This window comes from Pinus tabuliformis, chromosome Q (genome assembly GCF_031772625.1).
Source record: "Pinus tabuliformis cultivar Carrire ecotype Pingquan chromosome Q, CPIR1, whole genome shotgun sequence".
NCBI lineage: Eukaryota > Viridiplantae > Streptophyta > Pinopsida > Pinales > Pinaceae > Pinus > Pinus tabuliformis.
This window is the reverse complement of record NC_142296.1, coordinates 1,307,850,220-1,307,922,308: the sequence shown is the minus strand read 5'-3', so window position 1 is coordinate 1,307,922,308 and position 72,089 is coordinate 1,307,850,220. Positions and strand designations below refer to the sequence as shown.

General features: G+C 35.5%; 3 non-coding genes across 3 annotated transcripts; 2 read left to right on the top strand and 1 right to left on the bottom strand.

Annotated features, from left to right (window-relative positions):
- The first annotated feature begins 33,907 nt into the window (after positions 1-33,907).
- Positions 33,908-33,995, top strand: TRNAS-UGA (transfer RNA serine (anticodon UGA)). The gene has a single exon. It is a non-coding gene; the product is annotated as a tRNA-Ser (tRNA).
- Positions 33,996-47,821: 13,826 nt separating this feature from the next.
- On the top strand, positions 47,822-47,893 carry TRNAV-GAC (transfer RNA valine (anticodon GAC)). Its single transcript has one exon. It is a non-coding gene; the product is annotated as a tRNA-Val (tRNA).
- Positions 47,894-49,764: 1,871 nt separating this feature from the next.
- Positions 49,765-49,838, bottom strand: TRNAW-CCA (transfer RNA tryptophan (anticodon CCA)). The gene has a single exon. It is a non-coding gene; the product is annotated as a tRNA-Trp (tRNA).
- Positions 49,839-72,089: the final 22,251 nt, after the last annotated feature.

Sequence of the window (72,089 nt, the reverse complement as noted above, 5' to 3'; positions counted from 1 at the left end):
CAACAGTTTAAGGACTTTTGTGCTTCAGAAGGAACTAAACGGGAACTCACGACACCTCATAACCCACAACAAAATGGGGTGGCTGAAAGGAAGAAGATGGATATTGTGGGAGTAGCTCAAGCAATGTTGCATGACCAAGGCCTACCACTTCATCTGTGCGGTGAGGCTTGTAATATAGAAGTGTATCTTTAGAACAGAAGTCCTTATCGAATTTTGGAGATGAAGACACCTATGGAGGCTTTTTGAGGGAAGCGACTAGATGTGAGTCACTTTCACATCTTTGGATTATTAGTATACTGTCATATGACCAAATATGCTTGGAAGAAGCTAGACCCAACAATTGAGTTGGGAATACTTGTGGGGTACATGGATACACCTCACAACTATCGTGTGTTTCTGCCTGTCAGTCAAAGGAACGTAGTGCGTAGGGATCTGAAGTTCGGTGAGCAGCGAGCCATGGGAGTGTCACTTGAGAGGGAGCTCAAGTTGCATGTGATGATGAGGAACTATTAGATCCTGAGCAGGAAGAGCCTCTTGATGATGTGGATCAACCACATGTAGAGTATCTAGTAGTGGAGATCACATGTCCTGTAGTGTCTTCTAGGGATGGGCGAAAATGCTCATGGTAAGCTGGTAGATCGATGCTAGATGTAAGAGAGAATGTGGGCCCACCATCCTCTTCGTGCAAATAGAGGAGATCTCTCGAGTGATACATTGGCTATATGGCCCTCGTTGGGGAGAGTGTAGTGACAGAGCCTTCTTCTTTCCTGGAGGCAGTGCAGTAGACAATTTGGGTTGATGCGTTGGTAGAGGAGTATGATTCTATCATGCAGAATAGTGTGTGGGATGTTGTCCCTAGACTGAGGGAGAAGTCAGTGGTTACTTCCTTATGGCTTTACAAGGTAAAGTAGGCACCCGATGGTAGTGTTGAGAAACACAGGGCAAGGTTTTTTGCCCATGGTTTCTCACAGGTTGAGGGGATTGACTATGATAAGACCTTTGCTCGTGTTGCAAGGTACTCATCAATCAGATTGATTCTAGCTCTATCAACTGAGATGGGTTGGAAGATCCATCAGACCGATGTGAAGACATCTTTCCTCAATGGGGAGACTGAGGAAGAGGTATACATTGAGCATCCTGAGGGATTTGATACCTTCAATCATGAGTCATATGTGTGCCGAGTCAAACAAGCATTGTATGGGCTAAAGCAAGCACCCCGTACTTGGTATACAAGGATTGATAGCTATTTCATCGTGTTGGGCTTCACCAAGAGTGAAGCGGATACGAACCTCTACCACTCATAGTAGAAGGTAAGCCATTAGTTATTGTACTTTATGTCGATGATCTAATTTTGACAAGTGATGATCAGTTGATCAAGTCTTGCAAGGAGGACCTTACAAGAGGGTTTGAGATGAAGGACATGGGCCTCATGCACTACTTTCTAGGCATGGAGGTGTAGCAGAGAGATGGGGAAGTATTTGTGTCTCAAGGCAAGTATGCCAATGAGATAGTTAGGTGCTTCCACATGGAGATGTGAAAGCCCATGGAGACTCCTATAGATAGTAACTAGAAGAAGGAGGATGCTACTTCAGGTGAGGTAGTAGCTACTACTATTTATAGGTATTTTGTGGGTTCACTCATGTATTTAGTGAGAACACGACCACATTTTTGCTTTGCGGTGAACCAGCTGAGTCAAGCTATGGTTCAGCCAACCAAGTTATTTTTCAAGTCGGCAAAGCATGTGCTTACATATCTCAGAGGTACTATACAGTAAGGATTATGGCACAGATGGACAAAGGGAGTGAAGTTGCAAGGCTTCAGAGATGCAGATTGGGCAAGGAGTCCATCAGATATGAAAAACACTTATGGAGGAATCTTAAACCTTGGGTTAGCTCTAGTTTCCTGGTACAGTAGGAAATAGAGATCAACTGCACTTAGCTCAGCGGAGGCTGAATAAATGGCTGCTAGTCAGGGTGCATGTGAGGGCATCTGGATGTGAAGATTCTAGTGGGATTGTTTGGTGAGATGATGGATCCGACCGTGACATATTGTGATAATTAGAGTTGCATTAAACTCTCTAAGAATCCAGTGTTTCATGATAGTTCCAACCATATAGATGTCTTATATCATCATCTACGGGATTGTGTGGTCAAGAGGATCATGATGTTGCTATACATTTCGACTGAGGAATATGATGCAGATATTTTGACAAAGGCATTGTCAAAAGGCAAGTTTGATTTCCATAGAAACAGGATTGGGGTTAATAATAATCCCTTTCTTCTTTAGAGGGAGTGTTGAAAAGTGTGCAACAAGAAATGCTAAAAATATAAATTTCTAAAAATAGAACTGCTAAAAATAACACTTCTAAAAATAGTAGTTCTGCCAGTGTGGATATTAGCAACATTGGGTGAGAAGTGAAACTACTAAAAATAGCATTTCAGTGTCCCTTCCTATTTTTAGCAATCCCTAATCTAACTATAGGAAATAAAATTCGAATTTGGTCTTACCAGCAGTTTAAATATTAATTAATTAATTCTCCATAAGTTAATTAGTTAAGGAAAATCAAACCTAAGGTCTTTATGAGATCATGCAATTAGTTTCCCACTGAATGAGGAATTTTTCCTTAATTTGCTCCACTGATTGAGGAATTATCTTTGATTAAAGGAGATAAGGATTAGTTCTATGTTAAGAGGATCAGTTGACTTAGTTTAATTTAGTCAAGTCGAGTTAGATTAATTTAATAGTTTCTTAAATTAATGAGATTCAGTTTGTTGATGCTTGCATGCACGCGACAATTGCTATTTTCAGATAATTGAGTATTCACTCATGGATAACTGATGCATGGCATTTTAGACAAAGACCCAGTTGAGATTAAATGGAGGGACATTGTACTGCTAGTTGCTAGGATATTCCTAGTGAATATTAATTGCATGAGGAAGGAATATTATTCCTTCTTAGACTTCATAGTTGGACCTGAGGTGATAGAAAGTACGATTTGTCCAATTCACACATGTTATGTAATTGGACCCCAATCAAAACTGCGCAAGGAAATAGGAGCTTGGAGGACTTCTGCAGCCTATATATACAGGCCTAGATAGTCCATGAGCTTCATCATATGATTATAGAGAGAGCAAGATAGCTTTGGAGCTGCTTCTTTTTGTATGTTGTTGAGGATTTCCACTTGATTGATAATACAGAGTTCGGATTTTATGTTCCTGCTTTCCCCACTGATATATCTTGTGTTATGGTTGATTATTTCTCTTACTCAGTTATATCTGTTTATACTTGATGTTGCTCATGAATTCGATTATGATTTCGCTAATTCTTTTATAGAACTAGATCAAGTATTATGCTTTAGTACATTGCATATATCAATTTGATCTATAGGTGAAATTTCTACATCTGAAATAATTTAAACATAAGTTTATGAAATAGAAGCAATATGTTAAAGCTTTGTAATATCATCATCAACATCGAATATCATCCCTTCAACACACCAAAAGTAATTCATAGAATCAAAATTGATTTGATTACTGTTTAGTAGTATATAAATTTGATTATCCAAATTAAAAAGTTAGTGTTTTTCATGGTCATGTCATTGATCATTCCAATGAGTAAAACCACTCTAAAAATGACACTAGGACAAGAGAGGCAAAAACATATCCACCAATGTTAAAGTACAATTACATCCATATCGTGATTGCTTTAGTTTTTTTTTTTTAACTTAGTCAATAAATGTAATATATTCAACTATTTTTTGAAAGAGTCTTGTATAGGCATTAGGGTCTATATTAGTTGAAACCTTGTTATAGACATTTTTGTGCCTTACATCATTGAGCATGAAATGTCCATAATTCAAGGGATCCAAAGTCCCTAAAGATGTTGTTACAACTCCTAAAGGAACAAGGTCAACCAATGACAGCTTCTTCCAGAAGTTCTCCACCAAAAACCACTCAGAAACAGTCAATTCAGGATCAATTCAGAGGCTCCACTAGCTGTCTGCGCTGAAATGCAGAGATTACACTGGCTAGGTGCACTGCAACGTAGGTAGAAGCACTACCAGGGTGCGCTGAGCAGGAAATGACAAATGAAAAGTTCATTCAACGAGGTGGAAAGACCCTGGAAGCTTCCAGAATCTTCTCCAATGACACTTGCCTCAATGAATTCGACTAGTGATGAGTAAGAGGTTCTCAACCTCCAAGTGGAAGCAAGAACTAACAGAGAGAAGCCACAAGTCAAAACATGAGCTGACTCATCCTCTCTGCTCACATCCATATATGGATCTCTCACCCAGAGGTCAGGAGGCTGGAATTTTGTACTTTGTAGAGAATTGCTGTTGGTTTGAGATTGTTATTAGCACATTGGGTGATTAATGCTCTGTTGGAGGAGAGGAAGCGATTCCCTTTCTGGGAGGTAGATGCTGCATCGGAACTCACCTGGTTGTATCTCCTCTCAGACTTTATTATCTTATCAATAAACTATTTGAGTTTCTCCTACATGTTGTATACCAATGATGTTTTGTTATGCTTACATGTTTAGCTTAATCTAATCTTGAGCTTTTTATGAATGTATATCTGTATCTTTGTGTAGTTTCTCTCTCTTGTGATCTTGCAGGAATTCAGTGAAGCTGGGCCGGTGAAGGAGCAAGAAGTTGGGAGCTACTGAAGAGAGGAGTGATTTGGATCGACAAACTAGCGGAAGATACAGGTTAGTTAGATCCTTCTTCCTCACTTACATATCATAAAGAAGAATATTCAAATAAGTTTACCTGTTTGTTGCTAAGGCACTATCACCTCTTAGAGTGGGATAGGGGCATTCCGTATTGGATACTTTTCCCAACAAAAAATTGGCGACTCTGCTGGGGAGAGTATCTTGTTAGTTTATTTGTGTTTCTATTGTTTTTCTTCTCATAAACTCAGGAGTGATGAATCAAAATGCATTTTCCATTTTCAAATGGAAAGTAGAGATCTGCCACTCTAGCCCACTCACTGGGCCTATTTTTATGATCTGAACAAACTGATCCACAAGTGCTCTAACAACCCTTCGTGATAGATCTTAGTCCTCCTTTAAATCATCCTCCTAATTGTACCTAATTGATAGCTTTGATCTGGCCAAAAACTGTTGATTTAACTCCAAACCGTAACCCAGAACCCAGAAACAACTCTCATTTCTGCTTCAGTGCAGACTCTGTGAAGAGGTTCTGCATTTCAACGCAGGTCCCGTGAAGGCTACCTGCGCTGAATGTCAAAACCTTTATGTTGCCAGTGCGCTGATCAGTCTTTGCCTTGTGCAGTTGTGGTTCCCTGCTTCCTTTTGCTCAGTTTTATCTCTATTTTTGCAGCCTGTTATCAGTCAGTGTACCTATCTGAAACCCCTTTTCTTTGCCTCAATTCCGCCTCAGTTGTATAAAGAAACTGTATTTGTTATTTGTGTATTTGTTACATCATTTTCAGTTTCCCATTACAATAGTAAGCTAGTCATACTGTCGCCCCTAGATCTAGACCTGTCGTAAGTGTCGTTTTGATCTTAGGAGTGAGTTTGTTTGCTGTTCACAGTTGATTTAGCTTTTATTTTTGTCGTTTGGTTTGAATTTATGCATTTCCAGTGTCGAAACAAGTATATCATAAGGTGTCGTAATCGTCTTTTTGATTTTGAAAAAGGAACTTGTTTATGTTTTCACTTGAAATCGAATTCAAATTTGTACAACAACTTTCTTTTTAGGCATCAATATTAAGAAAGCGAAAAAAAATACATACATTTGTGCATTTGCATTTTGATAGCTTGCATGCTTTGATTTAGGAAAAAGTGAATTATGGTGTGCTCTATGCTCTTTGAGAAAAGTTTCTATCTTCCTTTTCCCTTTGTAGCTAGGATTTTCATTGTTGAAAAGATATAAAAGCTTGCTTATCATCTTTAGACTGCATTTAGGAATTGTATCATACATCTCATGGTGATCCAAAAAGGCAAACCTCTAAGAAAGATCAACCTAAAATAAATTGAATGAACTTAACAACGCTTTGTAACTTAACACACAACATACAGGTCTAGGCTAGAGACGTGTTCCGACGTCGTAAAACCTGGTGACTGTCGATCTCGCTGATGGTTGGGTGATTCCTCCTGAGGGACGATAGCGCTAGTACGGATTGTGCTCCCACGTACCGTCAAGTATATATTGGGAGACCCCTATAGGAATAAAACCTTTATCCTTAGGAAGCCGTGTCGGCCGCCCTACTGATCGCAATGCACTGAACACAACATTCGGGAAGATTGACCGCCTGTACCTTAAAAAGTATTCTACGGTTTTGCGAAAAGTTTGGCACACCCTCTACCTAGAACTCCAAAGCAGTTCCTTTTGGCCTTTTTCAGACTCTATAATGGAAAAAGTCCATTCGAGCATTTGTCACTTCGGGCTTGTTAAAACATCGAAGGAGACTAGAGTCATCTTTAGCTTTTTCTCGACTCTTTAAAATTGAAAAAGCAAGTTGTGTCTAAAGCGTCGTTAAAATTTATTTTAAACGGAACAATCACCCTTTTTTCTTGCGTTGATCTTTAAGTTGAGAAAATGGAACCCACCAACCAAGGAATTCCCCTTGGTGGAAATCCTAGTCCCTTCTCCTCTTGGGGAGATGTTGGTGCACCCCATATGGCCACATTGTCGCTTCTAGGACTGACAATTGGCTTGCCGGTCTGGCTCTTCCAACCAATGTCGTTCAGAACACCACCATTCCTGAACAATCGAATCAACAGTCAGACCAGTCCAGAGTTGTCCACAAACCTTCTACTTCCTCTAATTCTTCCTCTCCTCCTTCCTCTTCGCTTGACGGAACTGGTAAAACAAAAAACCAAGTTCCTAAGGAGAAGAAAGAAAAGAAGAAGAAAGGAAAGAAGAAGAAGGAGCCAAAAGCGGCTGGGGGCAAACAAGTGTCGTCTGACAAAAATCCACACACAGCACTGACTAGGCCTAAATCAACATGTGTCATATGCAAGGGAGACCGCTTCCACAGAGATTGTCCCTGCATCCCTCGGATAGTAAGGGACTGGTCTCCCCGTTTGCACAATCCGGTAGCATCAACCTCTGATAGCCATGTTGAATGCATGCTGTCAACTACTGAAAGTGAAGTCCTTGGACAAAAAAGGAGAGCTAGATTTCCCTATAGGTTGTGCGATGGCAACCACGCCATCCACCGTTGTCCCTTCTTAGACGAAGCGAAAAGAGTTTTGGATGATCGTCCGGTTTCACCGTTACGACTTCCTCCAGGATACAAAAAACTATTGCTGAGTCCTTCGTTAGTTGAAAATCCAGCTGGCCCACTCAAGTGGTCAGCTGAAGCGCCGGTCATTGAAGATGAACCAGCTGAATCCATACCTGACAAAAGTCAAAAGGTCGACGCGACAGTTGACCCAGTCTTACCTTCAGAGGATTTATCTTCGAATGATCCAGTCACTGAAGAAAATAAAGATGACACCATCCAAATTCTCTTCATCAACACAGACTCCGACGAGCACGGGGGCACTCCCCCCATTCCTTTATCGCAGGAAGGAAGTTCGTCAGAGCGATACCTGGCCGTTTACTCGGTCCCACCACCAAGCAACCTAGTTGTCTCCTTCGACTGGAACCAACTAGGCAGACCCCGTTTGCCAGCAAGCATACCATTCAGAATTATCATCCAAATATACAGAATGGTCATGGCTGGCACCATCATTGATGAAGGGGCATCTGTGAGTATCCTTTCCTCCACTGCTTGGAAAGCGCTTGGTTCGCCAGCGCTTTTGCCTGAAATGAGAAATCTGACAGGATTTGATAAAGGAACCAGTCGACCTTTAGGGATCCTCCCCAATGTGCCTATCACATTGAAAGGGAAGACCATTCAAATGAATGTGATGGTCGTTCAAGGACCCTTGGATTATAACCTACTCCTTGGACGAGACTATATATATTGCATGGGAGCCATCGTCTCCTCACTCTTCAGAGTAATGTGTTTTCCGCACGAAGGAAGAGTGGTCAAGCTCATGGACTAGCTTTCATTTCCTGGATCACACATCGCAAATAGTCATATACCATCCCTAAATGGTCTCTTCACGCAAGAAATGTCTCAACCCACGGTCCGTCCTCCCAATTAGCGCGAGTAATTCGGAGGGATATGACTGGAACCCAGGGGGCATTAGTCCTGGTCTGCTTCGGCAGGAAAACTTTGGGTATAGGGTAGGTTTCCGCGGGAGAATATGACTAGTCTGTACCCCATCTGTCTTGGAAGAGGGGTTATTCTAGAATAAGATTCTTTTGTTAAAGTTATGTGTTTGGCGCTCGTTGTCACTCACCTTTGTCTATCTCGGTAGACACCGCTGAAGAAGTGTTTTGTTCGCTGCATTGATAAAACAATCTTTGGGTAACCTGAAAGAGGTAGGCCTCTCCCGGTAAAACAAATGTTTTATTGGACTAAGAAGGGGTAACCTTGAAATCGTACTTTATGCCTTGGGGCATGCAAACCTTTTTGAGCGCAAGCAAGGGGCGACTATTTATTTTTTAAATTTTTACGTCCTCCCTTTAAACCTGTAGGTCTAACCCTTTAAACTCGTAGGATTAGTCATTTCCGAACTTGCATAACGAAAGGATGCGAGGCATAGCTTTGGTAAGGCGCAAGCTCCATAAAAAATGGAATCTTACATGAGACATTCTTATCATATGAATGGATTATCGAGCAGTTTTTGCACCTAGTTCATGCTCTTTAAAAAATAAACGTAAGATTGAGCAGTTTTAGCACATAGTTCATGCTCGTTAAAAAATAAACATAAGACTGAGCAGTGTTTTTCCGCGTTTAAGCTCGTTAAAAAATGAACTATCTTCCGGTAAATAACCACCGTGAATGTAACATTATCAGCCATTAAAGCCTTGGTCGTGTTTGCACTGTCACCTCCACTTTTCCATTGGCCGATCGTTCACCTCCATATGATTGTTTACCCATTTTGAGGAACAGCTGTGAAGAGTGATTTCACTAGCCATCCTTGTGACACTGCCGTGCTTGGAAAATTCCAACCCTTACCTGGAATCAACTTCTCACCCATTTTATCACTCGTTCCTCAAAAGACGAGTCTTCTTTAAGCTCTTTTCATCTGACTCGTAAAATATGAAAAGATTGCCGAGTTTTGGCCTTCCATCTCGTTAAAGCGACCGGAAGTGCTATCCCTCCTCTAGATTTTAATATTTTTGGACCTGAGGTATTATTGCACAAAAAGATCGAGCGCTTGTTTTGTTCGGCTCGTTAAAACTATCGAAAACTCATCCCTTCTGTATTGTTTTATAATTTTTCAGACTTAAGGGATTAGATGACGAAAAAGGACTTTCGGAGTTGACTTTACGTACCTTTTCAGACTCTCTAAAAATGAAAAGGACCGAGTTATCTTTGTCGTTAGACTCGTTAAAAACATTAAATAGCGACAAACTTGTCTTTAGACGAGAACGAGTTTCACTATCGCTAGGCTCGTTAAAACATAGCGATGGGTTTGCCCGAAGGGAAAATTATAGAACAAGCATATGTTATCCTCCTCAAGCTTGACAAAAATAAAGAGGTACTGGTTAGTAATGACTGGGGAAAAATTGGGAAGAAACTCAAAGAACTTTATTGGTAGCAAGTCGCTCTTGAACATGACACTTCCACTCCGTGCCTGAGTCGGGTTGGGTTGTTTCATTCACCAGTCACATCACCATGGTCTCGCCAATACCATCCATCTTTAGGGTAAATTCTACCAATCCATCGCACAAGTGTCGCCGATATGTTCAAGAGAAGTCATCCAGAGAAGTCAACCTCGTCCCATCCACTACCATACATTATCCTTCATCCTTTCATGACCGCCACCCTGAATCATATGTCATCAGATCGTTTTCACCTTCATGAAAATCATTTGCTTTGTTCCGTGTCACTGATGTGGGATACATTAAGGCCCTCCCTTGACGGATCGCTTCTTATCGACATCAGCTCATTATCCAAGAAGTTGATCAAGGAACAACCCCTTCAGTACTTTGAAGCTTGCATGCCTCAATGGCAAGTTTCTCACCTCCGGCGACAGGTATACATCAATGACCTTCGACCGAAAGATTTTGCGTGGTGTTTGACGCCAAGTCCTTTATTCACACCACGTGAATTGTACTGCAGTACCTTGAGGGTCATTATCATTATCGGTGATTCCTCTCGCGCTTGTTAACGATTTACCTCATTGACCGGTAATCAAGCAATATCCTTCCATGTTCGACTTCAGAACATCTCTCACATGGATCGACTTGTACTTAGAGTGAAGATCGAACAAGTTTGAAGACCCCGGATCTAGTTTCATCCATCCTGGCTGTGATATATATTCAGGAAAAATAAATACATTGACATGTACATCATTGCAGCAGATAATCATCCTACCAAAAGGATGATGATTTCATCAAAATTATCAGTCTACCATCAGACGATTGTCTATTCTATGTACAGAAAAATGAATTTATAAAGCTGAGCCTGGGAATGTCCGCCTCAGCTATATCATGAAAGAAGTATGAAAAATAATGTATTGTATTGTATCTTATTATAGGTCTCCTCCCAGCATTGGAAGAACTTCAGATCCTCCTAATAAAGCATTTCACCCGATAAACGACCTCATACTTTAGGGGGCAACTGTTATAGACATTTTTGTGCCTTACAGCATTGAGCAAGAAATGTCCATAATTCAAGGCATCCAAAGTCCCTAAAGATGTTGTTACAGCTCCTAAAGGAACAAAGTCAACCAATGACAGCTTCTTCTAGAAGTTCTCCACCAAAAACCACTCAGAAACAGTCAATTCAGGATCAATTCAGAGGCTCCACTAGCCGTCTACGCTGAAATGCAGAGATTACACTGGATACGTGCACTGCAACGTAGGTAGAAGCACTACCAGGGTGCGCTGAGCGGGAAATGACAAATTGCAAGTTCATTCAACGAGGTGGAAAGAACATGGAAGCTTCCAGAATCTTCTCCAATGACACTTGCCTCAATGAATTCGACTAGTGATGAGTAAGAGGTTCTCAACCTCCAAGTGGAAGCAAGAACTGACAGAGAGAAGCCACAAGTCAAAACATGAGCTGACTCATCCTCTCTGCTCACATCTATATATGGATCTCTCACCCAGAGGTTCAAGAGGCTGGAATTTTGTACTTTGCAGAGAATTGCTGTTGGTTTGAGATTGTTATTAGCACATTGGGTGATTTATGCTTTGTTGGAGGAGAGGAAGGGATTCCCTTGCTGGGAGGTAGATGCTGGATCGGAACTCACTTGGTTGTATCTCCTCTCAGACTTTATTATCTTATCAATAAACTATTTGAGTTTCTCCTACATGTTGTATACCAATGATGTTTTGTTATGCTTATATGTTTAGCGTAATCTGATCTTGAGATTTTTATGAATGTATATCTGTATCTTTGTGTAGTTTCTCTCTCTTGTGATCTTGCAGGAATTCGGTGAAGCTGGGCCGGTGAAGGAGCAAGAAGCTGGGAGCTACTGAAGAGAGGAGTGATTTGGATCGACAAACTAGCGGAAGATACAGGTTAGTTAGATCCTTCTTCCTCACTTACATCTCATAAAGAAGAATATTCAAATAAGTTTACCTGTTTGTTGCTAAGACACTATCACCTCTTAGAGTGGGATAGGGGCATTCCGTATTGGATACTTTTCCCAACAACAAACCTAGAGTAGATTACCTAAACCTTCCATTTAAGTAAGTACTTTATGTAAGAATGGTTAACTCCCTTGGTATAAAACAATGATACAATATGGTAATTTTTTATTTATTAAAAATTAAATATCTTATAATTATATTATTTTAGACATGTAAAATATTAATATAATTTGATTAATTTTAAATTCGGTATTTTTATATTAATAGCAAATTTTAAAATAAATTATAGATTTTATAAATATAAATACAATTAGAGAGAGATTCTTCGGCGAAAATCACATGGAAAATCATTTGTCGACGCATTTCGAACCAACAAGTGTGGTTCATCATCAGGACAAGTTGAAGAAAGAGATCGAGCTGAGCGAATTAAATAGGCAGAGCAGAGACTCCTGACCAACGGCTAGTTTGACTCAAGAATCGGGGTCAAAAATACTTTATTAGTTTAGTTAGCAGAATTAGGACCAAAATATAAATAGAAGGGTAATTTAGTTAACAAATATTAATAAAAATTAGTTAAATAATGGACCTTAAATATAAAATAATATTATTTAAAATATTAAAATTATAAAATAATAAAAGAACTAACAAAGGTCAAAGGGGGGAAGGTTAGTTAAAATTATTCAAGTAAATAAAAATAAATTTAAAATTAAAAATTGTAAAATACTAAAAAACAAGGATAGGTTAGAAAAATAATAAAATAAATAAATGGATAAATTAAATTAGAAAAGAAAAATAAAAATAAAATAAAATAAACAAATCAAAATTAAAAATTATTGAAGAATTAACGAATAAATAAGAATAAAATAAATAGGTTAGTTAGAAAAATTAGTTAAAAAGTCTGAATAAATAAATAAAATAAAATAAAGGAGGGTAGGTTAGTTAAATAAATAAATAAATACAGAATAAGAATAATAAAATTAGTTAAAAAGACAAAAATCAGTTAAAATAATAATAATAATAATAATAATAGTAGTAGTAAATAAAACTAATAAAGATAAAAATAAAATAATCAAACCAGAAGTAAAAGCCTATAAATAATATTTAAAAATTATCGAAAAATTAATGGAAGAAAAAATGATAACAAAGTAATGAATAAATTAAAAAATAAAAAGAATAAAACAAAAAGGCTATTTAGAAAAATTAGTAAAAGTTCAGAAAAAATGAATAAACTAAAGACAAAACAAAATATAAGAGGGTAGGTTAGTTAAAAAATTAATAACCGAACAGATAGAATAAGAATAAAATTAATAAAATTAGTTAAAGGACTCAAACAATAAATGTGATAATAGAATGAATCAACAAAAGTAGATCCATAACTCAGTAAAAATAAATATAATTAATTTTTCACTACATTCTCAATTTCACAATATTCACAATTTCTGAAATATTAAAAAATCTATACCCAAACTACAATTATATTAACCAACTAATATATATCAAATAATGCTCGAGAAAATGGAAGGTCTTCTTTTTTCTCTTCCAACCAATATTATAACTCAATGTGGAACTAGACAATGTGATAGCTCATTGGATTTATAGAAAATCTAGCTTGGATTATATATATATATATATATATATATATATATATATATATATATATATGATTATGATTATGATGGATAATATTTTGGTGAAGGATTTTTGTAGAACTGAATATAAAACTGTTCTCCGTAACTTATTTTGAAGTCGAATAAAAAGCTACTCTTATTTCACACGGGAGAACATGGAAAAAAAAATTAGAGCCTGAAAAACACATGGTGATGAGTGTTAAGAAATATATTGAATTAACTTTATTAAACAATTGAGCAGTTTTCAGGTGTGAAACACCACTTATAAAATTGCCTTTACCCTATATCATTCATACATTACACACATATTTTATATATAGAATTGGTCGAGATGAATCTTTAGGTCCATAGATTTTTTAACATGAAGTTTACTTATTGATTCAAAAATTAATACCCCTTCGGAGCCTTTTATCCTTCTTCTCCCTTATATATTCTTGATAAATTGTTCATTTAGATCTAAATTGGAATAAAATTGAAATAGGGAGTGACTCCATAAGCACTGGAACAAATCAACTTGTTGAACGATCCCCGATATGCTATATTGTGTACTATATACATGCCATTCCCTCCTTTCCTTGTCCAAACGATCCGGAAAATAGAGATAGACCGTAGGGAGGAGAGATGAGGAGAATAACTAAGCAATCTTGGAGAAGATTCCTATTTTCTCTGATCCCATTCTCGTATTTCATTATTCGAAGAACTAATTGGGTTTCCGATCTTGTCCTATTTGTCAATTCCTTCGTAATTTGAAGATTATTTTGTACGTTATACAGAAAATTCCTAAAGAAGGAAGAGCAGACAAGTAAGGGGCAATATCACTCATAAAAAAAGACTTATAAAACTTTTGATAGGGTTTGTTCCTAATGGGAGAAAATGAATAAAAGATGTTTTTCCTCCTCTTTTATTTTGTAAGCCAAAAAATAGAAGAAAATATTCTATATGCACATTTAGATTCTCATATTTTGGGCTTTTACAAAAACTTCGCATAGTCTTCCATCAGATAAATGAGCAAATATTTAATACTTAATATTATCCAATTTTCTGTTGTTCCTTCAACAGATATTTAAATTTGATTGATCCAAATTTTTTCCGATCATATAGCGGAAGAATAGATTGGATCATCACTTGACTGATAATACTAAAACAGGCGCTGTGATTAAATAGACAAAGAATCAAATCCATCAAGACTTTCAAGACTCGCCCTTCAAATCAAAACCAATACCCATCAACCTTCTGTTGTGTCAAAAACACAACCCCCCATTTTTGACTTCTTCACTTCAAATAATGGGGACCCTTTCTATAAAAATTTTGGCTAAGCACCTTTTTGGATTTTTATTTTAGTTAATTGCCCTACGCTTTCGTTAATTTTTAGTTTTCTTTGGGTTCTTGTTTTGATTCCTTTGTTAGAATCGATTTTTTATAAGCTTCACATTGACGCTTGTTTGGTGTCATTTGGTCAACTGGTTTGAATATGGCACTCCTTTGAAAGTCTGATTATTTATGTACCCTGGGTTAAAATTGCGTAAAATGTACAATATTGCATTTTGTAGATAAATTAGTTCAATAATGCATTCATTTTAAATGTTAACCCGTAGTGAGTTTTTACTAACATTTTTTTCGTATAGCCAAATCATGAAGCAATCGGATTTTAGTAATTTACTCTAATAAATTATTAATCTCGAAAAATCATAATTTCAAAGTGGCTATAATTTATTTTTCATTTTATTAAAAATAGTTGTAGTTTATAAAATAACTCTCATAAAATAATCAAAATTAAAATTGATTTTTTAATATTAAATCTCAGATTAATTAAATTAATTATCATTCAAAATATAATTAATTTAATTAAACTAAAACTTAACATATAAAAAATCAAAAAACATATCGCATCGCAAGTTTCATATATGATGCATTTTAATGAACCCCGATACGACACCTCCCGATTTGCCGATTGCCGATACCCATTATATACCCGATCACCAATTAAACAAAACCCGATCACTAATTAAACAAAAGTTTTTTATATATATATCGCATCGGAGATAAATGGTTTATCGCATCGGGACTTTAAAATAACACATTTCTTAGGACGCCGATATGCCGATTGCGAAAAAGGTAAAAGGCATTAACTTGTTTTGTGTTGGGTTAATATAGTTTTCAAAAAACACTCATACGTATGAGTGGAGTATGGTAACATGGTTAGTTAATATATATTAATTAGTTTATATTAATATGTAATATGTAATATGTAATATATTATATTATTTAAAATAATATGTAATATATTATATTATTTAAATTAATATGTAGTATTTAATTAATAAATTTTAAATTAATCATATTAATTAATTTATGATATTTAATTAATTTGATTAATTTAGATTTAAATATCATTTAGAATTAGTTTTTAATTAGATTTAATTTGTTTATAAATAGTTAATTAGATATTAGTTAGTTAAATTAATAAATAGTTCATTAATAATTAGTTTAATTTATAAATTAACAATTAATTTAGAATTAATTAGAATTCTAATTTAGGATTTAATTTTTAATGAGAATTTTGATTTTTTTTACCCCAGCAACAGAATTTCCAGATTTACATCAGATTTGATCCACCAACTTTGGAGGCTCATAAATTGAGTTATACTTGGCCAAATGACGCCCAGGATGGCTCATTGGAAAGAGAAAAGCAAGGAAAACATTTTGGAGGAGGTTTCACCAACAGATTTACTCATTTATTGGGTCAAAAATCAGGCAGAAGATCAGGCTCCGAATTTTGAAAAACAAAATCAATTTTCTGAGTTATTTTCTTCAATTTCATTTATCCAAAGCCTCTTCTAATTGCAGATCCATTGGCCAATGATATCCTTTGCCAATCAAATCATTCCAAGCATCAATACAAAGCTGATATTTTATTTTCAATTATTTATTTTTAAATAGAATTTGATTGGGTTTGATTTAATTGCCAGAAATGATATTTTGATTGCATTTTAATTTATTTTGATTTCTTTTGCACGAAAATAGTGGAAAAGATATGGAGAAAAGGATTTCAAGCAATGAGAATGCTCCATCAATTAAAGATCAGAATTAGGAGCAAGTAAAATTATATTTGGCAGATTTCTCTTCAACAAACTCTCCTCTCCAAAATTCCTTCACAAATATTATAAATAACAGATTGCAGAATGTAAAAGGGGTTGCTCTCCTCTGCAATTTTAGACTTCTGAAAGCACTATTGTTATAGGAATTTAGAGTTGTAGGAGAGAGGAGAGAAATCTCAGATCTGGGGATTATTGAGGATTTTCCTTTTGTAGTTTGAATTATACATGAAGGACAAAGTTTGAACTATTGTGGCTTTAGCTTTGAAAGTAGAAGTTCAAGCAATGTAAAGGGCTGTTGGAGAGCAAGGACAGAGAAATGGATGCAATAGCTTGGTATTTCTAATACTACTATTTGAAATATCAGTTTTATATTTATGGTAACAAGAATGTGTCATTTTGTTCATGTTTTTGCATTATTGTTAAAATGAGTAATTTGTCTCAATCTTGTTATTATGTCTCTCTGTTTTTATGGATTAATTTCTCATTTTTGAGTAACTACTTACTCCTAAATCTGTCTTATAAAACTGATTTATTGAATAGGAATGTGCTATGAACTATTTCCACATATTACTGTTTAATTATTAGATTTATTGATTTAATAATTAATATCATTTTTGTGAACTACTTCGTGAATGTTATTGATTTATTATTTCAGTTAAAATGTCTCAATAGGATTTGTTTTGATATCCACAATATCAGTTAATTGAATTACTTCATTAACATGATATTCATTATAAGCAAAGCATGTTTAAATCCCAATATTTTAATTATCTTGCTCTTAGTTGGGCTAGATCTATATCTACCTAATTAAGATAGGATTAAGATTAGTTTCTTTTGTTTGCATCATAGAATAAGCTTGCATTTAGAGTAATTTTGCATTCTTTTAAGTCCTCTCCTCAAAGAGGCAAAACTTTAGTTGTGGCTTGGCTGAACCCAAATCAGCTTAAGGGTCATTCTCTTGCCTGATCAGCAAGAAGAAGTGATCTGATGTCCCTGTCTATTGGTAGTTAAAGATACATTATAAACCAATAGCAATAGGGAGACGGTAACTGGACCTAGTTGAACAGTCGGAGCCACCACACCAAACGGAAAAGGAGCTGCTTTAAGGTCCGGACCGGGTGGTTATCCCACAATGTTGTTGCAGCGATTTTCGAGGCATCAACATTTTTGGCGCTAGAAGGAGGGCCTGAGAAAATTTGTCTATTGGAGTCTTTTCAATTTTAATATTTTATTTATTGTGATGGCTCCTCTTAAGCTTCCAATTTGGAGTTGTATCCATGGACATGCATCCTCCAATACTCCACCCGAAGTGGTAAGACTCTTGTCTCAGGTAAAATTTAATGGTAAGAGAAATTCTTCTGCTTTTAACCATGTCTTTCAATTTATTCAAAATGTGTCAAATTACGATTTTCAAGGAATTGATGAAGGCATTTTATGCAGAATATTTACTCTCACATTTGCGGCAAAAGCCAGAAGCTGGTGTAGAACCCTTCTAGTTGCTTCAATCCACAGCTGGGATCAATTTGTTACAATTTTCATTTGTAAATTTGACGGCTATGATTATGAACAGGTATGTGAAGAAATTGAATATCTACGAAGGTTTAAAAATGAGTCTGTTAATGATTTTAATATTCGATTTCATTTGAATTGCTTAAGATTTAAAGATAAAGATAAGCCTACGGAAGAAGAATCATTAGGTTGGTTTGAATATATTTGTTCTCTTCCACCCATTCCCAATCCATATGAAATTAATTCAAGCTTTGTTCCATCCCCTTCCAATATAAATGAGAGTCCCAATTTGGATGTGCAAATAAATGGTGATGAAGTGGTTTCACAAAGCTTGGAAAATATTTCCATTCAAATGCAAGAAGACAACAATAGCAATTTTGGGGAAAAAGCCACCTTGAAATCTGAAAGCCACTTTGAGGTAAATTCGGAAAATCAAATCACTAATCAGCAAGTACAAGCAGCAATCAAAGTAAATAAAATGCAAACTGCTGTACAAATTTCTGAATTTCTCCATGATGAGCAAATGCCAAAATCAGAAAAGCAAAGCAGCGTTCTTCTAGAAAGCATACGCACACAAAGGAATGATCAGCAATCTAAAATTTACAATGAGCATAATGCACAAGAGCTCTCAAACAGAGACAGTTTTAAATGCATTGTTTCAGGTTCACATTTTTCCCTTTATCCTGATATTTTCAATAATGGTAATATTTTCCCCCCTCGTATTAATGATATTTCAGAAATTAAAGAGGATGATTTAAATAAATTACCATTAAGTTTTTATCAAGATAGAGAAGCAATTAATGATCATTCTTTTGCTATTAATGAACATGAGATTTGTGTTCCTCCTTGTTTTGGTATATTGGATGAAATTGAACGGAATTCTAGAGAGTCTTGTGAGGTCATTTATGATGATTACTCTGATATTGAGGATGTTGATTTCAATTTTTCTCAAGAGAATCCTCATGATAAAATTCAAATAACATCTGAGAATGAGGAACGCTTCAATTTAGAAACTATCCCAACTAATCCTCATTTTAGAGCAGCAAATTATCTTCATGATTTCACCATTCAAGAAATCATTCCAATTTATGATTCATATGCGGATAAAACTCCCATTCCTATTCATAATCATAATTCGTTTTCTATTTCACAAGTTGGAATTCCAAATTACCCAAATTCCATAATTCTGGCCATTCCTTGTGAAAATGAAATCGTTTCAAAACGATCCCAAATGTGTTGTAACATTAGTTGTAAAAATAGTAATTTCATTTTATTTTTATTTCCCCACTTATTTTGTATAAAATCAGATTTAATTTTTCAAATTTTCCACACTTTTCGCTGGCATATTAAACATCTTACTATCAAACACTCAATTGATGCATTGCCCAATTGGGAAATTCAAGTTTCATATTATAATCATCAGCATCAAAAGATATTAATATTCCAATTTATATCAATGCTAATGTTTCATCAAAAGCTTCTATCTTTTCAAAGGCAATGTCAACAAGAGAATGTATTTTTGCAATCTGGCCAGCAATTCAATTCAATTAATAAATTTCCATTTTATTTGAAAGGTTTCCATCCATTTTTCATTGACTCATTTGAAAATTGTTTGGAAATTTTTCCTTCAAGGAAAATTGTCAATGATTTAACATTCATACATAACACTAACAAAATTTTTTAGGTCAAAGAATCTAAAAGCTCACCTTCACAATCTGGCATGTTATCTCTTCCTTTGAACATTTCTCAATCCTTAATAGAAATCCATCCAGATTTTTATGATCCGATTGGTAGTCAATTAGAAAGGAAATTTCAGGAGAGAGAGACTTTAATTAAGTTCCTAACAATAACTGTACATTCTGATTCCATATTTATTTTCCTTAGTTTAGTCAAATCTGTATTTTTATTACTAACATTTGAACTGTACATAAACGCGGGAATAAAAATAAGAAAATGGTTACACTGGAAATATGACTATACCTAGTCATTTTCATGTATATGGTTAGAATAGGAGTAGAATTAATTTAGTTTGTTTGTTTTATGTAGTTAATTTATTTTCAACAGTTCTGTAGATTAAAAATAAAACAAAGCAATCAGCCATTCTCATACATGTTCAGTGAAAACATTTTTCCCTATCAGAAAATTTTAATTCTTTCTTTCTTTTTTCTAATTTCTTACAGCAATACCTCTACTCTGCCTATTCTGAATAATCTCTTGATTAAATTCAATTATAGTTGCACTTGGTATCAATTGCCTCAAAGCCACTTTTCTTCATTTCGGGATTTCCTTCTAAGATTTTCTTTTTAAATTTATATGGTAGGGATTTGAGAATATAAAAGCTTCATGATCCCATTATCCCATGAAATGTATGACTGTGCATGATAAGCTTAATTCTAATTCAATCATTATTAGTCAGTATAACCATTCATGGTAATCATATGAAGTTCATATTATCTTCCTCGGAGTTTGCTAAAAGCTGATTTTAAGGATGTCCATTTTGCCAAGTGCACACATTCAAATCTGTTTTGATATTTTTCCACAATTAGTGGCTTAATCTCATTCTAATCTTTAGTTTATTATCTGATGCTGTAAAATGCATCATCTTTATTTACTGAAAGCATCATTGAACAGTCACTATAACAATACAGATTTTTCTCAAGATTAATTTGGAATGAGCAGAGGTAATAAATTGTTGTTTCACTTCCAAAGGGAAGCATAACTTAATATTTATTTCTGTTAAGTTTTATATTCCCTGGACATAAATAAACAGATTTTATTTAGGCTGATTGCACACTTAGATTTAGAATAAATGATGAGATGATTTTGAACAAAGTCAAAATTTTGATAAATCAAAGGAAGAATTTGAAGATTCGTAAGGTAAAATTCGCAAACAATTTCCTTCCAGGTACGCATTTGCAAGTTCGTTCTCATCTCTTATTAGTTTCTCTTTTCCTTAGTTTATTTTTGATTCGTGTTCTGTTTTATTTACAGGTTTTCATTTGTTTTCAAAAACTTGAAGTAAGCAGTAAACCCATTTCAAATTTGCAATAGGCTCAGGGAAATTTTATTTGTGATGCATTAGAATTTAAACATTTTTTAATTTTGCTGTTATTCACTTAGAAAATCCAATTCAAATTCCAGGAATATCATAAGACCATTCGCATCATAAGATTTCATCGGAAGTACTTCTTAGCATTTCTTTTGATAACAAATTGTTCATAAAATACCTCCGATGTATTATCTTACTCATATGCCATATCGCATTTCGCATATCAGAGCTTTGCAGTTGAAGTATACTTCCATTATTGTGAAATCGCCAATAATCGACTTTACCGATGTTGCGATAAACACATAATCCCGGACCCGATATAAAATTCAAATCAAAGTCATAAAATTATCGCGTCCGTTTAATCGCAATAATGGTAAGAGCATAACTTTTAAAGGGCCGATGTCTCGGATCCGATATGTTATCAAATTTTCATCATAAAGTTATCGGGTCCACTCTTCATCGCATATCGGCATCGCAAGAATCATATCATGTTATATCGGGTACCAAAAGTTTGCCAATCGCCGATATCGCAATCGCTTCGTCACATTATTATTTATGCTTACATCAAATTTCTGATTCTGCGATGTGCGATGCACGATGTGGGAAGCACAGTGTAAATATGCCCCGACCCCCGATATAATCTTTCTTTAATGATGTCATCACTCCATCTCATAGCACAATTTCTATGCGCATATTTTCATATAGGCGATTCGCCGTTGCAACCTTTGATGCGAGAACTTCCAATGCATGCCTCTAAATCGTTAACATTTAATCAATATATGGCATAGCAATAAAAGTGAAGTTTTGCAAATTCAAGCATGGTGAAGAAACATGTTGTGTGGATCATCCGATGAGGCGATGTGTTAAAACGAGCTTGGGTAACCACTATGGGAAAAAGGCAATTGATGGAAATTTGCAGCATACAAAAATCATTTCAATTTCTCATACATTTTAAGTTTTAAATATATAATTCCATAATTTAAAATGGAATTCAAGACCTCTATCTTCATATTTAAATTTTATTATCTTGGATTTGGTCTTGATTCTGAACAATTTATCAAATCATGGAGTTTGTATGAAACATATAATATTTTGAGGAATACTTATTACTTCAAATTCTCATTCTCATCTCTGATACATTTCTTTTATTTCAATTCCCCTGAGCACTAATCATTCTATTTTGACATTTTACTGCTTGCTTTAGTTTAAATAAAATAAACAATGATTTTGGGTTATAGGATTTTGGTTAGTTTGACTTCTTCAAGTTTTTAATGTTAATTAAAATAAGGAGTCAGCTAGTTTGGAGAAATTGATACTTTTCAGGTAAGATCAAAAGCAATTATCCAATGGTAAGATTTATGTGCCCACTTTCATTAATTTCCATTTCATCATTCTAGATCCATTTTTGTTTTTTAAATTATGTTGATATAAAACTCTGTTTTGCAGCTCTCCATTTAAAGCTTTCAATCCTCTGACAGATCATATTTTCGAAGTCCATACTCTTCTCCTGGCTTAATTTCATGAAGCAGCGATGATCTTCCATGAAACAACTACACCAGGAATTTTCTGAACCTTTAGTTTGTTTCTTTAGCATTCCTTTCATTGGAAAACAATTAAGATGATGCTTTGAAACAAGAAAATTAATATCAGACAGAAAGTTTTCATGGTGGCTGAATTTTATTGTCCCTGCTATCCAAAAAGCCTAAAACACTTACAACTCTGCAAGGTATGTTTCTAGATCTCAACATAAGAAGGATTGATTACATGCTTATTTTCTTTTTCTTCATATTGTTGGAGACATTGGTATAAACATTCTTGTTTGAGTTTATCATGCGAAACTTGGATTTTCCTTCCCATTTTTAGAGATTTCTTTGTTTTTATTTTTATTGCTGATTTCTTTTCTCACTTTAGCATAAGACTTCTTTTCTTTTGGTTTTCAGTTTTGATTTTGGTGACTTTGCCATTATTTATATGGAAGGCCTATTTATTACCTAACTGTGGTCAACATTCATGGAGAAAAATTGTTAATAGTTACCTATTGGCATTTTCTTAAATCTCTTTGTAAAGTTTGATTTTCTTATTATAAAAGTAAACATATTTATGGAAGAGATTACCAATCAAGAGAAGTTGGCAAAGTATCATAAAATCTGAAAATTTCTTTTTCATCAAATTGTAATCATTTTGAGATTTCAAAATTTTATTAGGATCTTTCAGAGTTCTATCATCAGTCAAGAAAAGTTATTTTAAACCAAGTAAAGACACTTTACAGCAAAGCACCTTTAACTCTGAAATTGTCATTCTTAACTCTTAAGGAGTCAATGATTCTCCCTGTCCTAAAGAGTCTTATTTTTCTAGAGGATAATCCTGAAATATATTTAAACTTAGAAGATAAGAGGTCTCATCATGAGCCTGCTTACCATGATCATAGGGGAGAAATAGGCTGACATTACCAATACTACTAAACAAACCAGGGTAATGGCTTATGATTGCAAACAATTATAAGACAAGGGGTCTCTTCACGAGTCAGCTTGTTCAGTCCAATTTTAACTAGTGAATGGCATTGTCAACTATCTGCTTACCATACTAGGACAATGGCTTTTAAGATTTAATAAAAAATAAAAAAATAAAAAGTAATACATATATAAATGGATTTATCTCTAGGTCAATAATTCTTCTAAAGATGGGATTCTGAATCATTGATGATTGAAAAAGTAACCCTGCCGAGACTATAGATGTTTGCTAGCAACAGTGGCTCTACTTGTGACAAATGAGTATATTCTAAAATCTAAGCTGTAAAGTGACCCCTGCTTTATCTCTACAACTAATTAAGGACTGATGTAGAGCTTTGAAATATTTTAATGTAAGAGGAATTTTAAGAAAATTACAATCAGATGATTCTTATTTTTATTAAGATTAATGAACCTAGTCAAGCATTCCAAAAAATAATTCTCTCTTCTTTAAATTATTTTTACTTTAATTTTAGGAAAATCTCATTCATATCAAACAGAGATAGCTGGTTCTTCTCCCGCGTGTCGCCATTGTTGTGGTAAAAACACAACCCCCCATTTTTGACTTCTTCACTTCAAATAATGGGGACCATTTCTATAAAAATTTTGGCTAAGCACCTTTTTGGATTTTTATTTTAGTTAATTGCCCTACGCTTTCGTTAATTTTTAGTTTTCTTTGGATTCTTGTTTTGATTTCTTTGTTAGAATCGATTTTTTATAAGCTTCACATTGACGCTTGTTTGGTCTCATTTGGTCAACTGGTTTGAAAATGACACTCCTTTGAAAGTCTGATTATTTATGTAGCCTGGGTTAAAATTGCGTAAAATGTACAATATTGCATTTTGTAGATAAATTAGTTCAATAATGCATTCATTTTAAATGTTAACCCGTAGTGAGTTTTTACTAACATTTTTTTCGTATAGCCAAATCATGAAGCAATCGGATTTTAGTAATTTACTCTAATAAATTATTAATCTCAAAAAATCATAATTTCAAAGTGGCTATAATTTATTTTTCATTTTATTAAAAATAGTTGTAGTTTATAAAATAACTCTCATAAAAAACTCAAAATCAAAATTGATTTTTTAATATTAAATCTCAGATTAATTAAATTAATTATCATTTAAAATATAATTAATTTAATTAAACTAAAACTTAATATATAAAAAATCAAAAAACATATCGCATCGCAAGTTTCATATATGACACATTTTAATGAACCCCGATACGACACATCCCGATTTGCTGATTGCCGATACCCATTATATACCCGATCACCAATTAAACAAAACCCGATCACTAATTAAACAAAAGTTATATATATATATATATATATATATATATATATATATATATATATATATATATATATATATATCGCATCGGAGATAAATGGTTTATCGCATCGGGACTTTAAAATAACACATTTCTTAGGACGCCGATATGCCGATTGCGAAAAAGGTAAAAGGCATTAACTTGTTTTGTGTTGGGTTAATATAGTTTTCAAAAAAAACTCATACATATGAGTGGAGTATGGTAACATGGTTAGTTAATATATATTAATTAGTTTATATTAATATGTAATATGTAATATATTATATTATTTAAAATAATATGTAATATATTATATTATTTAAATTAATATGTAGTATTTAATTAATAAATTTTAAATTAATCATATTAATTAATTTATGATATTTAATTAATTTGACTAATTTAGATTTAAATATCATTTAGAATTAGTTTTTAATTAGATTAAATTTGTTATAAATAGTTAATTAGATATTAGTTAGTTAAATTAATAAATAGTTCATTAATAATTAGTTTAATTTATAAATTAACAATTAATTTAGAATTAATTAGAATTCTAATTTAGGATTTAATTTTTAATGAGAATTTTGATTTTTTTTAGCCCAGCAACAGAATTTCCACATTTACATCAGATTTGATCCATCAACTTTGGAGGCTCATAAATTGAGTTATACTTGGCCAAATGAGGCCCAGGATGGCTCATTGGAAAGAGAAAATCAAGGAGAACATTTTGCAGGAGGTTTCACCAACAGATTTACTCATTTATTGGGTCAAAAATCAGGTAGGAGATCAGGCTCCGAATTTTGAAAAACAAAATCAATTTTCTGAGTTATTTTCTTCAATTTCATTTATCCAAAGCCTCTTCTAATTGCAGATCCATTGGCCAATGATATCCTTTGCCAATCAAATCCTTCCAAGCATCAATACAGAGCTTATATTTTATTTTCAATTATTTATTTAAATAGAATTTGATTGGGTTTGATTTAATTGCCAGAAATGATATTTTGATTGCATTTTAATTTATTTTGATTTCTTTTGGAGGAAAGCAGTGGAAAAGATATGGAGAAAGGGATTTCAAGCAATGAGAATGCTCCAGCAATTAAAGATCAGAATTAGAGCAAGTAAAATTATATTTGGCAGATTTCTCTTCAACAAACTCCCCTCTCCAAAATTCCTTCACAAATATTATAAATAACAGATTGCAGAATGTAAAAGGGGCTGCTCTCCTCTGCAATTTTAGACTTTTGAAAGCACTATTGTTATAGGAATTTAGAGTTGTAGGAGAGAGGAGAGAAATCTCAGATCTGGGGATTATTGAGGATTTTCCTTTTGTAGTTTGAATTATCCATAAAGGGCAAAGTTTGCACTATTGTCGCTTAAGCTTTGAAAGTAGAAGTTCAAGCAATGTAAAGGGCTGTTGGAGACCAAGGACAGAGAAATGGATGCAATAAATTGGTATTTCTAATACTACTATTTCAAATATCAGTTTTATTTTTATGGTAACAAGAATGTGTCATTTTGTTCATGTTTTTGCACTATTGTTAAAATGAGTAATTTGTCTCAATCTTGTTATTATGTATCTCTGTTTTTATGGATTAATTTCTCATTTTCGAGTAACTACTTACTCATAAATCTGTCTTATAAAACTGATTTATTGAATAGTAATGTGCTGTGAACTATTTCCACATATTACTGTTTAATTATTAGATTTATTGATTTAATAATTAATATCATTTTTGTGAACTACTTCCTGAATGTTATTGATTTATTATTTCAGTTAAAAGGTCTCAATAGGATTTGTTTTGATATCCACAATATCAGTTAATTGAATTACTTCATTAACATGATATTCATTATAAGCAAAGCATGTTTAAATCCCAATATTTTAATTATCTTGCTCTTAGTTGGGTTAGATCTATATCTACCTAATTAAGATAGGATTAAGATTAGTTTCTTTTGTTTGCATCATAGAATAAGCTTGCATTTAGAGTAATTTTGCATTCTTTTAAGTCCTCTCCTCAAAGACGAAAAACTTTAGTTGTGGCTTCGCTGAACCCAAATTAGCTTAAGGGTCATTCTCTTGCCTGATCAACAAGAAGAAGTGATCTGATGTCCCTGTCTATTGGTAGTTAAAGATACATTATAAATCAATAGCAATAGGGAGAAGGTAACTGGACCTAGTTGAACAGTCGGAGCCACCACACCAAACGGAAAGGGAGCTGCTTTAAGGTCCGGACACGGTGGTTATCCCACAATGTTGTTGCAACGATTTTCGAGGCATAAACACCTTCCAAAGTCCTTAATTATGGATCTTATTGTAACACTGGTTGGTACTTCCCCTAGCTCCTCAGAAGGACATCACATGTACTGGATTTAAGGGATCAGTCATGCTAAAATTTGGATTCATTTCTTTTCTCAAATATTCACTCGTAGCATACCATATCTCAATCAATTGACGTAATTTTTCCACTGCGTGTACATTCCCATAATGATTATGTTTCTCTGAAACAGAACCTTGTTGCTTCGCATCTTGGACGAGCCATCCTTTGGAAGGCGTTGTTAAAAGATCATCAATTCCTAATGAAATAGCTGTATCAGTAGCTTGTTGAAAACCCGAAGTCTTGATTTGATCCAAGATATGTGATGTATATGTCATTCCGAAGTGATCTATTAATATGCTAGTAAGCTTTTTAATGGCAGTTTTATCCATCACTTTATTATAAAAGGGCAAATTATCAAAGGGCAATCTAGTTCGTTCCTTCATAAGGAAAAATCTCCATATTATAGGACCTTGATCAACCATTAACGAATAATCCTAATTTGGGTGGATTTGGTCAAGGAGATGCAGAGATAGTACTTCAAGATCCATTACGTGTTAAAGGTCTTTCATTATTCTTAACATCCGTCATTCTAGCACAGATATTTTTGGTACTTAAGAAGAAACAATTTGAGAAAGTTCAATTGGCCAAGATGAATCTTTAGGTCCATAGGTTTTTGAACATGAAGTTTACTTATTGATTCAAAAATTAATACCCCTTTGGAGCCTTTTATCCTTCTTCTCCCTTATATATTCTTAATAAATTGTTCATTTAGATCTAAATTGGAATAAAATTGAAATAGGGAGTGACTCCATAAGCACTGGAACAGATCAACTTGTTGAACGATCCCCGATATGCTATATCATGTACTATATACATGCCATTCCCTCCTTTCCTTTTCCAAACGATCTGGAAAATAGAGATAGACCGTAGGGAGGAGAGATAAGGAGAATAACTAAGCAATCTTGGAGAAGATTCCTATTTTCTCTGATCCCATTCTCCTATTTCATTATTCGAAGAACTAATTGGGTTTATGATCTTGTCCTATTTGTCAATTCCTTCGTAATTTGAAGATTATTTTGTACGTTATACTGAAAATTCCTAAAGAAGGAAGAGCAGACAAGTAAGGGGCAGTATCACTCATAAAAAAAAAACCTATAAAACTTTTGATAGGGTTTGTTCCTAATGGGAGAAAATGAATAAAAGGTGTTTTTCCTCCCCTTTTATTTTGTAAGCCAAAAAATAGAAGAAAATATTCTATATGCACATTTAGATTCTGATAGTTCATGTTTTTACAAAAACTTCGCATAATCTTCCATCAGATAAATGAGCAAATATTTAGTACTTAATATTATCCGTTTTTCTGTTGTTCCTTCGACAGATATTTAAATTTGATCGATCCAAATTTTTTCCGATCATATAGCGGAAGAATAGATTGGATCATCACTTGACTGATAATACTAACACAGGCGTTGTGATTAAACAGACAAAGAATCAAATCCATCAAGACTTTCAAGACTCGCCCTTCAAATCAAACCCAATACCCATCAACCTTCCAAAGTCCTTAATTATGGATCTTATTGTAACGCTGGTTGGTACTTCCCCTAGCTTCTGAGAAGAACATCACATGTACTGGATTTAAGGGATCAGTCATGCTAAAATTTGGATTCATTTCTTTTCTTAAATATTCACTGGTAGCATACCATATCTCAATCGATTGACGTAATTTTTCCACTGCGTGTACATTCCCATAATGATTATGTTTCTCCGAAATAGAACCTTGTTGCTCCGCATCTTGGATGAGCCATCCTTTGGAAGGCGCTGTTAAAAGATCATCAATTCCTAATGAAATAGCTGTATTAGTAGCTTATTGAAAACCCGAAGTCTTGATTTCATCCAAGATATGTGATGTATATGTCATTCCGAAGTGATTTATTAATCTGCTAATAAGCTTTTTAATGGCAGTTTTATCCATCACTTTATTATAAAAGGGTAAATTATCAAAGGGCAATCTAGTTCGTTCCTTCATAATGAAAAATCTCCATATTATAGGACCTTGATCAACCATTAATGAATAACCCTAATTTGGGTGGATTTGGTCAAGGAGATGCAGAGATAGTACTTCAAGATCCGTTATGTGTTAAAGGTCTTTTATTATTCTTAGCATTCGTCATTCTGGCACAGATATTTTTGGTCTTTAAGAAGAAACAATTTGAGAAAGTTCAATTGGTCAAGATGAATCTTTAGGTCCATATATTTTTGAACATGAAGTTTACTTATTGATTCAAAAATTAATACCCCTTTGGAGCCTTTTATCCTTCTTCTCCCTTATATATTCTTGATAAAATGTTCATTTAGATCTAGATTGGAATAAAATTGAAATAGGGAGTGACTCCATAAGCACTCGAACAGATCAACTTGTTGAACGATCCCCGATATGCTATATCGTGTACTATATACATGCCATTCCCTCCATTCCTTGTCCAAATGATCCGAAAAATAGAGACAGACCGTAGGGAGGAGAGATGAGGAGAATAACTAAGCAATCTTGGAGAAGATTCCTATTTTCTCTGATCCCATTCTCCTATGTCATTATTCGAAGAACTAATTGGGTTTCTGATCTTGTCCCACAGCAATAGGATCTTATCCATAACTACATAAACCATAGACACTACCAGGTACAAATCTCCTCGGGTAAAGGCTTCTATAGCTGGTTGACCAAAATGAGGATCCCAAATTCCATGAGCAATGGGTCTTACATGTAAGGGATCGCGTACCCATGCTTCAAAATTGCCTTTCCAAGCCACATGGAACAAATTACCAGAGGTCCACAGAAAGATTATTGCCAACAGACCAAAGTGGGAAGCAAAAATTTTATGATAAAGGCGTTCTTGGGTAATATCATCATGACTCTCAAAATTCATGTGTGGTCGCAATACCGAACCAAATACGACGAGTAGTTGTGTCCTGGGCCAAGCCTTGGCTAAACTTTGGAAATCTTGATGCCATATACCTTTCAAATCCTCCTAGCCTTTATCCTATTGCAATAATTCTTTCCAGGAAGAACGCCCATGTTGTGACGATTCCACCCAGAAGGTAATGAGCTACTCCTACAGCACGTCCCTGTACAATGCTCAAGTCTCTGGGCTGGATAGCAGGAGCAACCTTCAATTTGTTATGGGCCCAGACAATAGATTCAATGAGTTCTTGCCAATACCCACGGCTGCTGAATAAGAACATTAAACTAAAGGCCCAGCTTTTTAATGGCAGTTTTATCCATCACTTTATTATAAAAGGGAAAATTATCAAAGGGAAATCTAGTTCGTTCCTTCATAAGGAAAAATATCCATATTTTCATGAGCAGGATTAAGCAATGGGTTCAAGCCGGTTATTCGAAGGCTTCCTCGATCTCTATATCTACACTAATGAAAAAATCATAAGATCAATAAGATTAGATCTTGAGAGCTGGTAGTGATTTATTTGCGTGTTCAGAACAGGCAAACCCTTGTATGGCTTCTTCCATTTCTCGATTGAAACAAGTATTACCAACAGTTGTTCGAATGTATATATTAAGGATTTATCCCATTATACCTTTTCTTATTCAATAATGTTCATGGATTTCATGGAAAGTACCCAAAGATTCATATTGAACTTCGATAGGGGCTTCTTGGTTCACTGAGGTAATGATACGTAAATCCACTTCCCCCCACCGGCGCCATAAGGGGCTGTATAAGTCAACTCATTTCTGTCAGTAAGCTCTGAGCACATCATCATAACTATAAAAGGAAGGTTTCTTACAAGAAAAGCTTTTATTTTCCAAGTGATATGGATGGTACCTATTCCCATAAATACCTTGACTATGTTGGACCGTTGATATATAAAGTCCAAGAAGCATATCCTGAGTCGGTATAGAAATAGGATCCCCGATTGCTAGAGACAAAATATTTGTCTCAGAAAACATGAGTAAACGAGCTTCTGCTCTAGCTTCCAGAGATAAAGGTACATGGACAACCATCTGATCTCCATTGAAGTCTGCATTAAATCCCCCACAAACCCATGGATGTAAACGAATGGCACGTCCTTCTACTAAAATAGGTTGAAATGCTTGTATTCCCAATTTGTGTAAGGTAGGTGCTCGATTCAACAATATGGGATGTCCTTGCATAACCTCCTGAAGTACTTCCCATACAATGGGTCCCTTATCTCGAATCATACTTTTAGCAGTTCTTAGGTTGGGATCAATATGTCGTCCGATGAGACTACGAATTAAAAATGCTTGAAAAAGCTCTATTTTTATTTCTGAGGGTAATCCACATTGGTATAATGATAGAAAGGGACCCACCACAATAACGGAACGACCTGAATAATCAACTCATTTGCCTAGTAAATTTTCATGAAATCTTCCCTCTTTGCCTTCGATCACATCTGAGAACTATTTATAAGGCCTATTAGTACTGTCTCTCATTGGTTGTCCACATATACCATTATCGAGAAGTGCATCTACGGATTCCTGGATCAATTTTGTTTGATAAATAACAAATGACTGAGATCCACTTCTTGCTAATAAATTTGTAAGAGTCACTATCTAATACCTGGGTCCCTGGTATCCTGTTTGTATGAGGGGTCCAAGAAAAGCAGAAAAAATCAGTCATACAAAACTATTTTTAACGAAATGAACAATATGATTAACTGGATTGTTCTTTATCCAACTGAAAAATGGCAATATTCATTATATTGTCGATACAATCTGTACATACTATGATAAACACCTTTACTCCACCATTCATTTTGTTACACATGAACTCTTCCATCTTGGAGAGATGGCTGAGCGGACCAAAGCGACGGATTGCTAATCCGTAGTACAGATCATCCGTACCGAGGGTTCGAATCCCTCTCTCTCCATTCGTCCACCATTGATCCTGAAAACGAATAACCCCGAATCTTTCTACGGAACGGAAAAGGCTCATTAACCTAGAGACTTCCTATTTTGACCTTTTTTTTCATTGCATAGCAAAAAATGATAAAGTTATCATTTTGACTGAGCATTTGAACTCAGTATTTTATTTTTTTCCCGCAGTGCAGTAAAGTATTACTGTTTATGGAACAGTAATAGCTCCACTCTTTAGTAGAAAAATGATATTTTTTCATCAAAAATTATATCTAAATTAGTCCATAAATTGCAAAGGTATCGTTCATGAACGAATGGAACGATTAGAATATCTCGTTTCTTTCCTCTTTTTTTATCAATATAAATGGGACCAATCCCTACATTGTGTATTGGTACATACAAACGATAAAATATCTTTGCCTCTCCTTGCTATTATGTATGAAAAAAATTGTTTCAAACCTGTTCCATCATTAGCAATGTCCAAGTGAATACATGTTCACTTTCGACATGATCCGGGTCTAGCTCGATAACATGATCTCTTCCAATCCAATGTGAGAAAGTTACATAGTGTCTACTTTTTCTGATAAAGGGGTGTTTGCATGGGTTTGCCTTGGCATCGTGTTCATACCGTCGTATTGAATGATCCTAATCCTGGTCATCTTATCATATCCTGGTATGTTGGAACCCTTAGAAAATTACAATCTTCACCACGTAATAGTGCACCTACATGTCTCCATCGACATTGTTCTTCGACTAGAAGACCTAGAGCCAACTATCGAGACTTTTGATTGTTCGGACACATACTCCATGAGATGGCCGACGCATGTTTATTGCCCGAGATAAAAAATTCGAGTTGGTAGGAAAAGAAAAATAGTAATTGAAGTTTCTTGTGATAATGGGATATAGTACCCCTATCCCTATATAGGGATATGGGTACTATATCACATTATTGTTTTGTGTACCCATTCTGATTATGATATAAATCAATGGTGTGGAGTAGAGTAGTCTGGTAGCTCGCAAGGCTCATAACCTTGAGGTCACGGGTTCAAATCCTGTCTCCGCCAGACCAGACAATACGAAGTGTTTTTGTCCGGAAAGGATTTCTCTCTCACTTATCAATTTATAATTGAATTATAAGTGAGGAAAAGAAACGATCAATACATGAACTATTCTTTTTCATATTCCATGTGAAGGGCGGGTAGCGGGGATCGTACCCGCATCTTCTCTTTGGCAAAGAGAAATTTTACCATTTAACCATACCCACATTTCAATTATATGAATATCTATATATTCATATAATTGAAATGGAAAATACATATATGTTCAATCCCATTCGTAAGTAGATACCATTTTTGAATGGTCCAATTATTAATTCAATTACGGATATGGAAAACCCCTCCTCCTTGGGCCTGAAGTAAAAGGCCCTTCAGAAAACCTATAAAGCCCTCTGGGAGGAGGGGGAGGGAGTGTTAACCTAAAACATCTAGAACATATCTAAGATATGAAAGAATTAAGGATACCTACAAAAAGGACTAATCCGATCCATAATGATACACCCGAAAACACAACATTTTTGCTACTTGACCAACCATCGGGAGAGGCAAGTGCAACAGGTACACCAATCACTAGTAAAAATGAAATAGAAATTAATGCAAACATAGCCGATTGGAAAGCAATAGTCATGGTTGTGATCTTACAAGCTCCCAACAGATTGAATAGACTATACCATCCGATCCCCAATTTTCAATTCTGATAAAATGCACTATTGAAAGGATTTGACCATAAATTGATCGAGCTTTCAAACTTTTTCAATTTGATATTTGAGTGTGAGAGGAGATGGAAATTCATTTCTTTTGTTTCCATTCCAGATGATGAAAAATCATGATATGTCACAGGTATAGTTGGTATCGACCCGACTTTATGCTTATAGTTAGGGATTATACGAAGGGGTAGAATAAAAGTTGTCCCCGGGAGAGATGGCCGAGTGGTTAATGGCTCCGGTCTTGAAAACCGGTATAGATAAAAAAACTATCGAGGGTTCGAATCCCTCTCTCTCCTTTTTTTTTTCAACAATTTCATTTACCGGTCCAATAAAAAAAGAAGAGAATAGCTCGGCTGTATATAGCCAACCTACAAGGATCCAGTTGGAAAAAGAGTATTTGAAAAGACTCCTATCCCGCCGATATGGGAGATAGATGTAATGAAATTGAACCGATTTTTCTTCCATCTGGTTTGAGCTATTGTTTCAGTTAAGAGGATTCATGGAAAGGACAGGTTCGAAATCACGATCAATCCCTTTCTCGAATCTTGCTACAGCTGCACGAGCCCTTCCTGCATGCCACAAATGACCTACGAAGAAGAAAAATCCTAGAACGAAATGGGAGGTGGATAACCAACTTCGGGGAGAGACATAATTCATCGCATTGATTTTGGTAGCTACACCACCCACAGAATTTAAAGAACCTAAAGGAGCATGAGTCATATACTCTGCTGAACGTCGTTCCTGCCAAGGTTGGATGTCTTTTCTCAACTTGCTCAGATCCAAACCATTAGGGCCCCTTAGGGGTTCCAACCAAGGAGCACATAGATCCCAAAAACGCATCGTTTCCCCTCCAAAGATAATTTCTCCAGTCGGAGAACGCATAAGGTATTTACCTAAACCAGTAGGTCCTTGGGTAAACCCCACACTAGCTCCAAGATGTTGGTCTCTAACTAAAAAAGTAAACGCTTGAGCTTGAGAGGCTTCTAGGCCGGTGGGCCCATAAAATTCACTGGGATAAACGGTATTGTTGAACCAAACAAAACAAAAAGCAATATAGCCAAAGAGGGATAGAGGCGCTAAACAATAGGAAAAATAAGCTTCTCCGGACCATACGAATGCACAGCGAGCCCATGTAAAAGGTTTGGTTAAGATATGCCAGATACCACCGAAGATACAAATGGAACCTAACCATACATGTCCTCCAATTACATCTTCTAGATTGTCCACACTAACGATCCATCCTTCTCCTCCGAAAGGAGATTTCAATAAATAACCAAATATAGCACTTGGGTTAAGTGTCGGGTTCGTAATTTTTCTTACATCTCCACCGCCAGGAGCCCAAGTATCATATACACCTCCAAAATACAAAGCTTTTAGCACTGGAAGAAAAGCACCAACACCTAGCAAGATTAGGTGAATACCCAAAATTGTGGTCATTTTGTTTCTATCTTTCCATACATAGCCATAGAATGGAAAAGATTCTTCTAAAGTTTCGGGTGTAGTTCGAAACAAATTAGGTCCATAACTCTTTAAAAAATCGTTTTCAAAAGAACAAGAATTTTATTCTCTGCATTTTTCATCAAAAGCGGCAGCCCGTTCATAGAGAGAACGAATTTGGCATTCAGATATTCCCCAAATAAATCCCCTAGCTAATTCCTGGCAAAAGATACAGGATCTGAAAATAGAAAACTTATTTTACCAATGAAATGCTCTTTGAGTAATTGCCTCGATTCAGAATCATTTTTATTTTTCTATCCGAGAAATAATAGGAAATAGATACATTACATGGGGAAAGCCATGTGCAATGAGAATTGCAAGCATGGTTTGGGGAGAGATTTCTCGCTCTTACTGATATTGAAGAGCAGATCATCCACTCCATCCGACGAGCTCCGGGTTTGAGTCCCAGGAAACCCGGATCAAATTTCTGATAGCTACCTCTGTGCACTTATTCTGGTTCTGGATCTAATCAAGTTTTTTTTTAAATTTGTTTCTATTCACAGGGAACGAACTATCGCACTACGGGTTCTCCAGAAAGGTGATAAATAATTGATATTCCACTCATATAAATTTATTAATAATTTGGTTCCAGAATTTCGTTGCACTTCGTTATAGCGAAAAAAAAAATACTTATTCGATCCTATCTGTTCTCATTCCAATTGATCTTCCATTTCTGGAACCAGGAATAAATAATTTGACGGAGTATCTAACCACAGATAGATCTATAGAGTGTGGAGTATATCTAAAAAAGATAGAGTCTATCTAAAATACCTCTATATTCTATCCATGTAGTATAGATTCAGTATCTATCCCGTTGGGATATATATTTAAATTCCATCCCAGATATTGGTTGACATTGATACATGGATCATATTATACTGTAAAATAACAAGCCTTATGCTTGGGAGCCTCTGATGATTTTATAAATGAAGTTCTGAACATGACCGCAATTATAGAAACACACGAAAGCACAAATTTATGGAGTCGCTTCTGCGACTGGATCACTAGCACTGAAAACCGTCTTTAAATCGGATGGTTCGGTGTCTTGATGATCCCTACCCTATTGACCGCAACCTCTGTATTCATTATTGCTTTCATCGCAGCTCCTCCAGTAGATATTGATGGTATTTGTGAACCTGTTTCTGGTCCATAGGATATTATTATAGTCCTCAAATTTCCCTCTTTCCTCATTATTATTATTATAGGATATTATTGTCGTAATATCAACTATTTCCCAACCTTAGTAAGGGGAGATTACCATGGATCCCAGGTCCTGATAAGATGGTGGAAAAGCAATTACTATCTAATACCTAGTGGTTGGACCGTATTTTTAGGTACGAACAGTTCAATCTTTCGGAAATAAATAGATAATAAATAAGGTAATGATTCAATCCCCCCCGGAAAGACGAAAGGACATTTTTTACAACTTCCTCTTATTTTAGGAAATCCTCAATCATCCTGGTTAATCCGACGTATTCGGATCGCCTAATCAAGAATTTGAGACAGATTAAGTGATCCATTCCATATTATGATAATATATAGATCTGTAGTGACCATCTTCTCAATTGTATAAGAACTAATTCTTTGGCAATGATCCTGTGTCATGATGACTATATTTTCGCGATATTCTCTTATCTATATGGATAAAGCACACAATTGCTGGGTAGGCATTTCATCCTCATTATGCAATGCTCGATCATTTAACTCTTTCTTTGTTCAGATCATAATCGAACTGGAATACTCAATTTCACTTCGAACTTGAGCAGAGAGTAGCAATCTCTCTTCAGAGCGAAAAAGAGTTTTTGCTTCTTTTTTTTAGTTACTTGATCCGGATGAGAGGAAACTTTGACGTCCAATCCTGAAGGGGGGGAATCTTAGAATAACCTATCCAAATCTTTTTCTTGCTAGGCCCATAGCTAACAAACCAACTTTATTGAGATCACGGGGTACACTCGATTATGAGATTCAATCCTGGAGAGACATTATTCCTCATTACCTCTCTGCTCGTCCTTATTACCTCTTTCCTCGGGGTTCTAGAACATGTAAAGAGAGAGAAATAGCTACTGGGGGAGATGCTATCGGGAAACAACTAATGGGTCTGGATCTGCAAATGATTATAGATCGTTCACATATGGAATGGAAGAACTTGGTGGAATTGAAATGGAATAGATTGGAAGAGAACCAAGAATCTACTGTGGATAGATGGGAGGATGAAAAAATTAGAAGAAGAAAGGATTTTCTGGCTGGACGCATGAAATTGGCTAAACATTTTCTCTGAACAAATATAGAACCACAATGGATTGTCTTATGCCTATTACCAGTTCTTCCTCCCGAACCGAGGCCAATCGTTCAATTAGGTGAAGCTGGACTTATTACCTCGTCACATCTAAATGAACTTTACCGAAGAGTTATCAATCGGAATAATACTCTTACAAATTTATTAGCAAGAAGTGGATCTGAGTCATTTGTTATTTATCAAACAAAATTGATCCAGGAAGTCGTAGATGCACTTCTCGATAATGGTATCTACGGACAACCAATGAGAGACAGTCATAATAGGCCTTATAAATCGTTCTCAGATGTGATCGAAGGCAAAGAGGGAAGATTTCGTGAAAATTTACTAGGCAAACGAGTTGATTATTCAGGTCGTTCCGTTATGGTGGTGGGTCTCTTTCTATCATTGTACCAATGTGGATTACCCTCAAAAATAGCAATAGAGCTTTTTCAAGCATTTTTAATTCATAGTCCCATCGGACGACATATTGCTCCCAACCTAAGAACTGCTAAAAGTATGATTCGAGATAAGGGACCCATTGTATGGGAAGTACTTCAAGAGGTTATGCAAGGACATCCCATATTGTTGAATCGAGCACCTACCTTACACAAATTGGGAATACAAGCGTTTCAACCTATTTTAGTAGAAGGACGTGCCATTCGTTTACATCCATCGGTTTGTGGGGGATTTAATGTAGACTTCGACAGAGATCAGATGGCTTTCCATGTACCTTTATCTCTGGAAGCTAGAGCAGAAGCTCATTTACTCATGTTTTCTGAGACAAATCTTTTGTCTCTAGCTATCGGGGACCCTATTTCTATACCGACTCAGGATATGCTTCTTGGACTTTATATATCATTGGTCCAAAATAGTCAAGGTATTTATGGGAATAGGTACCATCCGTATCACTCGGAAAATAAAAGCTTTTCTTGTAAGAAACCTTCCTTTTATAGTTATGATGATGTGCTCAGAGCTTACCGACAGAAACGAATTGACTTATACAGCCCCTTATGGCTCTGGTGGGGGGAAGTGGATTTACGTATCATTACCTCAGTAAACCAAGAAGCCCCTATCGAAGTTTAATACGAATCTTTGGGTACTTTCCACGAAATCCATGAACATTATCGAATAAGAAAAGGTAGAATGGGAGAAATTTGATGCAACTGTCGAATATAAAAATATTTCAATTTTTTTATTCATATATCTAGGGAGTAGTTGCTTTAAGACAAATTATATCTCCCTAGATATACCCATCTTGTCAGATATTTCTTTCAAATATTGCACGAAAGAGAGATATGTCAAATATTCTCGTGACTCTCCAAAAGAACTTGGGTAAAGGAAATGAAGAGATGAAATGAAACCAACCATTTTATGAACCCGAAACTAATTCTTGGGTGGATCAATTGCAAAAAAATTTTGTAGAACTTCCAATACTTGTCCGACAGATTCCTTCCCGAAGTGTTCAATTCTCATTAGATCTTCTCGACTGTAATTTAAGAGGTCCAATAATGTATGTATATTGGCTCTTCTGAGGGAGTTATTGGCTTAGCATTATTCATTGGATATTTGCTCAATATTGGGTGGGAGAAATATCCTCCCCTACTCCCCTTCTCTCCCCTTCTCTCCCCTTCTCTATCTCTACCCCAATCGAATATGACTGGGAATCATTATATTATTTATCCATTTGAAATGCAATGTTATTATCCTCCCCTAGTCGATTTGGAAGAGTGAGTAAAACGATCGTTATCAATTGACCCTTACTTCTCCTTTCTTTCCCTTGAAAGAATCTACATTCAAACAATGTTCCGTTGTAATCGTAATCTGGATTGCGTCATTGAATCTAATTCGCGCTATAATCGTTAGGATTCCAAAGGAATCTATGGATCTCACCCCAATGAAATGGGGAGTGATATTCCATCGAGCCTGCTTAGCTCAGAGGTTAGAGCATCGCACTTGTAATGTGACAGTGATCGGTTCGATCCCGATAGCTGGCTCTTTTCCGTTCCGTTCCTCTCATTTCCATAATCTACAAAGTTTTGTTAGGATCAAGATGGAATGGAGAATACTCTTACGATCGTTCGTCGGGTCTGTCATGCCATGATCATTTACTCCCAACTAGGAACGGGATGAATGAAATGATTGGAGCTGTTAGGATCAATAACAAATTGGAGAAAGATCTTTGTTTTCCATATAAAAGAATTCCAGTAGTACTCATACGGGTTATACTATTCTTTCTTCTTTCTACCAAGCTACCTAGTACCAAGGAGACTCTATTATATAGTAAAATCCTGATATCCTGGAAAAGCAATTACTATCAGATATTCCAGGGACCAACCCACAAAAATGAAACGATCTCTGCGTAGCTAGTCATCCACAGTATCAAATAAAGTACAAGGAAAGAGCAATAGACCGGACCAACCCACGAAAACGAAACGGTCTCTGCGTAGCCAGTCATCCACAGTATCAAATAAAGTTTTTTCTTCTTTAGAAGACTTTCCAAGGGCTATAGTCATAGCGATCCTCCTATTTCACTATTTCGACCATTTCCGAGCACCCTATATGATCAAAAGGTATACGATGAATTAGGGACAATTTTTCATCCATCATCCTTTCAAAAAAAAATAGGGTTCCGAAGATTCATTGTTGGAACAAATATTTGAAACTGGACCGAACCGATTCAATATAGGTAATTGCATGATCGCTCGATCCCGAGTTTTCAGAGTTCCTATCTGATCCTCGAATAACCTATTGAATAACATCGATGGAACAATTTAAGGGGAGGGAAGTGCGCTTTCTGCCTTCCATTGACCAAATTATATTCACAAGATATATTCCATTCAATATTTTTTATTCATTCTTGTCTTGAACCTTCTGCAATGCAAAAAAATGAAAAGGAGTATTTCTATTCTTTCTCATCCAACCCCAATACTTTTACCAATTAACATCTTAGAAGATTTTACAAAACCTTTATCACTTAGTTTTCGACTTTTTGGAAATATATTAGCTGACAAATTGGTAGTTATTGTTCTTGTTTCTCCGGTACCTTTAATAGTTCCTATACCTGTAATGTTCCTGGGATTATTTACGAGCGGTATTCAAGCTCTGATCTTTGCAACTCTCGCTGCAGTTTATATAGGTGAATCCATGGAGGGTCATCATTAAATCACTGTCCAATCAGACAGAATATTTTCTAAGTATCGTACCAACGCATGACTTGATATGTATGGTAGAAGCAAATCAGATTTCTTAGTAAAAAGAGCTTGGTAACAAGATTTAAGATCAGTTAACCACTTCTGTCCATTAGATCTCCAAATAGAGTGGATCCGATTGGTCCATTTGTATAGAAATATGATAATAGGATCGAATAGGTTAACTAATCGGAGTTGTTTGAGTAAAGAATGTACCGGCGTAGAACGATTAAATTTTTGTTCCCATTAAGGGGAGGATTTTTTCGAACATGTTTACTTTGTATATAGTTCGTTTCATATATTAATCCATTTATATTGATTATAAGCCTTATAGATTATATGGATTAATATCACATCTATAGATGTGATATATAATGACTTATAGGCTCTTACGCAATCTATTCTCTCTCCGTGATAAGAATTCATATGCCCAATAAAATGGAATCTTTATTTTGAATATTATGAAGAATAAATCTTTTTATGATGAAATATTTGCATAAGGGATACCCTATTCGTTGATATTATCACTTTGATATCATCAATAAATATTTTTGTTCTTAGTTGTTCGTAAGAAATCATTCCATAATTTTACCATTGGTGAACACTCAATAGATGAAACTGTCGTATTATCAACTATTTCCCAACCTTAGTAAGAGGAGATTACCATGGATCCCTTAATTTCTGCTGCTTCCGTTATTGCTACTGGATTATATGTAGGGCTTGCTTCCATTGGGCCTTGCATTGGCCAGGGCACTGCTGCGGGCCAAGCTGTAGAAGGTATTGCGAGACAACCAGAAGCAGAAGGTAAAATACGAGGTACCTTACTACTAAGTTTAGCTTTTATGGAAGCTTTAACTATTTATGGACTAGTTGTGGCCCTAGCACTTCTATATGAGAATCCCTTTGTTTAATCCTGAAAAAAAAGATCCCTACACCTCATCATTACATTAGTATTTCTCCAATAATTTACTTGTTAAACTGCAGGAGAGGCTGATCTGAATAATTAGCAAATGAATTATTCTTCCTATAACTATACTTCGGTCGGAAAGATTCATGACGCGTGCGGCAGGGAAGGGAGTGGATAGGGCAAGAAAATTCTTTTTATCCTTATAAAAGACCTTGGACTAAGTTAAGTATCCCAAATATTATTATCCGGAACTAGATAGGATCAAATAAGAAAATAACAAAATTTTGTAGAACATATCCTTATCTATGAGGGGAGAGCGTATGAAAAATTGATCCTTTCATTTCCTTGAGTTATTGGCCTTCCGCTAGGGGTTTCGGATCAAATACCAATATTTTAGAAACAAATATAATAAATTCAAGTGTGGTGCTTAGTGTACTGATCTATTTTGGAAAGTGAGTGTGTGTGAGTTGTATATTCGAATAATATGGTTGGGCCCAACCAGTTGCACTTTGGAGATAGAAAAGTGCATAATCTCAATGAATTACTTCTGAATGGGGAATAGCGAAGAACTATAGCATTTCGTAATTGATTTGGAAATGAACTCTTAGTTTATAACAACCAATGAAGGAGGACCAGTAGAATGGCTAAAGCTGAACTGTTTGAAGTCTAAGCACAACTAACTGGGTATTCTTTCCACCGCTGTGTCAAGATGAGATGGATTCAAAGGCATAGTTGGAGATTGATCTGATATATAACATTCCTATCAATGGAATAATTTGATCTATTTACTAAAAAATAGTCCCAATCTCCCATCCAATTTTAGTTCCAATGCTGAACTGACCACCTAAACAGAAGGGAATTTATGCGATAGAACAAAAAGGAGGAGGCACAAATTAATTGATTGAATGGAACGATTCAATTTTCATGAGGGAAGAAGAGGAGAGGAAAGGGGAAGCAGAAACAACATAAAGCTTTCTTGATAATTGCAAATCCCTTTTGCTGGAAGAGCCCTTCGGAGATCTCAGTCTTTTATAAATTGATTCTAATCTTCCGTAAACGGAACGGAAAGGGCAAGCTTGGCGTGAAGGGAACGCATATGTTCCTGGGGAATAAAAAAGAACTAAGAAGGAGAGCCGAATGAATCGAAAGATTCGTGTTCGGTTTGGGAAGAGATTATGAATTCGTGAAATTTGTGAATAGATAATCTACTATCATTAAGTAATCTATTAGATAACCGTAAACAGAAAATATTGGAGACTATTCGGAATTCGGAAGAACTATGTAAAGGAGCTATCTATTAGCTCGAGAAAGCTCGGGCTTGCTTAAGGAACGTGGAAATGATAGCGGACGAAATCCAGGTAAATGGAAACTCCCAAATAGAACGAGAGAAAGAGGATCTCCTCAATACTACTTCTGAGAATTTGGAACAATTAGAGGATCCCAAGAATGAGATGATTTACTCTGAACAACAAAGAGCATTTGGCTAGATCCGACAAAAAGTTTCTCGCCAAGCTTTACGAAGAGCTATAGGAACTTTGAATAGTCATTTGAATACTGAGTTACATTTACGTACGATCGATCACAATATTGGCCTGCTTAGAACCATGATGAACACAAATGATTAGTTGTTATATGTCCTATTTCTCAATAGATAATTAAAAAGGTTAAGGACCTATTTCTGAACAAATAATGAATAAGTGCTAATGGGAGGTATTAGACTCGACGAAATTAGTAGTATTATACGGAAACAGATCGAACAATATAACAACGAAGTAAGAGTTGGTAATCTTGGCACCGTACATCAAGTAGGAGATGGCATTGCTCATACTCATGGTCTTGATGAAGTAATGGTAGGGGGTTAGTGGAATTTGGAGGTGGTACAGTAGGCATTGCCCTAAATTTGGGATCGGATAATGTTGGAGCTGTATTAATGGGCGATGGCTTGATGATACAAGAAGGTAGTTCCATGAGAGCAACAGGAAAAATGGCTCAGATACCAGTAGGTGATGCGTATTTGGGTCGTGTTGTAAATGCTCTAGCCCAACCCATTGATGGTAAGGGTAAAACTTCAGCTTTCGAATTTCGACTGATTGAATCTTCCGCTCCAGGTATTATATCAAGACGTTCTGTATATGAACCCCTTCAAACGGGGCTTATTGCTATTGATTCTATGATTCCTATACGGCGTGGTCAGTGAGAATTAATTATTGGGGACAGGCAGACTGACAAGACATCAGTAGCTACAGATACTATTCTTAATCAAAAGAGTCAAAATGTAATCTGTGTCTATGTAGAAATTGGTCAAAGAGCTTCTTCCATGGCTCAGGTAGTTAATACATTCCGAGAACGTGGCACAATGGCATATACCATTGTGGTAGCGGAAACTGTGGATTCTCCCACTACATTACAATATCTCGCCCCTTATACAGGAGCAACTTTGGCTGAATAATTCATGTATAAAAAACAACACACATCAACCATTTACGATGATCTCTCCAAACAGGCACAAGCTTATCGACAAATGTCTCTTCTATTAAGAAGACCATCTGGCCGAGAAGCTTATCCGGGAGATGTTTTCTATTTGCATTCCCGTCTCTTGGAAAGAGTAGCTAAATTAATTTCCGAGTTAGGTGAGGGGAGTGTTACTACTCTACCAATAGTTGAGACTCAATCTGGAGATGTTTTAGCTTATATTCCCACTAATGCAATTTCCATTACCGATAGACAAATATTTTCATCGGCCGATCTATTCAATGTCGGGATCTGACCTGCTATTAATGTGGGTATTTCTGTCTCTAGAGTAGGATCTGCAGCTCAGATAAAAGCTATGAAAAAGGTAGCTGGAAAGTTGAAATTAGAGTTAGCTCAATTTGCAGAGTTGGAAGCTTTTGCACAATTTGCTTCCGATCTTGATAAAGCTACTCAAGATCAATTGGCGAGGGGTCAACCATTACATGAGTTTCTCAAACAATCTCAGTCGGCTCCTTTGACTGTAGAAGAACAAATAGCTACTATTTATACCGGAACAAAAAGATACCTGGATATATTCAAAATAGCACAGGTGAGAAAATTTCTCCTTGGGTTACGTTTTTATTTGATAAAAAATAAACCTCAGTTCGAAGAAATTATATGTTCTACTGGTACATTTACAGAAGAATCAAAAGCTTTTAGTTTTTTCCCGAGTATATTTTTTTGATCGGGATCAAACAATTACGCAATAGATCAATCTATGGATCCCATACCTCATTCTATCACTCGTACTTTGTCTAGATTTCGGAAGAACTGACAAGTGAATCAGGTTCGTTAGCGATTCACGAATTGGAAGTGTCCGAATATAAAGCATCAACTTCCCTATGATATCTCGCATGTTTAGTAGTACTGCCTTGGGTAATTCCTATTTCATTATGGAAAGGTTTGGAGCCTTGGGTTACAAATTGGTGGAATACGGTTAAATCTCAGAAATTTTTTGATTATCTCCACGAACAAAATGCTCTGGGAAGATTTGAGAAAATAGAAGAACTATTCTTGTTAGAAAGAATGGTGGAAGACTCTTTGGGAACACATTCACAATCTCTTCGTATAGAGATTCACAAAGAAACGATCCAATTGGTCGAAATGTACAATGAAGATTGTATCCAATTAATATCACATTTATTAACAAATCTAATAGGTTTTGCTTTTATAAGTGCTTATATCATTCTGGGTAAGAATAAACTCGCTATTATCAATTCTTGGATCCAAGAATTCTTCTATACTCTGAGCGATACAATGAAAGATTTTCTAATTCTTTTAGCAACCGATCTATGTATTGGGTTTCATTCACCCCACGGTTGGGAACTGATGATCGATTCGATCTCCGAAAGTTATGGATTTTCCCATAATGAACGAATCATATCTGGTCTTGTTTCAACTTTTCCAGTCATATTAGATACAATTCTTAAATATTGGATCTTCCGTGTTTCAATCGTATATCTCCTTCACTTGTAGTAATTTATCATTGGATGAATAATAAAGAATAGGTAGGTTGTTTTCTCCGACCAAAACAATTGAAACAAAATAATAAAGTGTTTTCCGTGTTCAGGAATTAGCTATCCATCCCCTTCATTCTTCTCCTGGTGCGAGACTTCCAATTTCTTATTTTTAGATTTGGTTGAATCAGTATAGTAGCAGAATTTTTGACAAGTAACTATGATAGCTACCTACTCTCACCCCAAAAATGATTTGGAACCAATAATTGAACCATGCAAAATAGAAATACTTATGAATGGGTGAAAAAGATGACTCGGTTAATTTCCGTCATGGTCATGATACATATCATAACTCGGACATCCATTTCGAATGCATATCCCATTTTTGCACAGCAGGGTTATGAAAATCCCCGAGAAGACACTGGACATATTGTATGTGACAATTGTCACTTGGCAAAAAAACCTGTGGATATTGAGGTTCCACAGTCCGTGCTTCCCAATACCATATTTGAAGTAGTTGTTAAGATCCCCTATGATATGCAGATGAAACAAGTTCTTGCTAATGGCAAGAAAGGGGCTTTAAATGTAGGAGCTGTTCTAATTTTACCCGAGGGCTTTGAATTAGCCCCTCTGGATCAATACTCTTGGATCAATAATATTTCTGTGGACCTCTGGTAATTTGTTCCATGTGGCTTGGCAAGGCAATTTTGAAACATGGGTACGCGATCCCTTACATGTAAGACCCATTGCTCATGCAATTTGGGATCCTCATTTTGGCCAACCAGCTATAGAAGCCTTTACCCGAGGAGGTGCTCCCGGTCCGGTCAATATTTCTTATTCCGGTGCTTATCAGTGGTGGTATACAATTGGCTTATACACTAATGAAGATCTTTATGCTGGAGCTTGTTTATTGTTATTTCTTTCTGTCCTCTTTTTAATAGCAGGTAGGTTACATCTACAACCTAAATGGAGACCAAGTGTTTCATGGTTCAAAAATGTTGAATCCCGTCTCACTCATCATTTGTTAGGACTCTTCTAAGTCAGTTCTCTAGCTTGGACAGGGCATTTAGTTCATGTCGCTATTCCTGAATCAAGGGGAGTGCATGTCAGATGGGATAATTTTTTGGATGTATTACCGCATCCCGAAGGTTTAGAACCACTTTTCATAGGTCAGTGGAATCTCTATGCTCAAAATCCTGATTCTAGTAGTCACTTATTCGGTACCTCCCAAGGGGAGGGAACTGCTATTCTAACTTTTCTCGGAGGATTCCATACACAAACTCAAAGTTTATGGCTGACTGACATGGCTCATCATCATTTAGCTATTGCACTTGTTTTTTCAATTGCTGGTCATATGTATAGAACCAACTTTGGGATTGGTCACAGTATGGAAGATATTTTGGAGGCACATGTTCCTCCAGGAGGCCTATTAGGACGCGGACATAAGGGTCTTTATAACACAATCAATAATATCGATACTTATTAAACCAACATCCTTATAGATATATCCTTAGGTAGTGGTTGTACCAGGGAGAGTATACGGAAAAGAAATTGATTTTTGATCTGATATGATGAACTGATGAACGGCATCAGTCCTATATCTTGTTTCTGTGGAACGGTGGAAAAGTGAGGGCTCAGCGGGAAGAGGATTGTACCACGAGATAGCGAAGGGGTCAACCTGTTCCGAATAGACAAAATAGATTTTGGAAATGTAGTTTTACTCTTATATCGATCCAGATCAAGAAGTATTTCCATCCACAGGGGTAAATATTTGCTCGCTAGATGAGAGGATAGCAGTGCTAATTACAAATTATGTTCCGGTAGGATTTCACTTTATTTCTATAAAGTAGTTAACGGTTGCATAGGGTCTTCTCCTTGGTGCAAGAAGAACAATTTGATCCGTATCTTCTCTGTATAATCTTGACTCGATCTTGTTCTCCTTGTTCTCCTTGTTCTTCCAAACAATATTGAGTTCTTTCTGTATGCACTAGTGCTAGATCAGATCAAACATCATGATTCAAGTTCATGTAAAACTTGCTTGATCAAGATAGGTAAAATATTACTGATTTTACGAGACCATATGTTATGATTCGAATCAGTAGGAAATACTACTTTCGACAGGATTCACTCAGAATAGGCTCCAATTTTTTTCGTAGTAGTGTGAAAAGAAGGAAGGTCTGGCTTCAAGTTGTTCGAGATAAAATAGTGGGATAGTTGTGTTGAGTCTCTCGACCCTTTGGTAAGTTATTATTCATAAGTCAGTTCTCCTTCCAGATGAGAGTAGGGAAGGGATATAGCTCAGCGGTAGAGTGTCACCTTGACATGGTGGAAGTCATCAGTTCGAGCCTGATTATCCCTAAACCTAATGTAAGCCCTTCCATATTTTTTGGTCAAAGGTATAGTAGTACTTACATTATCGATCCTCATATATCGCTTCAATCATCAAAGTAGTATGATTGATAGAAAAAATTTCTATTCGATTAAACTCTTTCCTATCCATAATCCCCGGAGAATACAGGGCGTTAAGAACAAAGAAATTGTTAGAGGTTCCATTCCTAGTAGTAAGATCCTTGGTATTTGGAAAAGAATCTTTGCAAGAAGGATGGCTAGAGATTCATTGGAAAAGCACTAGCCCCTGTTAATTCATAATATTGGGTCAGAATCTTTTTTTTTTCAATTCCACAGATTACTCCCCATATTACCTACTATAAAGAAAGGAGGAGCCGTATGAGGTGGGAATCTCATGTACGGTAAAACATTATTAATCCTCATGGATGGGCCGTAATATTATAGGGATACTCAATTGATTAATTGGTATCTTATTCGTAACAAATGATGCAATTGTTCCTTCATCAATCAATAATTTCGATCTTTGTGAAAGATTATGGTCATACAAAAGAAAGGTTTTAATTTTTTTTAAACGAATGATTAGAGTACCAATTGGATCTAACAACTGATTTAATAGTCTATAATTCATACTTTGGAGCCCATGAAATGCAAAATCAAAAAACGAAATTAAAATATCGAACTTAGAATTTAAGTTCGAAATGATATCGAACTTCGAGTTTAAGATCTTTACAGTACTTTCAGAAAGGGATAAAAACACAGACCAACCAATTGAATCGCGATTAGTATTAGTACATAATTCAATTGGATCAAACACTATTTTAAAATAGTTTTTTTTAGAAAAAACCTGTTTCAAGACAAAACAACAAATCCATTCTTATGATACCTGCGGGCGAAGGTTTTATAAGACGGTCAAAATCCTTTCACGTCGGGATCTTAGGAACAACTATCCTTAGGGTATATCAACTATTATCAACTAATAAAAATTCACTATAATATATCCCCTACCCTTCTCCTATTATAGGATATTATTAGGACTATTATAGGGAAATTTGCTTCCTTACAGTACTCATATGATAATGCCAGGTGATCCAATCATGCTGATTGAGAATTCATTCACCCTGTAAGAAGATTACATTCGACAATTTGTGAAGGGGTTTGCCGCTGCTATTCATTAGTTGCTCGATGAATGATTTCTAGGATAATGAAGAGATTTCTACTATAGATCCCCCCTCATCCATGTTCATTCATACATATCCTATAGTAGATATAGGAGAATTGGTACGAATTGGGACAATTGATCTTTTGTATTCTGATCTCAAGGTTACTAAAAGAAAAAATTAGGTAATTATCTCATGAAGATATGTATAAACCATATTTCATTCAGTCCTTCCACGCCTACTATAACTATAATTAGTTATTTCGGTTTCTTATTGGCTTCTATCATTTTCACCCTAGTCCTATTCATTAGTTCGAGCAAGATACAACTTATTCAAAATGAAGGAAGGGGAAACCCTCTCAGTTCACTATTTCAATTTCAATAATTTTGTTTATTCCCTCTATACAAATTTCTGATCATTGAGATTCATAGCAAATTAAGTGTACTATCCAGTATAGCTATTATCCATACTTATTCCGTTGAATAGAAATGATTGAGGCTTTGCCATCCGGAATTGTGTTAGGTCTAATTCCTATAACTTTGGCCGAATTATTCGTAACTGCATATTCACAATACCGACGTGGTGATCAATTGGATATTTGATCCTGGAATATCCTCCAATTTCATTGGCCTCCTACTTTTCCTGGGAGGTCAGATTCCATTGCTCGTTCCAGTTGGAATGAATTATAGATAATTTTGAGGGTTGGATTTGATAGGAACAGAATCACGCTCTGTAGGATTTGAACCTACGGCATCAGGTTTTGGAGACCTACGTTCTACCGAACTGAACTAAGAGCGCTTTCTTTAATATTCGAAGATGAAGGAAAAATACCTTTTGTTGATATTCTTAGAGCAAAACACTTTCGCATCTGATATGATTCAATTATTTGATGTTCCTGTCGAATCGATATCAAATGATCTTTCATTCCTTTCTTTCCATAGAAAAGAGGGGAAAGGTAGGGATGACAGGATTTGAACCTGCGACATTTTGTACCCAAAACAAACATGCTACCAAGCTGCGCTACATCCCTTCTAATCATTAGACAATGTTATTTTAATTTTATTTTATAGAATTTGAAATATGTTTCCCACATTTTTCCACCTTCATTTCTCTTCAGTCTCGTGAGTGAAAAGACTTTATACATGTAAGGTCTATTATCTAGAATATTACTACTAATTATGGTGATGAAACATCTTTTTCCTTTTCTATAAATAGGACCACAGCCCAGATCACATTATATATATATATATATTCATCAGTTCTGAGTTTTCTCTAGGATTCATAACTATTGATACGGTTGAATCACTTACACATTATGATCAATAAGGAGAATTTACAATGCAAGATCTAAAGACCTATCTTTCCACAGCGCCTGTGTTAGCTATTCATCAATCCATTCTAGCTATTGATTATGGTACCCAACTCTCTCTATTCACACATCATATGTGGATTGGTGGGTTTATCATAGTTGGCGCTGCTGCACATGCAACGATTTTTATGGTAAGAGACTATGACCCAACTACTCAATACAACAATTTATTAGATCACGTTCTTAGACATCGTGATGCAATTGTATCACACCTCAACTGGGTATGTATATTCTTAGGTTTCCATAGTTTTGGTTTGTATATTCATAATGATACTATGAGCACTCTAGGACGTCCTCCAGATATGTTCTCAGATACTGCTATACAATTACAACCTATCTTTGCACAATGGATACAAAACACTCATGCTTCAGCACCTGGTTCAACAGCTCTTGGTGCAACAGCGAGTACCAGCTTAACCTGGGGAGGTGGTGATTTGGTCACAGTAGGTTCCAAAGTGGCTTTGTTACCAATTCCATTAGGAACCGCAGATTTTTTGGTACATCACATTCATGCATTTACTATCCATGTGACTGTTTTAATCCTACTTAAAGGTGTTCTATTTCCCCGTAGCTCCCGTTTAATACCTGATAAAGCGAATCTGGGTTTTTGCTTTCCTTGTGATGGACCTGGTAGAGGAGAAACATGTCAAGTATCTGCCTGGGATCATGTCTTCCTTGGTTTATTCTGGATGTACAATGCAATTTCGGTAGTAATATTCCATTTCAGCTGGAAAATGCAGTCCGATGTTTGGGGTAATATAAGTGATTAGGGAGTGGTAACTCATATTACGGGAGGAAACATTGAACAAAGTTCCATTACGATTAACGGGTGGCTCTGTGACTTTCTATGGGCATAATCCTCTCAAGTGATCCAATCTTATGGTTCTTCATTATCTGCATATGGTCTTTTATTTTGAGGTGCTCATTTTGTTTGGGCCTTCAGTTTAATGTTCTTATTCAGTGGCCATGGGTATTGGCAAGAACTCATTGAATCTATTGTTTGGGCCCATAACAAATTGAAGGTTGCTCCTGCTATCCAGCCCAAAGCCTTGAGCATTGTATAGGGACGTGCTGTAGGAGTAGCTCATTACCTTCTGGGTGGAATCGTCACAACATGGGCATTCTTCCTGGCAAGAATTATTGCAATAGGATAAAGGCTAGGAGGATTTGAAAAGTATATGGCATCAAGATTTCCAAAGTTCAGCCAAGGCTTGGCCCAGGACCCAACTACTCGTCGTATTTGGTTCGGTATTGCGACCGCACATGACTTTGACCGTCATGATAGATAATAGGTATACCAGGTCCTATAATAGAAGAAAAAACCCTTCGGATACCTCGGAACCTAGAATATCTTTACTATATAGGATATATCATTCATTATTTTTTTTGCTTTTCTCTCCAGGTTATTCTAAGGATTGAGGGTGGAAGGGTTATGGAGAAAAGCATGTCGTTCCAACATATGACCTTTATGATACCTGATATTATTTCTCGGATACCTGATTGTATTCGATGAGGACCGGATCTGATTTAAGGAATCAAATGGGTGGGAAATGTCTATTATATACCTAGATGGATGTATAATATGCTCATCTTTTCAGATCAAATGTGATAATTGTGAATAGGATTGAATCAATTCGCGGTTAAGTCGAATGAGTCAATGGAGAAAGCTATATGACTTGAATCATAAGTAGACCCAGAGAAACGAGCTTCTGTTCCTCGTTCCAATTAAGCGAGCGAGGAATTCCTTTTAATGATCAGAAGTTAAGAGCAGTTTAGTACCCAATATCGGGAGGTTTTTTCTGAGTAGATCATGGATTTATACACTCACAATGAGTCCTAAATACTCGAGTACAAATGTGTAAGATAAATAGTGTACTCACGAGGTTTATTAATTACATGAGTCAGGAGAGCGATTGGTTGCCACGATAAAAGATTTTCGTTCTTCCTCATGACGAATGAGATCCTTGGGTAGTAAATCTATAGAAGATAGAATATTGATATCTGGATATATCTCTTTTTTCCTATCTTGTTCCGACTAGATCACACCATGTATTTTCTCATAAATAAAGAGGTTATTCTCATGAATGAGGGCCATAGCTGAGGGTGGAAAATGGATGAGTTCCATAGATGCGGAAAGGAAGATAGCTTTTGGCAACAATGCTTTTTATATCCACTCTTTTTTCAAGAAGATCTTTACGAAATTTTTCATGATCGTTATTTGGATGTATCAAGTTCCTCCAGACCGATGGAACATTTAAGTTCCAATGATCAATCAAGTTTCCTAACTGTAAAACGTTTGATTAGTCAAATACGTCAACAAAATCATTCAATTGTTTTATTCGTGAATTGCGATCAAAATCCATTAGCTGATGGCCAGAAGAGTTTCTATTCTGAATGGATACTAGAAGCACTTACATTGGTCCTCGAAGTTCCGTTCTCTATAAAACAAATACATATTTAGAAAAGTTGAACTGAATCCTATGAAACAGGAACACAATCTTAATTAAAAATTCTGTTTCAACGGTTTCTACATAAATCTCAACAATGAGAACGAAAAACTATGAAATGCCAATTGATATGCCAGATATGGAAAAGACAGGTGGCCACTCTCTCCGTTGATACCCTTTATACAGATTTTCTGGCGATTGTTTATTAGTTGTGTAGCACTCTCGCCCTTTCGAAGCGCACTAAATGATAGCTCTATCAGTTGAAGGTAAGTATACATCCGATAAAGATAATGCGGCAACGATAGTTATGTTGATCGTTACAAAGATCTTAACTATATTGAAAAAATCACGTTGCTTTAAAGACCCAAAAAGTTATCCTATTCGTGAAAAGGGTGGATTGTGTTAAGCTTTGTATCCATGGACTTGTAACCAGAGGTTCTCAACAAGCGTGACAATGGCTTCTCAATGGACTCTCATTTGGTTACTGCTGTTATCTGTTAAGATTGCTGTATTTGCTATTGACGTGCATAACATGAATATTGACGAATATCTCAATTACGTCAATCCTCCAGCGGTCCACAAATTTCGAGTACTTTCCTATCTGACTAACTGCATCTCTAAATTTCTATCTGTACCATTGTTATGTCATATTGTTAATGTTAATGTTATTTGTTAGGTTATATTTATATTGTACGCAATTTTCTAATAACATTTCTCCTGCTGCAGAATGAACATGGAGATAACATTCTGTGTGTATTGTACGCTGATCAAATATCTCTCCGGGTGAGTAAAAATAATTACAGATATATACGGCAGTTTTCTAATTTGAACTTTAATTAAATTGGCGAGTTTCGAAATATTGAGAAAATATCAGAAACGCTAGTGAAACTAAATACATAAATGACTTCCTCTCTGTTAGTATTTCTAAAATGTTGAAAAATCTACAACCAAATAATTATAATCCTTCTTTCATCGATTTTCTTAATTTCCCCTGTAATGCATAATCCGTTATTAATAGGAGACATAATCAAAGATTACTTTTTTAGGGAGCGTTTTGCCATTTTTTAGGGAGAAAATCATGTCTGGATGTCTGTTTGTTGAAGGATTTGGAGCAACGGCCAGTCGAAACGAAGAATGAACAAAAGACAAAAGTGGCACAAAATTTTTCAGTTAAAACAGGGTGTACAGAAGGCACAGTGCCAATTTTGGAAACAAAACGTGAAGATGTAGAAAGGAACGGATCTGTGACACGTTTTATAAACAGCGACAGGAGAATCATGACACAGTCATCTAAAAATCTAAACGCCGCGTGGGGCTTTCCAATGAATGAGGTATGAGGTATTTGCATTTTATTATGCGAAATTCGAACGTTAAAAAGCAGCTCTTGAAGGCTAGAAATACGAATTTGGGTCATTCGATAGACTGCTTAAAATGAGGGGTAGCTTTTTAAGATTTTGGGAATGCTTTCATATATGGATCTTTCTAAAATTGGAAAATGTAATATATGTGTGAGATTATAATGTTTTGCTATTTAAATTACTATTTTTTAAAATGTAAAGATGAAGTGAGATATTTTGCTAGATATATAAATGCAATAATTTGAAATTTACAAATTTTCAAAATTTTAATTAGATTTTAGTTAATTTATTGAAACTAAAATAATTTTTTTTATTTTATACTTAAAATAAAGTGAAAATTTATATAATAAAAAGTATAGGAAGCCACCAAAATCAAGTTTAATAAAAGTTTAAATATCTTTTTTAAATAATAATGAAAAATAAAATAATATGAAACTATAATGGGTTAATTGGTGTTGTATAATTATACCTCATGTGACCTAATCATTAAGAGCATGTGTTTCCTTTTAAGAAGTCTTATAGGTTCAAAACCAAGGGGTAGAAGGGGTAGAGTATATATGCCTTCTTAGAGTTAGTAGTCAAATTGTTGGGCGGAAAATAAATGTTTGACAAATAATCAATATTTTATATTTGAATAAGCATAACATTGTATACTTAAATATATTTTAATAATAAATTTATTCTAAAGCAATTATTTGAAATTAAGAAATTTTCAAAATTTTAATTAGATTTTAGTTAATTTATTCAAATTAAGATAAACTATCTTCTATTTTAAATCAAATAAAGTGAAATTTATTTATCAAAAAATATAGGGACAAACCACAATCAATAATTGATTGTTGTTAAATATAATAATAAAACACAAAAAAAAATATTAAAGCATAATTGAGGTGTATGACGGCAAGTTCCATAAAATAAACCATAAACATAAATGTTTTATAAATAATTAATATTATATATTTAAATAAACATAATATTGTATACTTAAACATTTTTAAAGAGTAAAATAAAAAATAAATAAAAAATAAAAAACAAATAAAAATTACTAAGGGAAAGGTGATGATTGCTCAATAAATGCAAGGTTAAGATGAATTTATGTTTTTTGTGTATGTGTAGATCTTATATCTACTCCATGGTTAGCATAGAAGGTAAAATATATCTTCATTTTTGAAAACACACCAATAATTTTTTTTAACTATACATTTTTTTCACTTGTTTTATATAATATATATAGTTAAGATTCAACATTGAAATTTTGTATGTATGTCCCATCTTATCCAAATAAAAAAAATCAATTAATGATTATATCTTTAAATATGTGTTTCCATGATATCACATCGCAACGAAAAAAGTACTCATTCAAAACCTCACAAATGAAGCCCAAAGCTCATTATATATATATATATATATATATATATATATATATATATATATATATATATATATATATATATATATATATATAATACAATCCTTAGTAATTATGATACAAATGAGATGAGGAGTCGGGTTTATGGATTTTAGCATGATGTGTTGCAAGCTCTAAATCCTCTATTGAGGGGCAAGGGATAGCATGTATCATGGTTAGGGATTCTAATGTCTTTCAAAGGTTTTTTTTTATAGGCTTAGGTTACACATTAGTAGGGAAATCATCACACGATAAGAGGGAGGTTTCATATGGGACTCTATTTTTAGTGATACTATGCAGCATAATGCTCAAATATGTAGTGGATTATAGCTTGAGTATTGACATAGGATAAATATTTTCGGCCTTACATCAACCTTTGTTTCAGCCAAAGATTCCAATCAAAGCAATCTCATTTGAGGCCCAAATAAATGAGGTGGAGGGTGACGGTAGGCTCCAATTTTATCATAGTTCTCTGATTATGATAAGGTTGATACATAGGAGAAAGGAACACATAACTACCTACAATTGGTTCGAAAGAGAGGTATTGGAGTCAAAATTATGTTGGTAGTGGGAAATGGTATAGTCATAAAAAAAATTCCAACATATGTGTGGTTAGACTCTAGTTAGTGGCTTATATGAAAAATTTAATAATGAAGAAGCTACATGAAACTATACCAGAGGCAATTGGGAGTCGATGATGAACTCTTTCTTTTCCCATTTAAAAAGAAATTTTATGTTGTTCATAATCCAAAAAGTGGCCAACATGAGAACTTTGTTACATTATCAGGTATCACGGGGAGCCTCAAGGTTGGTACACTAGTGGTAGTCTATCCATTTTGATTGGTGAAGAGAGATATTTTCTTTCCAAAAAGTTCGGGTGGTACTCCTGCGCTACTGCTTAGTGGATTAAAATGTGATGGCCCTTTCTCATTTATTAGACCAACTTGTGTTGCCACTGTAACAAACCTTGTTTCTTAGTTTTAGTTTCATTGGTGACACTTAGTAAAAAAAAACTAATGAAAATAACGTTTACTAAATAAGTCACATACATGCCTCATTTGATAACTGGCGAAAAGATGCAAATCAACTGTTAGATCTTTAATGGAAGCTTCGTCAATACATACAACGTAATGCGATGGAATACTGTTAGAAATCTGACCAAAGCCTGTAATGTAATGTGACAAAGCCATGTCAAATAATCGATGTGCTACTTGACAATACTAGATCGAAGATTCATCATTTAATTACAAATTCCTAGAATATGTTTTCGGCCATGCAATGCCTATGGTTCGATGGATAAGTGACAAATACGACATATATGATCTAATGATCGGGTGCTAGAGAATACAAGATATGAGGAGAACTTTTGACAATAGGGAATTGGGGAGAACAAAATACAATGGGAGTTTTTAGACGATCCATAGTGGGAAATCTAATGGATAGGTATGAAATATAACAAGACTTACCCAATGATAGAGCTTCGAAAATCTAATGTATATGTATAATATACGACTAGAGTTTTCTGATGAGTATTTGTAGTAAATCCAATGGAAGAATACTATACCTCGTGGTGGTATTGCAAAATCGACAAATATTGTGTTGGGAAGATGGGGAAGGATCTTTAGTCAAGGGATCTTCATGGATTTTCTTGGAGTTTACCTGGATAGATTGTTTATCCTTCTCTGGCCCCTTCTCTGAGGAAGTGGGGATTTCAGGGTTAAGATCATCTTGTCAGGCCAACGCTTCAAAGCTATTGCTGATGTAGGGCTTGGAAGAGCTGGTTTGAGGAATCTTAGGATTTAAGGCCTGTTTCTTGTGGCTTTTCCTACAGTTGGCTACTTTAGAGAAGCCGTCTAAATCAGGTTTATCAGGAGCAGATGGATATGAGGATTTCTGAATTGAAGGACAGTCCCTAAATAAGTGGCCCAGGGCATGACATCTTCTACATCTAAATGGAACATGTTCATAATCAATTAACTAAACCCATTCAACATTATCATGGTATAGACTTACCGCATCTGGAATTGCCTTGCTGAGGTGCATATAGACACAAATTTTGGCATAGGAGTTGTATCGTCACAATTTTGTTTCCTCTGCAACTTTGATAAATTCTCCAAGACCATTCCCAATGTCTTATAGAGAAGCTTCGTCCCAGTATTCCAAGGGGAGAGAGTAGAGATGTATCCAGACTGGAGCCCAGCTCAGGTCTTCTTCATCAGGGTTGAAGCACTCGACCCATTCCTAAGATATAGGCCAGCAGTGTTGAAGAAATATGACCCTCCATCTATGACCCTGTTCTGATCCTCTGAGCAGTTGAAGATGGTTGTGAAGAACCCTTTAGGTCCTAGTTGAAGGGTTATGTGTCCCTTCGGATTCCATTTAGCTATTATCCAGCCTCTCAGCGCTTTCTTTGTAGGTCATAGCCCTATAAACTTGCCTACCAGTGCATGGTCCCTCATATACTGTATTTGTGCATTGATTAGGTGACTTGGAAGTTCTATTTTTGGATGTTCACCTGCCACTGGCTTGTAGGTGGTCGAAGTGACCTTGGGTTGTTTTTTGTCCTCTGTTTTGGCTTGATGTGAGTTCATATCCGTGCCTTCCTCATTTTGTTCCTCTAGCCTGGCATCTTCATCATTCATTTTTTGGTCTTCATTTTCATTGGAGGGAGGCGCTGCGTCCTCCCCTTGGGGGGATTCATTCTACTCATGACTTTCCTGTCATATTTGGATGATCATATTGCTGTCCTTGCAGGAAGGATTGTAGAGGTCTGTGTTAATCTACCATTGCAGACGTAGTAGAAACCTTAGAACCCTATTCCGCCGTGCTCCCCCATTCTCATCCTTATCCTGTTTTTTCTTTTTTCTTTATATATATATATATATATATATATATATATATATATATATATATATATATATATATATATATATATTATTGGAAGTTAAGAATAATATTCAAATGTAACAATCTATCATTAAATGATTCAATCATTGAGTTGGAAATATTTTCGGCCTCATTTACAACAACTTCAACCTGCTTCATTCTCATTTCCCATTCTCTAAAAATTATTATTTTCTAAGTTTCATAAATGTTTAGTAGCTTAGCAGATATCCCTTGAAATTCACTTTTCTATTAGGTGATAAAATCAATAAGCTTTTCATTCATTTCTTCAAAATAATTCATCATATTAGACAATTGATCCATAACCTTACACTGATTCTGAATTATGACGTATTGCAAATGTCTTTCTGTTGATGCCGAAGATGAAAATATAATTATTTCGCTCCCTCTTTGAATTTTGTGATTTGAGGATTGATATTCGATTGTTCTATCTTCTTCTACATTTTTTTGATTTGATCATCTCTAATATGAACCTCTCTATCATATTGCACCTTCAGTGAGTCAAACTTCTGATGTAACTTTGTCACTTGTTTTTCAATTATTCATTGATTTTTCATCTCTCTACATCAATTGTTTTCTCCAACAATACATGTTATGAAACCAACTCACAAAAATATAGAAAAGATAGTTTACTGACTTAAAAATTAGAATCTCCGAGGGGGAAACCTCCTTTACATTACACAAATGAACAATTCTTGGATGATACAAATGACAAGACCTCATTTCTATATATAGGATTGTAAGAGGTCATAATGTAATGAGAGCCGACATAACAATAATAATGCAAGGGAAAAACAATAACAATAGTGGGCTTTTATGCGTCACAATAATAACAATGCAGGGACTACATGGGCACAACAATATAATAGGGGGGTTGCACTAATAACAATAATGGGTTAAACTAGTAGTATAGGGACCTAGCATTCCCCTCTCCTTTAAATTTTTTTTTCCTCAATGCTTGAGTAATTTTGGATGCTTCTGTATAAAATTCTCGTCCTCCCATGTGGAATACTCGGCACATAAGTTCTTCCACTTAATGATATACTCTACAATTGATTGATTTCGTATCTGTTGGGTTGTTGTTTGCGTGACTGCTTCAGGTTCCAATATTATTTTTATTTCCTCATAAAGTTCCAACAATGTTGTTTGAACCGAGACCTTCTCACATATAACCTTCTTTAAGAATGAAACATCGAAAAATTGGTGCACTTAGGAAGATGCAGGAAGCTCCAATTTGTATGCCATAGTACCAATCTTTTGTAACACCTTGTAAGGACAATAATACTTTGGTGATAATTTATCATCCTTCTTTTCTTGCTTGAGGGACATTTCTTTGTACGTTTGTAGTCGTAGAAATATCCAGTAACCTACATCAAAACTTCTTTCACAACGAAGTTGATTTGAATGTTGCTTCACTCTATTCTGTGCTAAAGTGAGGTTATCCTTTAAGAGTTTGAGAACTTGTTGTTGATGATCAATGTGATCCTCCACTTCTTGAACCTTAGAATTTTCTTTTAAATATGATGTGAGGGATGGTGGATCATATCCATAAAGTGGCATTAAAGGGGTCATTTTTGTTGTAGTATGGAAGGAAGTATTATACCACCATTCAGTCAGAGGAAACCACTTGACCCCTGATGTTTGTTTATCAGATACAAGGAAACGAAGATATCCTTGGAAACATTTGTTCACTATCACAACTTTCCCATCAGATTCAAGATGATAATATGACCTATGAGGTAATAAGTACCCAAATATTCCACCTCTTGTACTCCAAAGAAATAATTGGAGCTTTTTGCATATAATTGTTTCTCCTACAATAGTTTAAGCACATTGTTAACATGTTGAACATGATCCTTCCAAGAATTGATCTAGATTAGTATATTATCAAAATATACTAACCAAACGTTTCTAAGTAAGGGTTTGAAAATAGAATTCATCAAACCTTGAAATGTAGAAGATGCAATGGTAAGGGCAAAAAGCATGACAAAAAATTCATAATGACCCTCATGAGTTCTAAATGTTTGAATATTCATTCTTGTTTGAGGATATCTTGAATGAAGATCCAACTTGGTGAGGTAAATTGCTCCATGTAATTCATCCAATAATTCATCAATGATAGGAATTAGAAATTTATCTTTAATAGTAAACTTGTTGATCTCCCTATAATCTAGACACATATGCCATGATCCATCCTTCTTTTGTACTAATACCACTAGAGTAGAGAAAGAAATTAGACTAGCTTGAATTATACCAACCTCTAGCATTTCTACAACCATAAATTCAATTTCACTCCTTTGGGCATATGGATATCTGTAAGGCCTCATGTTGGGGGGAACACTTCCTCGAATCAAATGAATAGCATGATGATGATCAAAAATAGGTTGGAGACCTTGGGGAGTCTCAAATACCTTGGAATGATGGTCCATAATGTTTTGGAGATCTAGAGAAATATATGATTTCGATGTTGGTACCTCTGGTGAACATAATTGTGCAATTTCTCCCTATTTTTCTTTATTTAGAAGCATTAGCATCCTATTAGAGATTATTATCTTTCCAAATTTCCCTGCTATATACCTTAATTCATCCTCCTTTCCTTCCAGAAAAAAAATTCAAGAAAATTTCTTGAAAATTAAAACCTATTGTACCCAAGATTCTAGCCATTGAACTCCTAGTACAACATCTACGCCACCCATTGGAATGGAAAGCATTGGACTATTGAAGACATATTCTCCCATGGATATCCTTATATGATAGAACTTTCCAAAGCAATTTATGGTTCCTTCATTTACAACCATTACTTGACAATCTGGTGTTGGATAGGAAGAAATTCAATTCCTTGCCTATCTTACAATGAATAAAATTATGGGTACTACCCAAATCAATCAACATTGTTACCTTTTTCTTCATGATCTGCCCTTCTATCTTGAGAGTTTGAGGATTATTAATTGAAGTTAATGCATTACAAGATATGGACAGATTCATTTCTTCTTCCACTGGGATTGGTTCTAGATGTATATCATCTTCTTTTGATGTTTCCTTTTCCTTTTCTCGTTCCTCTTCCCCATCTATGTAAATTAATTTCTTCTCAGCACACTTATGACCTTTAGTGTATTTTCTATCACAATTGTAACAAAGCCCTTTTGCTCTTTTTTCTTCCAATTGTTGTGGTCTAAACCTTGTAAGTAGTGAAAGGCTAGGAGAAACGACATGTACATCTTTATAGTTATGAGTGTCAGGCTTCCTTGTTTCCATAAATTTGCTTTCAATCTTTCTTGCCAACTTGTATGCCTTCTCCAATGAATCTGGTTCCCAAAGGCTGTAGAATTTTTCTACAAATCAGCTAGCTCTAATACCATTTCAAAATTCCCATTATAGATCAACAGATTATGAAATATACTAAAAGAAAATACAAGATCTACTTCTACAACAAACTTTGCAGAAACTTAATCGAATATGAGAAATATCAATAGAACACATATAACAAATGAAGAGAAAGAAATCACATGAACACAGAAGAATAATCCTGGGGAAAGCCTCAGCCTAAAACCCCAATCTTTGTAATATCATACAAGTTGAAAATATAGTTCGGATTACAAAAAGAATCAACTCACAAGCTATCCCGCTCTCTCTGCAATCCCTCTGCTGCTCATAGACAGTTAAAGGCTTATCACAAACCTTCTCCTCTATCCTCCAAGCCTCATATTTCCTTTTGTTGTTCTTCCAAGGGCCTATTGCTTCCACATCTGTGAATTCCCATCTCACCCAGCTCACTTGGCACAGAAATAATTGCACAAACTTGAAGGAGATAAATCCTTCTCCATGGATGACTGTCCTTTATAGGAAATATCCATCCAATTGATAGTACGTTGTCCCTCCTCTAATCTCAATTGGGTCTTTCTATGAACTGACATGCATGAGTTATTTATGAGAGAATATTTAGTTACCTGAACTGCAACAGTTACATGCATGGAAGCATTAACTAACTGAACTCACATTTAATTCAACAAATTGTTTGAGTTAATTTAACTAGAATTGACTTAGTTAACTAAGCCAACTAATTAGAACTCAAATTAAAACACATTCTTATCTCTTTAACTGATGGATAAATTCCTCAATCAATGGAGAAATTGTTTCATGTCCTCACATAGATTTCATGTTTGATTTCTCACAACTAATTAACTCATGGTGAATTAATTAATTATTTTTCAAGTAGCTGGTAACATCAAATTCGAATTTCACTTCTAAATTTTAGTCGAAGGACTGACTAAAATTGGAATCTATCCTGAACTGCTAAAAATAGAAATGTTATTTTTAGCACTTCCATTTTTCATTCCTTGTTGCTCAATCTAGCACTGGTACCTAAACTACTATTTATAGCAGTGCTATTTTTAGTACTTATATTTTTAACATTTATTGTTTCCATTGTCAACACTCCCTCTCAACAAGAAAGGATTCAACTCAAACCTGATCCTAAACATTTGGAATGTTCTGCATGCAACACTTCTACCAAGTGTGGTTTCTCTAGCCAGTCTATAAACAAAAAAAACTCCCAGATAACCTCTTTGGGATAGAAACATACTCTGATGCTGAAGCTCCATCTATCGTTGACAAGTGCTCCCTCTCTGACCTCTGAGCTGTTGCAACACTCCATGCATCTCACACCGTTTCACACCTCTCTGTGCCATCCTGCACTAGTGATACACTCTTGTGCCTCTCGCATTGTTGTAGCCTGCTAGCTCTCCACTTTCTTGGGATTCCTACACTGTAGCTCTCTCTACCACTCCATCTGAATCTGTCTCTACCAAATTAGCCAGTCCTACGACTCCTCACCAGGGCTCCTGTAGCAATGCCCAATCAAAGAGGTTAGGTACCTCAAGGATCCTACCCCTATTTCAGCCTTCTTGGGACTCTCACTCCACATCGGCCCACCTCCTTCCTAGAGGTATGGATGCATGTGATCCATCTGCCCACCTAGCTTGAAATTTTTCCTACTGGAGGTCTCTGCATGAGTAGATGTCTCTACTCAATCTCCTTTCGTATTCTCTAGTTGTTGCTACTCCACAGCCTCCTGAAGCTGCTTCATCAATTGTGGCTCCTCCACAATCATCTAACACTTCTGCTGGTGCTACATGTTGAGGGGTAATGTACTCTCCCTCTCAACCACCAAGTCTCCATTAGTTGCCTTGCTCCTCAAGGCTTTGCATGCATCTTGAACCTCATGAGCATACAAGTTCTTGACCCATGAACCAATATTCTTCACCTATCAAGTGATGATGTGTCTAAGGAAAATCTTTCCCTTACCGAAGACTACATCATAGCCTTTGTCTTCCAACATCGGATTGATGCCAAATTTCTCTTATGTCCTGGTACATACTTGACATCGATCAAGGTAATGCGAGCTCCATGCTCCCTCTCAAAAAAAATTGTGCTTACAGCTAACACATTATACTTTTCATCATTACCTATCGCTATGAATATCTGGAGATCATTCCCCTCCAAGGCACTGAATAAATTTCTTATCATCAGTCATGTGGAATGAAGCTCCACTATCAAGAAACCAACCACATCCCACCATGGATGAAACCATGTATCTGAATAGTGTGAAATCCATCTTGAACTATGAGGCTAGTGCCTCACCTTCTTATCCTTCCACAGATCCCTTAGATTTCCTTAGTGGACAATTTGTAGCAAAATGGCCCACCTCATGACAATGAAACCATCACACTTTCTAATTCTTAAGCTTCTTCCCACCATGGGAATATCTGGATTTCGAATGAGAATCCTTCTCCTTCCCCTTCTTTGCCTTACTCACTAAGGCACAATTTTCTTCATCCTCCTTGGATGAAGAACCATATCTAGTGCTTCTTCTTACCTCCTCCTCCGTCAAATCCGACCAAATTTGTTCCCAATCTGGCAGTTTCTCTCTTCCATTTACAAGGTCTTGGTAGCTATGCCAACTCTTAGGAAGACTGAGGAGCACAAGACTCACTATGTCATCATCAGTGGTTGTGATCCCCACACTTCCAATCTCATCCTTGCAGGTGATGAGATTGTTTAGGAATGTAGAGATTGTGTCACCCTTTTCACACTTGATTTTTCGAAGCTTGTCTTTCAACACCAACTTCCTTTGATCAATGTTATTTTGATATAGATCTTTCAATGTTTTCCACATCAAAAACAATGTCTCCTTCCGATGGAGTCTCGAGATTATGTGGTCTCGAACTCCCCCCAGAAGGATTCTCGTTGTTCTAGCCACATATTTCTTCCATTCCGCCAATTTTGTATCATTAGCCACTGCGTGCTTGGGGACTTCTTGATCAATGAAGTCCTGTAGACCATTATCCTCTAATACTGCTTCAATGCAATCCTTCTAGGCTATATCATTCGAGCTGCCATCAAGGGCATACTCAAGCCTTAAACCGTTGAACACCATTGGTGAAATTGAGATGTGATAAGAACTCAATTTCTATATTCAGGAACTACAAACTTAGATCTTCTCCGTTCTTGTATACTATTCTCTCCGTGATCACCTTTTCCCTGGTACCATGTAGAATTTTTCTACAAACTAGCTAGCTATGATGCCATGTAGAAATTCTCATTGTAGATCAACAAATTATGCAATATACTAAAGAAAAATAAAAGATCTACTTCTACAACAAACCTTGAGGAAGCTTAATCGAATATGAGCAAGATCAATAGAACACATATAACAGATGAAGAGAAAGAAATCACATGAGAAATGAAGAATAATCCTAGGGAAAGCCTCAGCCTAAAACCCCAATCTCTGTAATATCATACAAGTGGAAAATATAGTCTGGATTACAAAAAAAATCACCTCACAAGCTATCCTGCCCTCTCTGCAATCCCTTTTCCATTCATAGAAAGTCAAAGGCTTCTCACAAACCATCTCCTCTATCCTCTAAGCCTCATATTTCCTTGCACAATTTTTCCTGGGGTCCAGCGCTTCCAAAAATGTGAATTCCCACCTCATACTGCTCACTTGGCTACGAAATAATTGCAAAAACTTGAAGGAGATAAATCCTTCTCCATGGATGAGTTTCCATTGTAGGAAAAATCCATCCAACTAATATTACACTGTCCCTTCTCTGCTCTCAACTGGGTCTTTCTCTGGACTGAGATGCATCAGTTATTTATGAGAGAATATTTAGTTATCTGAAGTGCAACAGTTGCATGCAAGCATTAACTAACTGAACTCACAATTAATTCAACAAACTATTTGAATTAATCTAATTGGATTTGACTCTGTTAACTGAGCCAACTAATTACAACTCATCCTTATCTCTTTAACTAATGGATAAATTCCTCTACCAATGGAGAAACTGTTGCATGTCCTCACATAGGCTTCATGTTTGATTTTCCATAACTAATTAACTCACGGTGAATTAATTAATTATTTTTCAAATAGCTGGAAAGATCAAATTCAAATTTTACATCTTAATTTTAGTCCATGCACTGACTAAAATTGGAATCTATCCCAAACTGCTAAAAATAGCAATGTTATTTTTAGCACTTCCATTTTTCATGCCTTGTTTCTCAATCTAGCACTGGTACCTAATTCGCTATTTATAGGAGTGCTATTTTTAGCACTTCTATTTTTATCATTTCTTGTTGCCATTTTCAACAGAGGTGAACCTCATGTTGAATGTGATCCTTTAAAGTCCCGATGAATACATCAATCCTCTACTTCTCTGGAATATAATTTAACCTTAGATTCAATTTTTGGAAGTCCTTAATATGCTCTGCTATTAAACCCTTTTGTTTGAGAGTTATTAATTGGATAAAGAAAGTGTTTCTCTGTGTATCCTCATAATGTCCTGTCATTTCCTCCTTGAAAATTGACGAGGCGAAAAGTTTTTTACGATAACAAAGATCTTTATACATTCCTTTTGTAACAGTTTCACATAATGTAGATCAAAATATTTCTCCATATGTAGTATCCATGTTATGGGATCCTTGCCATCAAACTTCCTCATATCGACCTTTGGAATATGGTGGGTCTTTTCATCATTAGGAGGCCTTTCTTGTAGTAGCTTTGTTCCACCTTCCTTCAAAACTTCCATGTATTTCTTCAAATCTTCCATGCATTTATTCAAATCTACTTCCCCGCCATTGATATTCACTTCCATGGCACTTATAAAACTATTTATCTTAGCTTTGATCGCATTCTTCAAGTCCTCTATCCAATTTCTCTTACTAGGTGTTTCTATTTTCTTGATTTGAGACATTATTTTTATTTCTTTTAGTAGCTCCATCTGGAATTTGTTTTATCTCTGAATTTCATATCTCTAAAGCCTGAAATTGTGACCTGTAGTAGCCCGCTGATTCCTTGTTCCAATGCTACCATTCTAATCTAAATTGGATTCTCCAAGAAAGAGTTATGTCCAATCTCCCAATATGACCTTCTTATATACCTTTTTCAGTAGAGAGAACTTGTACAAAGTTCCACATGTTACTTTTTTGAACACTACACCTGAAAATACTACACAGAAAATTATAGTCTATCATTTTTAGCTTCTTATGAAATTTCAATCTCATGCTCAAAGAGAAAGTTATGACGAATTTCCGCATGTTAGTTGTTTGGGATGTAATTTGGGATCCTGGAGAAACCCTAAATGTCTTAGATTGTATGTCTGAAAATATAATGAAACAATATCTAAAATTTGGACCCGAGCTTCACCATGATTTTGTGTCAAATGGGCTTTACTTTCAGATTCTGAACCTTTGTCTAAACAAAAGTATAGTGAAAATTCCTTGATGACCTATTTGACATGGAATTCTGGAGCTTGGCAAAACTATAGTGAAATAATATTTGAGGTCTGACCTGAGATTCAAAATGATTTCAGTTCAAACAGGTTTTCTTCTTAGATTCTGAAACTTCGTAGAATCAAAGTGATATTGAAAATTTGACAATGTCCTATTTGGATCATCGAAACCCTATAATCGAAATCTTTGGTACCAAATGTTATGAAACCATCTCACAAAAAGATAGAAAGAATATATCAATGACTTAAAACTCAGCATCTTCAAGGGGGAAACCTATTTTACATTACACAAATGAAAAATTCTTGAATGATACAAATGATAATACCTCCTTTATATATATAGGATTCTAAGGGGTCATAATATAATCAGAGCTGACATAACAATAATAATGTAATGGAACAACAATAACAATAGTGGGCTTCTATGGGGAACAATAATAACAATGTGGGGACTACATGAGCACATCAATATAATAAGAGGGTTTCACTAATAACAATAAGGGGTAAAACTAGTAGTATATGGGACCTAACAAGACCATTATTTCACCTTTTTCCTTTAGAAGTTCTTGAAAATATACCACTTTATCAATGGTTGTGGAAGCATAAGCACCTGTGAATTGAGTTATCTTCCCTAACTCTTCAGTTGATTTTGCAGTAGACCCATTACATGGGAATTCAAAAGAGGAGAGATTTTTGGACACTAACACCTATTATTGAACCAATTTCCTTTTCTTTATTCCCATTTTTAACATAGCCTTGTGTTGAGGACTGTAGAAAATGTCCAAGGGATGAATTTCTTCAATATTTAAAACAACATTTCCAGTGGGAAAATTAGTTATAATCTAAATGTTTCTTTGATCTTAAGTATGGGATTTATCAGTAAACTTCTTTGTTATGGTATTCTGCTCAAGATGCTTAGATGTAATCTAAACATCATCTTTCTTTTAAATTGTTATAGTTTGAGGAACTGTGTTTATGTCATTGGCTTGAGAAATTTATAGTTTGATTAAGCTCTTTCCATACTTCACCTAATTTAGGATTAAAAGCCAACTATTTTTTCTGAAATGTAAAAGAAACCACAACAACCTCTGATTAGGAGGTGAACATGTGAAATTAAGGTTGCTTCCTTAGAGAATTTTAACGAGTTGAGAGGAAAATTTTCTATGTTTCATTATTTGTATTGTAAAAACTAAATCTTTTCTTGATCCATAAACTACCATCGATATTCCACTAGACATTTCATCATAGCATATCTGATAATATTATTTTATAAATATGAGATTCTACATAATTACTGTTTTATTTCATTGGAAGATCTATAAAATGAATTGGAATTAGTGCATGCATGTAAAAGTAAATCAAGAAGAAAAGTAGAGAATGACAAAATAATATCACAAACATATAATACACAAGATTTTCTCCCTAGGAAAACATTTCAAGAGAAAACCCAACTAGAAGATGAGGATGCTCCGCTCTCTTTCTTTGCCTGGAAATATGATTACAAATACAAAGAAGTAATGTATGTAGCCCATGGGCTGCTACAGTGCACAAATCCTCTATGTGTGCTCTACCTCCTATATCTACTTTCTATCCTTTCTTAGCTATTGAATTAATTTCTCTCAAAGGAATGGAATGCCTCTTCCTCAGAGTGCCCTGGTTCTAATGCAACTTGATAGCCTACTGGGTGTTACGATTGACTACATAAACCTTAACTAGGCTTAAAAAATAGACTCCTCTAATGTCTCTTACATCACACACATGTGGCTAAACCCTTTTCCATGAATAATGGGTGCTAACACGACATCCTCTCGAACTATAGGTTTGAAAACATGAAGGTCAACTTCTAAGTGGCATGAAATTTTCATACGGACTCTGATGTAGGAAGCTATGTATGTGTAGAATAGCATCAAAATTTGTAACACATAAGAAATGAAGTTTTCACCCCCAAAAACCAGCGTTGGATACCCAAAAACACTCTGGGAATGTGTCAAACACTGTTTCGCCAAACTGGGTTCTGTGAGTAGAAATAGTCTCGTGATCTAATTCATCCACTTTTTCCACTACAAATGCATCAAGATTGATCAAAAATAATATAATGGTCCAATTCAAATCATACCACCCCTTTTTTGGAGGCATTTTGTCACCAAAATATTTTACGGAATGAGGTGAGGCAATTCTTCCTCCAGCTTCTCTCGAGTCTACCATTTAGCATTGCCAGGTTGTTGTGCCCTCAACCTAATTTTCCAAAGGTCTTACTTCCCTTGTCTTGTAGTTCTAGACCTCTTATGCAAAATTGTATCTTATTTCAACTCCACCTGAATGTGTGGTGCCAAATCCTCCACATAAGGTAGGACATGTTCCTCTTGCTGATGTAGCATGGAAGGCTCATAGAGTTTCAAATTTCCTACATTTACAATTGAGTAAATGTGAATATATGGTGGTAAAATGAGTTGATACGCATTATCACACACCTTTTCGAGTATCTCAAAGCGACCATACATTAGAACCTTGATTTTCTTACAAGACCACTGTAGTGTCTCCTTGTTCAACTATAACCATACTTTGTCTCCCACCTTGAATGATTTCACTATTTTGTGTTGATCATGCCTAGCCTTATAATTCACCTATAACTTTTACATTGTTTCTTATACCTGTAGATGGATCTGTCTGATCTTATATATAGTTTTTTTATCCCTTGAAGCATCTACTGTAATGTCTTCCTTCACTCCTCCTTGCTTCCCATATGCAATATCGAAAAGTGAAGGTAGAAAATGTCCAAAACGAGTTTCAAATATGGACTTCGTTGTATAAGTGTGAGCCATTATATTATAATAATGTTTTATATATACCAGATATTCATCCTATGACTTTGGATGCTTCTGGTTATAACCCCTCATAAGCTGCACCAACTCCCTATTGGCTACTTCTATCTTCCCAATTGTTTGTGGATGGAATGTTGTATATACCTTTGATTTCATGTCCATCTTCTCCCATAATTTAGTCCATAATGAAATGAGAAATATTATCTCCCTAACTAAAATGATGCTCCTTGGTATTCCAAAGGGTACCAATACTTGTCCAAAGAACAATTTTTTGCTTCTTGTTCGTTGATGATATTTTTACTTGTCATTAGAACACACATATTTCTGATCCTATCAACTACCACGATAGGTAGTCATGTTGCATCCTACTTTTGGGTAAACCTCCAACAAATTCCATGGAAATGATTTCCCAAGGACAAGTAGGTATATTTAAGGGATGATAAAAACCCTATATGTGGTTGCTAGGCTTACTATTACAATGAAACATGCATCCTCCTACGAACCTAGTTCTTACATCTTGTGCCAAATACAAATACCTATGTAAGTTAGCCACAATATTCCTTACACCAAAGCACCTTACAACCTTGGAGGTGTGAGCCTCTCTAATAAGCTACAAATTCTCATCCTTAGGAACACATGTCTTATCCAGCCTATAGAGAACCCCATCCTTGAGGTGGTAGTCAATGGGGTTTCTGTTGTTGTGCACGCGACTCTGACTCTGCAACTACGGATAGACCTCCTTGAAGTCCTCATATTTTGAATATGCCTCCTTGTATGCATCATGGGTGAATGGCTCCATGTGCGTAAGAGTCCCAAAGTTGTAATCTTTGAAGTGGGTGATCGTGAAATCATATCAGCCAACTTGTTTGTGTTTCCCTTCTTATACTTGGTCAGCAAATGAAACTGCTGTAAAAATTTGATCCACTTGTACTGCCTGTTCTACTGTAGCTTATTTTGGGCATGAAAGTGTTGTAACATTTATTGATATGTGTGGATTATTGTCTCATTTCCCATTTGATAGTTCTCCCACTTATTCATAACTTTCACCATGGCATAGAGATTATCTTAGGTACAGTAGTTAAGAACTGCCCCATGAAATACTTTAGAATGATAGAAAACAAGCCTCCTTCTTGCATCAGGACAAATACCATATCATACGCACTCGCATATATCTCTACATAAAATTATCATTGCAAGTTTGGTAATTCCATAGTTGGTGCTTCACTGTTCTTCTTCTTTAGCTCATCAAAAGCCTTATGTCGCCCTTCTTCCCACTAGAAACTCTTGCCACTTTCTATTATGGTGTGGAGTGGTGCTGCTACCACTGAAAACAAGGCTATGTATTTCCTTAGGTATTGTGCTTCTCTAATGAAACTCCTAAGCTCAGTAATATTAGTAGGCACTAACCATTTCATGATGGCCTCCATCGAGGAACTATCTATCTTAAATTACCCTACACCAATCACATATCCCAAATACACCAAGGAATGTTATGCAAACTCACACTTCTTGAGATTTCATTGCAGTTGGTGCTTCTTCAATATTTCAACTACCCGCATCAAATGTGAAATATTCTCCTCTCAGGTAGCACTATATACCAATATATCATCCAAATAGACAATAACAAATGAATTTATAAAAGGGTGCAATACATCATTCATTAATATCATAAATGGAGTTTGTGGATTACATAGGCCAAATGGAATAACTAACCACTCATACAAACCTTGCCTAGTTTTGAAGGTGGTCTTCCCTATAGCCTCTTCATTGACTCAAACTTGGTGATATCCAGACTTCAAGGAGATGATCTATCTTGGGTAGGGGGTATCTGTTATTCAACATGATTTTATTCAACACCCTATAATCTATACACATTATCCAAGTCCCATCTTTCCTTGTCTCAATGATGATGGGTGACCCATATGGTGATGTACTCAGTCGAATGACACCTTGTT